General features: G+C 32.8%; 3 protein-coding genes across 3 annotated transcripts; 2 read left to right on the top strand and 1 right to left on the bottom strand.

Annotated features, from left to right (window-relative positions):
• The first annotated feature begins 5,606 nt into the window (after positions 1-5,606).
• LOC130657735 (leucine-rich repeat-containing protein 73-like) lies at positions 5,607-15,121 on the top strand. Its single transcript, XM_057460745.1, has 2 exons — positions 5,607-6,025; positions 13,949-15,121. Exons 1-2 carry the CDS (start codon positions 5,757-5,759, stop codon positions 14,472-14,474), a joined length of 795 nt encoding a protein of 264 aa, XP_057316728.1. The 5' UTR covers positions 5,607-5,756; the 3' UTR covers positions 14,475-15,121.
• Positions 15,122-17,540: 2,419 nt separating this feature from the next.
• Positions 17,541-46,655, bottom strand: LOC130657734 (myotubularin-like). The gene is made up of 27 exons (XM_057460744.1): positions 46,295-46,655; positions 45,986-46,058; positions 45,664-45,837; positions 45,272-45,396; positions 43,882-44,054; positions 35,883-36,022; positions 26,112-26,186; positions 25,456-25,561; positions 25,317-25,367; positions 25,143-25,236; positions 24,682-24,765; positions 24,497-24,601; positions 24,223-24,272; positions 23,748-23,850; positions 23,261-23,417; positions 23,008-23,067; positions 22,783-22,905; positions 22,648-22,698; positions 22,062-22,124; positions 21,887-21,984; positions 21,654-21,723; positions 21,490-21,555; positions 21,005-21,284; positions 20,120-20,218; positions 18,879-18,953; positions 18,547-18,626; positions 17,541-17,931 (listed from the first exon to the last, which is right to left on the bottom strand). The coding sequence occupies exons 2-27, from the start codon at positions 46,055-46,057 to the stop codon at positions 17,716-17,718; spliced, it is 2,790 nt and encodes a 929-aa protein (XP_057316727.1). The 5' UTR covers position 46,058; positions 46,295-46,655; the 3' UTR covers positions 17,541-17,715.
• A 5,099-nt stretch (positions 46,656-51,754) lies between these two features.
• Positions 51,755-52,193, top strand: LOC130657751 (uncharacterized). Its single transcript, XM_057460758.1, has 2 exons — positions 51,755-51,940; positions 51,990-52,193. Exons 1-2 carry the CDS (start codon positions 51,755-51,757, stop codon positions 52,191-52,193), a joined length of 390 nt encoding a protein of 129 aa, XP_057316741.1.
• Positions 52,194-60,726: the final 8,533 nt, after the last annotated feature.

Here is a 60,726-nt window from a genome sequence, read left to right on the forward strand (position 1 = left end):
ATAAATATTTATTAGAATATGCTTATGAAAAACACATATGCTTATTTAAAGAAAAAAATATTGCATTTTATATATCAGTAATTACAACTTAAATCTCAAAAATAAAATGAAAAAACTGTTCACGAAACAAAAAAAACATTCACAACATTTTCTTAGCCTTTACATAATGGTTAGCAAATCCTTAAAAAATGACCAAATTTAAGCCATATATGCCATACATATAAAATCAAATTATGTAATCTACATTTGCCAATACAGTCACTGTGCTTATGAAACAACTTAACTTTAGGAAAATGTCGAATTTATATCAGTTAGTAAATACAAAAATTATTTTTAGTATTGCAATACAAAAGTCAATCCATAAAACAGCCAATTTTTTTTTAAAAAATGAAACTTAGTTGAAAGTTGATCAAACTTCGAAAGACCTTAAAGACGGATGGTCTCCTCGTTTTTTGTAATTTTAAATGAGCCTAAGTTTTCCATTTGTGTAGTCATTTAGGATTCTTGTTGGTTTCGTCGTTTGATAAAAATTTGAAAAATATAATAAAAAAATAAAGAAATGTATTACTTTTAGAAAATGTTTGATAACCAGATCTACGACATGTTGACAAAATATATAACACACATCATATGGGCTATAGACCATAATAATCACATATATAAAACGAATAATTCTATATCACTGAGATTATAACAGTGATACCTGAATTCTAAAAAATAACAAAAGAGCTTGTCCAACTTGCCCCTGCCCCAGGGTCGGCGGCCCTGTGACATTCGTAGACCGGTGGTAGAAGGTGGACGCATATGTGTGCTTTTATGTGTAGATAAACCAAAATGCATTTGATTACGTGAGGAAGATCTTCCATTGATAAAGTTCGTCTTCTCTCGATATTAGTCACATAAAAATACAAATGACGAATCTAATAAGCGACTGAAACAATAATAATGAAGCAAAAATTTAAACGTTCGTATACACCTTTTCATTTTATGGAGTCTTTATTACATTTTTATATTTCGACCAGTGTAAAAATGGGGCACCAGATTTCCCAACATATTTTGTATGGAACTTTCGATTACTCATTGATTTTTTAATCTGATGACGCAATTTTGTGTTTTGAAGACAAAATCTTTTTACAACTTTCTTATTTTATAACCCTGCTAAAAAGTTTCAAAAGCTTATATTTGTACGCAATCGTATTTTTGAATTAAACATACCAAACGTATCAGTGGCAGAGGTCAATACTTTAGCACTTTTAGGCAGTAAAAAAGCTATAAAAAACGTCATTTCTACATTCCTCACTTTGCAAGATCAGCTGCAACGAATGTCCGTTCTATTTGCCATTTCTCCAACAACCTTCTCATGATAAATGTCTGCAAGACAAGTTAATATTTTAAGTTCAAATTCCAAAGATCAGTGACTATTTTGTATCTTTTGAAACATTTATACGAAACAGCACAATAATCGAACAGAAGGGATCGTATGTGCACCAACAAATTCCTCTTTCCAAGGGTGCAATGAAGTGAACGAAACCTGCAATAAATATTTGATTGATGTATTAATAATTTAACCCATCCTGCCCGCTGAGATAATAAATAGCTAGAAAAACCTACAGAAGTTAAAAAAAATTGTACAAATTTCGTCCGTGGATAAGTCGAAGAGGAACATGTCTCAAATATTAACTGCATACATTATGCTCATTTTACTTGGAATGTTAGCAGCGATGTCATATAATTCTTGCCGAGGAGACTGCGATGGGTCGTATATCGTTTGTGGACAGCAGACGAGAACGCAAAGAGAAGTATATATGTGCGCTACGAATAAAATAAAATGTGACATGGGCTGTAACATGGTACGCGACGCACGAGTACAAATGCTTCAAAGGTTTTATACAAGTAATAAAAGAATTAAGTGAAGTGGACGATTTTCTTAGCTGTGTATGTGTGACGACTGAGGGGTATCCAGTGAACTGAATATTTATGTAACCCACAAAGAACCATATTTTTGTTAGAATGTAGACTTCTTAGTTGTAAATATTATTATAATAAATATACAAACAATTATTTTATCTTTTTCTAAATTTGTTTCTAACCTGACGACAACGCCTTTTTCTCTTATGAAATTTATAAAATTAACAGTGATATTGCTTTGCAGAATTTTACGGAAGCTTTTTTAATTACTGTATGTCATAAAGAAAGATGTCATCCAGCACTGTGTGCTTTGTTTAATTCGCGACCTTTCCCTTGTTTGGTGTTAATAATTAAACCAGTTAATCTAGTAATCATTTGTTCTGTATTACTTTCACATACTTGTCCCCAGGGTTTTATAAACCCTGTGCCATTATTACGAAGCATGCAGTAATTTTCTCCGCTATATGATTAATTAAATAAGAGCTGTGAGAACGAGGTTGTCACATTTCAGTCATCAAAATTTTACGTGTAAGTAAGGTTGAAATATTCTCGGTGAGTTCGTAAGATGGCAAAATATGAAAGGTCAAGGGGGCATGTTTTTAAAAGGTTTTTTGACACAATGAATTAAAACTATTATTTATGAAAACATTTCACGCTAAGCAGGAATAAAACAGTGAAGTAAGAAACTGAGTGCATCTAGCTGTTTCTTAATTTATGTTTTGTTCATAAGTAAATAAAAATCAAACAGCGGAACTAATCAACAATTGCATCCCATACGACTCTCCCTGGAAGATCTCAGACAAAAGGTTCACGCGCCTATGTTATTTCCTAATCACTTGCGTATTCGGTTTTATTTATAACGTATCAGACCCAAGGCTAGCGCGTTAATTTTAAACTGGGCAAGCTATACATTTTATAAACAGAAACAAAAAGATTTTCCCACTATATGCGCTTGTGGGATGCAGAAAATTCTAAATATTAAAAGATGAACAGCATCATGTATCGCACAGTTTTTTTTATTAAACCTTATAAAAACACCCTAACATTAAGAAAAGTGTAAAAAAAAGGAGAAGGAGAGGGAATGACCTCCCTGACACCTATAATATGTCCCCCCTGGTTTTCTGCGACCCCAGAAATGTTAAGATAAATTAATGGACAAACATCGTGACGTCAGTTTATTCTTTCCACGATAAATTACATTTCATTTTCAAGCCTTAATAAAGTTTCTACAAGAAAGAGTATGCGGTCGTTATTCAAGTCTTGTTCGTCTGTATGTTCGTAGCGATGATGTTGAAATTCTCTTTTGCTAGCAAATTGTGATTCACAACGTTGAAAGCATGCTTTTCGTGGACGAACGCAAAACACGAACATATTGTAAGGATTCTCCACTAGTTGAGTACATATTTTAAACTCTCCGTCGCATTCTCGATTGCAACCAACCACTGCTCGTCTTTCAACTTCCTTCGAATATGTTGATGTCATAATTAGCAATGGCCACACCAGAAGAAATAAGGACTTCATTTTTTTCAATCTGAAAAATACGTATAAAGAAAATAAAAAACTTTACGCGCAACCTTGGTCTAAGGGCCTCTTGTGCCTTTTGATATGAGGTTAAAATGCTATAAGCCCTGGGACCCAAGCTATTTGCGTTGGTTAGTGGTAGCCAGCAGTTTCATGGGAGAACTTTAAAAAACGTTAAAATAATACAGGCGTGTCATCGAAACTTAAAAAGTTTCTTAACAACAGATTGTCCATTTATCTATTTACATCTTCACTTATCTGCACGTGCGTTGTTTTTTGTTTTATCTTAAGATTACAAGCGAAAGTTTTTTAAAGTGACTTACCAGAAGATAAAGTAAACAACACACCCAGCCACTTCTATTCATTCGCCTTGTTCTTCTTTTTCCTTTTTTTTCTTCTACTTCTCCTTCTTATCTCTGTTTGCGCAAAGTCATATTGTTGACCATTTTAAAGTTAATGGATAACATCTGACATGAGGGATAGTTTTCTCATCGGAAAGCTCTGTTTTGAAACGGATTCAATTATTTGATATGAGAGAGCGTAGTTCAATGACAACTAAACCATGTGCAGTAGATCTTTCGGCACATCCATTATAAAGAGTTCCGACCACTGTGAAAATATATGAGAAGAAAACAATTCTAGAGGACAGAGGACTAGTGATAAGATTGCTCAAATTTAGATCAATAATAACGACATGTTTAAGCAAAGTTAAAGGTCAAATATATTTAGATATATTAGACCTTGTCTCAATTACAAATGTTTTTAGTTTTTAACTATTGTTGATTCCGTTATCGTTCATTCCTTTTCGGCAAACGGATAATGGGAAGTCCTTTTTCACACAAGAACGATTATATAGTTATCATTATAAATAATCAATGAATGTTATAAGTTGTAAAAACATACAAGATATTCCAGAATTTAAAAATCTTATTGTCATAGATTTTTCCATCTTCGTCCCTAAGGTCTCTTTGGCCCCTGAGCCATAACGAAGCGGTTAATAATGTGGCTAAAGGCAAAATACCCTGGAAATGAGGTTGGACTTTTCTATTTCAGCTTTAGAAATGGGGTAGCGAATAAAAACAACAGATTAAAAATTTGGGGGATTTTAAAGCGTAAGTATGTTTTTAAGATTTTTTCGAACGACGTTTTTCATTTTCTGGTTTTAAATCTTCTAATGGTTTGTCCTTTGTTACTTTTTTTTTGTTACGCTATCTGAAATTTTTCCACTGGTTAAAGGCATGTCTTCATAATAAAAGTTTTGATTCTAAATGTTTATGCCGAGCTTATTTTAAACCCCACCCCTCTCCTGCGGAAGAAAAATATCGCCATTTTGCAACTCGAGTTCTAACCAAAATATTAACACCAACCTCGAACCCAGGGCCTGTAGCGTTTTTTGATATAAGGATGAAACGCGTAAGCGTTTCATCCTCATATCAAAAAACGCTACAGGCCCTGGGATCAAGGTTGTATTAACACCCTATTCGGTCAATTTTCTGTGACGTCATCAGAAGCTTGAAATTTGTTCGAATAAACCTCAAAAGTAAAGCCAAAGAGCTGTTGGGTCGAGAATGCAAAACACCGCTATCTGCTTAAAAAATTAAATTACCGTTTAAAATTTATGAGAGCCAAGTTTAGCTGACATATTTTCTAGTTTTTACATAATTAATTTGCATAAAATAATACCAAAAATCAACCGAGATTTCTCCTAGAATTATCCATAAGTGTTAATCATATTTTTCTGATACCATGATTTTATTGGAATTTGGGGTAGTTTTGAGTAATGGCAAATATCTTAAGTTTTCAGAGGACCCATACCTCTGAAAACTTAAGATATTTGCCATTACTCGAAATTTAAAAATTTGGCATAGGTATTAAAAAAACTCAGTTTTTATCAAAACCATACCGGGCAGCAGGCGGAGTGATGAAATTGTTTAGAGTTAAAATCCGCAGACGATCTCTAGAACAGGACCGATATTCATTTTAAAGTATTTTACATTGGAACGTAAACTGGTAATATAAAAAACTCTGCGAACCGGACTTTTCTCGAAACGAGCATTACATTTTCATATCCTCGAGCCCTGGGGCTTCTGGCCTTTGGGGGGAGGGGAAAGTGTTGCGGGGTTGTGTTGTGAGTAGTTCCTTGAATAAAACCACAACAGCAAATGTCCATTAGTCATCACATTGTGTGTTTTTAAAAATCAAAACAAAAACAAATCGCAGTTATGAAAATGGTAGTTTTTTTGTTACGTGGAGTTGACAAATTTGATTTTGACTGTTTTCTTGACTTGTAATATTGCTAATTTTTGGAAAATCGATGCTAATGCATAATGTTAGGCTCAGTTCAAATTTCTGGAGAAGATATTGGTGACATAGAAGTAAGAGATATATGCGAATCTCTACGTGGAAATTCCATTCGTTTGCTTTCTCTTCGTGGTTGTGCAGTTGATGATGCTAATTTCCGCAAGCTAATGGAATCTATAAAAGAAACAAATTCTCTTGTTCATTTAAACCTCAACTTAGGGGTAATAAATAGCAGAAATAGAGTTTTATGGCTGGCGGATGGTGTAAAAGGAAACGAAAGCTTAAACACACTATTGTAAGGTTTCTTTACTTTTATAATTTTACAAGAACTTCAATATACATTATATGCATAATTTAGCTAACTAGTGTGTAAAAAACACATACCTTAAATCTATAGCTACCTACCAACATTCATAGTTATTATAATTTTGTGTCAAGTTGCAATCTTTAGATTAGCTAGCCAATTATTAGCTTATCTACTATATGTATACCTTTAAACCTTTTTGAATGTTTACGTTTTTCGCAGTAAGCCCTTTTGGCTTTAACAATACACTTTACGATAGTTCGGGAAAAATAACACTCCATTGTAGCTTATTTTGTGATCAGAGGGGGTAAACATCACAGTTTTATAAGGAGAATAACACGTTCTTCTGATAACTTTTCTTGCCGCGTTTTGTTTCCTAAACGGTAAAAAATAATCACATTAGACCAATTAGGAAGCTATGAATGGTAATTTATGCTTTTGTGTTATGCATCAAGCACTGTTCTGGTAGCCAAGGGGGACCCAGCATAATTTTACTAACCACCAGTGAATCAGATTAGTTAAGGTGGGGATTACACTGGGTTGCCAAATATTTTTTTGCAGAATACTGTCCGCACTTTTTAATTGGTTATAAACATCTATAAGTGATCATTATTAGGAAATCTTTTCTTTTTTATTGCTTTGGATAGAAGTGGTCTCACTCACACAAACCTAGAATAATAAATTTCCCTTGTTGTTTAACAGGGTAAATTGTGGTCACACCTACTTTATTGGCTCACACTGACTTTATTGGGTTTGCTCTAAGGAATGATTTTGTGTTATTTGGGTGGATTGAATTAGGGATTTGCTCTGAACCATTCAATTGCATCTAAGCTTTTGTATAGGAGAAACTCAATTTTAATATCCTCAAAGAAAGCTTAATTAGCTAGGTTCTAGACCCAAAATCACACCATCTATTATGCGTACTTTGTCAGTTATTTACTTACAAATACTGCCCTGACCTATTATTGTTTGTAAATGTGATGGCCCCACTTTCGAGGGTGGTTCAATGGTGTGATCCGTTTGTCAACACTTTTTTCCAACTATCAATGCTTTAGCGTTAGTAGCGAAAAATACCACAGTAAAAAAAAAGTGCCAAAGCCGCTGCTAGTTTGAAGAAGAAATCCACTTAAGCTACATGAAAACAATAATCATGCAGTTTTAACTGTTAATAATCATTGATTTAACCGTTAATATTCATTTATTGTTAATAGCAGTTGAAACTGCATGCTGTTTTATGATGTACACATGGAAAACTTGAAATCTGTGTACTCACAAAGATCCGCCAGAGCATACTATAGAAGCAACCATTTCTTTAGAAGTCTTAATTATTATTTTTTTTCAAATATTTATGCAGGATATAGCCACTTCAGTGTTGGTAACACTGTTATCAATGTGGGTCCTGTGTTTGGAATGTATGCATTAAGTATACACTGGTAATACCTACCCAATTTCCCTCACAAGGCATGGGTTGACCCGAAGCTGTGGTAAAGGCACTTGCTTAACATGCCCGCGCTGTGGACCGAACCACGGACCTTGTGAAGTACAGTCAAACGACATCCTTAAAAGTCTCTAAAAATTTAGGCTTAACTTTTTGTCTGTTAAGTACACCTTAACCCCCTCCGCTACCTCTTAATGGATCTCCCAAAAAACATTGAAGCCTGTTTCAGGAATTGTCAGAAATCTTGAAAATATATTCAAAAATTAAGAGAAGGTCAGGAGTTTTAGGTTTAGATGGCCTAAAACAATCATGGAAATGATAACAGCATTCAGCAATGCAGTTGTAATTGTCTTCTAACTTAAAACTAAGGACGGCAAAAATACTGCCGTCATCCCCTTTATGGTCTTTTCCATTAACTGAGTTTCTGTGCAACCAATAATTATCTCTTTTTACCATAGTCAGTTGCTGCGTCTATTTCTTATCTTGTTAAATCTTATGAACGATTGTTTTAATTCGTTCTGGTTACACAAAATAGGAGTTTTTAGACCTCCTTTTCCTTCAATCTACCTGTCAACTTCTCTACTTGTCTAAATAGTAATAACTCATTCATCTATGTAATAAGTTTTTTTACAATTAATTTATTTTGTTTATTTATTTTAATATTTTTACAAGATAACCTATTCTGTAAAGTAAAACATATAAATAAATTTATTACTGCTTTTAATTAAGGCACTGTATAAAAAATTCAAAAGTTAAAAAATGTGTACCTATGTAAAAATAAACATTATGCATAAATAAATTAATAATTAGAGGTGAAGTTAAAAACAAACAAAAAACATCAATTAGTAAGAAAAAGAGGTTGAACTTGATTAGATGAAAGAATGGTCTAAAATGTTTACTACAAACAAAAAATAATGAATTATTTAAAATGATCACATATATAGTTTTAATATTGGAAACTGTTAAAATTAGCATCATTTAATATTTCTCTTTGTAAGTTGTTATAAATTTTACTGGCCTGGTTCATCAGCACAAAATATTATTAAAGTTGACGCATTATTAAGTTAGCACATAATTCACAGTCAATACGCGCACCAGTAAACAACAGTTATTTTTTATTGTGTTCTCGATTGAGAAAATTGTGTCTGATGGAATGATCTTTCTGGCTTGATCATAATTGAATGGAGCTTTTTTACTGAGTATCTGTAAAGTTAAGGTTAGCCATTCTACCGTATGTCATTACAGGAACGATCACATTTGATAAATCGACTTGGCAGCTTTTGCTGTAAGGTATATGGACGTATTTTACATAGGAGGCGTAAACGAGATTTAGTTTTCTTGTATGATAAGTTGAAACCTTCGCTAAGAGTAAGTGATGTGTTTACTTCAGTTCCAAGGTATTTATAATGGGTTATGATGTTTGATGATATCGTTGCGATGTTTAATTGTTAGAGGTTTCTCCATATTTTCTTAAGTTTCTGAGGTGTTCCAAACAACACTGCCTCAGTTTTTTCTTTTTTTACAATAAGAATAAGCTCGTTGTCATAGCACCACATTTCATCCATGTCGTGATAATTGCAATTACCAAGTGACTTCCCTCCACAAAATAAGATTCGCATTCCGCCCCCCCCTGACGGTTTTTTTTAATAACTCCTGATTGCTTTCTTATATGGCTATGATACTTACTGAGTTTCAACATTTATCTATTAGACACCTGCATGCTAAATTTTTAGGTCCCATACCTTTCAGAGGCTTTGATGTTGGCCATTACTCGAAACTACCCCTAAAATCTCTATGAAATCCTTATAATGGGGAAAATATAATAACTCCTGTTAGGATTATCCTTAGAACTTGAAACTTGCAACACAACTTTGTTTTATAAAAAAGAATCATTTTGAAAAATTTTGACACGTGACTAATCCGATTTCCCGATTTTGTCGGGAAATCGGATTAGTCACGTGATTAATCGGATCGGATTAGTCGCATTAGATTAGATAATAAAAAAAAACAGATTTTCGGGCAATTTTTGGCAATTTTTTATCCGATCCATGTAAAAACCGGAAGATATGTTAAATAAATTTTATTTAGCTTTCAGAAACTTCAAACAGAATGTAAAAATTCGCTTTAGAACAAAAGTAATTATATTTTAAGCAGATAGTGGCATTTTTAACAATTTTCAAGCTTCTGATGACGTCACAGAAAATGTGCTGACGCAAGCAAAAATTTATTGCCGCCATATTGTTCCTTTTATGACGTACTATAAGTGTGCCATGTTTGATTCAATTTGAACAATCCTATGAAAAGTTATGGAGGGGGGGCGGAATCCGCCTCCCCCCCCCGGTCATAGTATGTTCAAAAAACCCCGGACTGAATAGGGTTAAACTGTTGTTAAAAAATAATATTGCTAACTTGGTGGATTTTTTGACTTATAAGCCATATTGATTTTGATGAAGCAGTTTATGTTCTTCAAGATAATGAATCAATTGCTGGTGCACTATTTTTTCTATAATTTTTAAAACAGAAGGGATTTAAGTCGATTATTGTCAAAATTATGTTTAGTTCCACTCTTGTATACAGGAATAATCTTTGATGTTTTCCAGTCAGATGGAATTTGGCTGGATAATGATAAATTTATTATATGCGTCAACAGTGCAGCTAAGACTCACAGAATCAAAATAAAGTTAGGAATTCAATCGATACTAACAGCCTTCTTCTGTTCAAAGAACTTCATGATTTTTACTACAGTCTCAATAAATACTTTTTGTATGTTGAATCGTTTAGTAGTACGATTTTTGTTTGTGAAGTGACATTTCCAGGCAAAGTTACGTAACAGCATCAAAATACTTTTGGACCAGAATTTTGGTCCTGGCTCCATCTAATTTTTTAATGGACAATATCCTGTAAACCTGGCCCAAAACTTTTTTTAAGGGTCCCTTGTAAACCACACCAAAGTAAAACCCTTCTATTTCAGTTGTTAAATTTCCCTATAGCAACCACCTTTGTGGTTCTTCCTATAAACAATTGACAGGATATATCCTTTAAATTAGTGAGGTTGACCACTTAAAATATATATCATGAACACATCTTTCATGAACAACACCCACAAAATTGGTTCGCTTGTTAAACCACAAACCATGTATATAACGACCATAAAAGTAAGATTATCTGCTGAACCACATTGTTTCTGTTTCTGTGTTGTCTTTATTGCAGTAAACTTTATACATTCTGCAAAATATGCAATGTAGTCAACTTATTTGCTAATACTACATGATAATATTATTTGCTTCTGCCAAGCAGTTCTTGCCATATAAAGATCTTGTGAAAACTTGATTGTACATTTAATTGTAAAGACTATTTACACGTTAATTTGACCAAAATAAACTCAAAATAGTTTTTTTGGAAGTATTTAAATTGTATGTTGAAAGTGATTTATTTTTTATTGTTAAACACTTGCAACAATGTGAAAAGTTAAAAGTTTTTTTTACATTTTTTAATCAATTAGTTTTGTTTTAGAAAAATTTAAACAGTTTTTTTTAAAAAAATTAAAACAAATATTCTCTTATTAAGAACATGATGATGAACTCTGGTCTAACCTGCCTTAGACGGCCGAAAGTTATGAATATTCATTAAATGACCAATCTTTATGATACCCTACAGGTTTGACAGTACATCATCTTTTTCTGCATGCAAGGCTTGGATTGCTAAATTAGGCCAATATTGGTCAAATAGGTGTAAAAATACTTATAGTACCAAAATAACAAACATCTCTTAGCTACACTTTTTCTTTATTCCTACCTACAGAGGCTAGGCTTCTTTACAAAGGTGAAAATAATGAATTTGTACCTACTGTTTTGATCAACGAATGTTTAATGGGGTTCTTACAAAATTGCTATATCTTAAATAGGCTAAGTAGACATCTCATTAATGCTTATGGTCTCCTCTTAATTAAGTGAATCGCTAAATTAACAGCGCTTACTTAGTTGGCAGCTTTTCCTGACTAAATAAGGTAACATTTTGGAAACACAAAATTTTATTTTTACGTACAAGACTGCCAACGACATCTACGTAGGGTGTAGCTTTGCGCATTTCCAAGGACTCAAAGAATTTCAAAGTCCTAAGGATTTCCAAAGGGTTTACAGAGTGTAGGGCAAATACTTAAAACCATCTGAAAAAATTAGATAATTTTTTATGGTGTATGCAGCTTATCAACTTTCTCAACAACGAACAATTTGTTCTAGTGACAGGCGACAAAAACTTTATTCATGCTTTATATACAGATATAAAAGGAGTAGAGTTGAAATAAATCTTTTTGTTCCATCTATCAGAATCTATGCAAACGAATTGATATATTTTCATTGTAAAATGTAATATATATATATAATAATCACGAACTAGCACTAAACTGCATAAGTCAAAATATTAATTGATTTTTATTTTCATTTTCGTAATGCAATACTTGTGGCTTTAATTATTTTTAATATTTTATTACCTAAAACTAAATCGACTTCTTTATCAAGTCTTCTATTGTTCTTTAAATCACTGCACAACCAAATGGTATTTCAAAGTTTAAGACTTTGTTATATATATGAAAATATTGCCATTGACGTAAGAACGATGATCTATGTTTAATTTTCAGTAAGAAGATATTGAAAGAGGTACCATTCACTTGAAGATAGACATATAATTATTTCATTGCGAGGGTATTAGAGAATTTACGATATTTACACAAACAACTATAATACCTTTTCACTTCTGTATTTTATTTCCAGGCTTTTAGTTATAATTCTAATCATTCTCATCATCATTCTCAGCTTAACGTCTGTTTGCCATGCTGGCATGGGTTAGATTGGGTATACTAATGACCTTCTAATCTGATGTTGTTAGTTCTAAACTCAAATTTTTATTCATGAAGTATGACCTTTTTACCTCCTGCCAAGTCTTTCTCGGTCTATGTCTTGGCTTTGCTCTAGGAACCATCTAGACTCTACACTTTCTTACCCATTATCCTCCTCCATTCTTTCCCAGTGTCCCAGCCAACCCAATTTTCTTTTCCGGATAACATCTGTAATACCAGCTGGTTTCTTAGCTCACACGAACTCTTTCTGTCTCTCAAACTGGTGTTACACATCCACCCAACCGTTTTCATATCATTGATTTCCGAAGGCGGAATCTTTAATATCGCCAGGGAAGATAGAGATAGAGATAGAGAGATAGATAGATGGAGACAGCCCAGAGCTTGCAGCCTAAAACATATCCAGGCTAAAGCTTAAAGTTTCCTCGTTTTGACAGATTTTTTCTGAGAACGAGGCTAAATTGAGTTTTAAGCTAATAAGAATCCTAACAATGCAACAAATTGTTTTATTATCCAATGAACATTACTTTATTTTAAAGTTTATAATCGAAAGTTAAAGCTCGTACAGTGTAGCATAATGAAGATCGTCTTATAATGCACCATCTTTGATGTTATATAATTACGTCATTTCCTTCTGTACTACAATTTTGTAGCACGTAGACTAAAGCTATATTCAGCAGAACTAATTAATTATCAATGAATTTTAATTTAAAGAGGAATTGTTGATGCTGGATATTTTTGGTGAAAGATAATGTATTATAGCTATAAAATCGTGACATGTATGTCACGATTTTATAGCTTTTTTCAGATTATTGCTAATGGCGGAAATCTTTAAGCCGCAGGGCTTCTTGTTCCTTTTTAAATAATGAAGATTTCACTAACTCATGTCTCACTAACGCACCAGCATTACACTCCCTACACAGGCCTAATACAACCTACTGGTCTGCTAGTTTGCATATTTTATCTTTTATTATAACTTTAATCATCTGATTAAAGTTATAATAAAACATCAAAAATAGCTAAAATTTGTTTCAAAGCTTAAGGGGGATTTTCACGAAGCGAATTGAGCGGCGAATTCGACGGCGAATTGTATCTGAGCATGCGCAGTTCGATGCAAAATCAAAACAAACAAAACTGCGCATGCTCAGATACAATTCGCTGTCGAATTCGCTGCTCAATTCGCTTCGTGAAAATCCCCCTTTATTGTGAATAAAATACTTCCGGTATATTTTTTTTACCACACTTTTATCCATGTAAATTTATGCAGAAGAACATAAGATGAAAAACTAAAAAAGTATTTGAAGGTGTTTTGATTATAACGACTTAGGCAGGACCCTAAGTATGTTAAGGATAGAAATTTGATCTTTTAAACACTTCCTGTTAATTGTGTGGCATTTTCACACGCATTTTTAAATTCTCCGTTAAAAATTCACAATAATGCTGTCGTTTTTCTGGTTAAAATATGTAAAAATAAAATAAATTATAGATGATGTATAAATTATGCTTGATAGCCATGGGTGAAATGACCCTTCCAAAAAATGTGAATTTTTCTAAGATTGACTCTCCTCTGGCTGCCAAACATTTTTGCAATGGCTCTATTGTAATTTTAAGTTTATCATTTCAGGTTGCATGGTAATCCTATCGGTGATGATGGTATGAGTGTGTTAAGCACGGCCCTTGAACATCATCCGAACATTCAAACACTTGATGTAGGTGATTGCGAGTTAGGCGACGATGCAATCACTTCTCTCTGCAGTTTGTTCAAATATAGAAGCAACAAAAAAGATCTTCTCGAGTTGACGTTGACTGGTAATAGAAATATCACTCAAACGGGTTGGGCGCAGTTCACTATGGCGCTTGCTCACGGGACACACATTAAAGGTTTATTCCTTGATTATAACTTAATTGGTGACTTCGGTGCCGGCATGTTTGCTGTCGCACTTGCAGCAATGAAGAATTTAGAGACGTTAGATTTGGAAGGGACAGGTATCACAAATGCTGGTGCTGATTTGCTCTGTGATTCTATCGAATCTTACAATGTCACTCTTCGTGAATTGAACCTTGCTGAAAATGAGATCAGTCAAGACATTTTGAACGAGATCAAAGAATGTTTAAATGAAAACACAAGTGCTTTGACATTTCAAAAGTAACTTAGACGACTAAACAGAGAGGGTACAAGTAGCTACATGTTATTATAAGCGGTGCAGGTTCACCGCGAACAAAAGGACGTGAGCGATTTATTATATGAAGAAATTCATCATGTTAGAAACACAACGCGATTTATAATTTATTTTGTTTTTTAAGTGAATGGTTGAATAAGGAAATAATGTTAATAAATGGGCGGGTGTACATATTGCTTGTATAAAGTCACGGTGTATTTTTTATTATTTTTTTTCAAGTAGAACTACGCTGCATTAATTTTGCCACTTACCTGTATTGCGAAATTTTGTCGCGAAAAATGACAACGGAACACCATCCGCGTAAAATAATCTCTTTAAAGTATCGATCGAGGAAAGTGAGACTGAATTGAAAAACATTGCATTTCGACTGTAAAATCGCCTTAAAAAATAGAAGTGTGTTATTTATTTATGTATGAATGAATGAACGAATAATGAACACACGGTTCTTATTGAATCAGTGTTGAAGTGACAAAAGCTTTTCCCTTATAAATATTATGTACAACCTGACATTCAGGAACACGATGAGAGAGAGAGATAACGTTTTTTTGTAAATTTTTATTTTGTATTTGTATATTAGTTGAAGTTGAGTAAAAAAATGAGTGAGAGGCTAACTGTAATTAATGTTATAGATGGCTAGTACGTTGGACTAGTTGTACTCACAAAGTTGTAGTTTAATTAGCCACAATTTTGTCAGCCCCTTTGAAATAAGGACATCACACGACTGACTTTGGATATTGTTGTAATATAGTGGTAAGACTTTTAAACATGAAATTATAGAAGATATCTCGTACCTTGTTAAGAAAATGATAGATCCCAGGTTTTAAACCTTAAGGACTTATTTTTGATATTAGTATGTATTTTAACGTCTAAGCGGGAAAGGCCAGCTGGACGTTTAGGCAGTTTCTATATAGTCATGTTACAAGTTTCCCACGCTTCTTCAAAACTTGTAAAATCTTCAAATTGAAAATGCTTCTCAGTTGACCTCAAATACAAAAGTTGAGAGTTCATCTTAAAATGTTTATGATACCTTGAACCTCTACAGTTAACGGACTTTTCAAAAATTTCGACAATTTAGTTAAAGAAGAGAGAGAGTGAACCCTGCCGTAAGTGCTTTATTTGATTCTTTATAATTTTCCATAACTAAAAAAAGGTCCTTGGTACGTAGTTGATTTTTTCTCTCTTTGGGTAAGAGTTTGTAAACTTGTACATCAGTCCAGTTCTAATTTATTGCCTACTATTTGCTAAAGGGGGCAGCGCTGGTAACGAGATTAAGGCCACGCCCACCTTTCAAACTTTCTACATTCACCGTCAATCGAATGACATTGTAACATGGTAATACAACGATTCAGGGTGAATATTGCGTGCTATGTTAGGTTACATTTTCATGGGTTTGGAATTCTTTGAGGAGGGCGTTTACATGACGGTTAATGCAGCTTTTTTTCGCCAGAAAATAACACAGCTAGCTATATCAAAATGTTAGAAAAACAGTTCTAACAAGTACAAAGTTTGTGTCTAGAAGTATAACAATCCGATATATTCTGATTTATCAAGCTTTTTTTATGATTAAGAAGTACCTAACAACAGCACATTGTGATAAATCTATACTGAACACAACTGCGAAATAAATTGTAGGTACCATGGAAACTTCCTTTTTGCCAAATATGGCCTTTTCTACCTTTCAGTGTACACCAAGACAAAATCTTGTTCACATTAACAACTAGGGTGGCGACATATTTGAAAGGTCATAATTTTCAGTGTTTAGAAAATTTTGGGGTGAAATTTTCAGAGAAAACACTATTTTTTTTTTAGATTTTTTGAGAAAATAAAGAGTAACTAATAGACTTTATTTTTTAGATGCCACTTTAGATGAACTTAAGTAAACACAGTATCAGCTCTGTTGCAAGATAAACACATGCTTAATATTTTGTTGCATTAAACTGTAACAATGTTCCTGCGCTCCTCAGATTTAAAAGGACTCCTCAATTCTCCTCAATTTTTTTGGAAATTTAGGTTTTCTTCTTAAATCTCCTTAAAAAAATGTTGACATTTGGATATTTGAGCAACATTTCTTTGTTAGCTTTTGTACGAAAACATTGAGATTCCAGTCTGTGTGTTCCTTCTTTTTTACAAGTGTAGATTTTTCTCCTCAGTTAGTAAATATTAGAAAAAATGTTGCCATAAACGGTTTTTAGATTTTGTAAGGAATCAATATTTTGGGTCTACTTTTTAGGTTACTTAGGAGATATTCGGTGTGATGGCCAATCATGTCGTAGACCTCTGGGCGCGGAGAAAAAAATGTACGTACACACAAAGTCAAAATCTTTTGTAGATAAATTCTATTTTCTCCTGAAGCAAAACATACATGTACCTTTATCGCTACAACATACAAAAATAATGTTGCAGCAATTAAAAAAATAATTTTATAAGAATATCTAAGGTAAGAATGTTTGTAGAATAAATATTATTTCTGGAGAAATTCATGAGTTTTAATCAAGTTTGTGAAATTTAATTCTGAGGGAAAATCATAAAACATTCTTCTCCAAAGGAGTTACGTTATGCGTACTACTTTTCGCGCAGCAAAAAAATCTATTTCGCGTGTATTAATTTTCGCGTAATTTTTTAAATTAAATTTTTAAATTCTCTCACAAATAACAAGAGACCAATAATAAAAATTAGGGCTTCAACATAGGAGACATCCTCCAAGCTTCAACACAACTAAAGATGCATTTCTTATTTGTAAACTGTAAAATTATGCAGCTTATTATTTGTCGAAAATCAAGGTGGGGATTCGCGAAAAATAATTTCAGCGTAATTTCAGTACTAAATTTCGCGCACTAATAAACCTTGAAGCGGGAGTGCGCGAAACTTAATGCGCGCACGAAAATCAGTTTGAAAGAAATATATACGTAAAAAAAACCCCAGCAAAATGGGTCGCCTGGTGAAAAAAGCTTAAAAATTCATTATACAAATTTAAGTACATATTTACAAAAATTGACTAAATATATATGCATATATATAAAATATTAAATTATGCTAAATTTTTCATTCTATAAAATATAATTTACATCAAATTCAAGAAAAAAAAACAAAACATTAAGTTGTAAACAGAAAACTGTTTCGATAAACGGAAAACCATTGTATTGCTTGCGCATCACAAAGAAGGCTGATAAAAAACGGGTAGAATTCATGAATACACTCATTGTTGTTCCGGTTAGGATGTGACTATGGAAAGAGGGACGGATAAGCAAGCCATCCACAGATGCATAACATCGGCACTTTTCGCCCTCAAATAGTAAGTCCTGTCGTGTGTTTCAACAGAAAATTGAAAACTTTCACCGGAGAACGTGAATTTCCCTTTTTTGCGGTATGTCTTCGCGTTTACTGATTTTATGCTGAGGTAATCAAACCAACCTTTGGGTTCGTTACTCTGTAAGAAATACAAAGAAATAAAAATAAGCAAGCGAAGGAAAAATCATGCTGACTCTGATATTAGTAGCCCTTAATGGTGGCAGTTTCCACATTCCAGTCTTTAGCATGGTTACCATGCAGGTATACGAGAACAGTTGTTAACAGTGGAACAAGTTGTGCAATAAATGCACTGCGCCAGTCTAGTTTCCATATGTTGTGCCATTTGTTTACATAATACTTGGCGGGAAAATCAACAAAAATATATTTTGAAATGGAGCATATTATAGAAAACAACAAAAACAACAAAAGAAAGTACAGAACAATCGTGCAACCTGAAAAACGTGTTTTCAAGGTGCAGCTGTCGGGTCATGTCGTGCAAATACATACGACATTGACGTGTGACAAAAAAATGTCGCACATTGTTCAAATGTTGCACGAAAAATGTTTCCAATGTGTCTCTACAGAGTAGGTTATTTGAAATAAAACTTTGGGCTTGGTCTGAAATGTGTGTATCTATGGGAGCTTGACCGTAAAAAATTGGCACGAAGAACGACGATGGCTCAACAAGACAGTACTATAAAGACTAACAACTTTTGTAAACATCACATTCATAACATGGAACACCAACACTTACCAGTGGTTCTTCAAAATATGCCACAAATTTTTTCTGTAAGTCAGCGACAAACCACCGCGTAAGCCAGTTTTTGTATTTACCTAGAAAATAAACACGAAAAAAAATCCCGTAAAAATAGACTCGAATTTTGTTACTTTTAAAGTTTTAGTTAATCGAGGTATGGGAATTACTGAAATAAATATTGGGGAGTAAAAAAAAGAGTTCTGAGAAGAAGAAAAGTTTTTTCAGACCACCGATAAAGTGTTGCAATTTTTAAAGCCCTATTGACCGACATTTTTCTCAGAATAAACACCAAACAATCTGATATTGTGATTATGCACTTCGTTACCAACCTCCTTGCTTAACTAGATAGCCGCTACAAGTTGCATTACACACTCTCACACCCTTCACTTCTCTGCAATTTATTCCTAAACAAAAGAAATAAGAAAAAAACTCAGGCTTTCCATTCTTACATCCGTATTATTTCGACCACAAACCGAAAAGCAAACTGACATATATCAGTATTTAAAACAGCGTGGACGTCTTATAGAGGTTTTAAAAGAAGAAACAGAAACCAAATAGGTGCTGTTTGGTTTCTGCTTGCAATGACAGATTAAATTTCTGTTTGCAATAACAGATTAAAAAAATTTTAGGCCACAAAATGGGTCAAAAAGCATGGACTATGTAAAAAACTGTATATTATTATTTCCTATGCTGGAGGGGGTATAATTTATATCCCTGATAATCATTTTTTTTTTATATTTTTATTTTTTTTTATTGAATGGGCTACGAAACGGATTACTGAAAACGTCAAGGTGCAAGAAATTATACTCATTTTAGAACCACATAGACGTCTAGACAACCTGCTTATAAATAATTAATTTTTTTGATGAATTTGCTACTTTTTCTATTTTTTAAGAAAAGAAATATTTTCCTTAAGTATTCTTTTTAGCTGTAAAATAAGCTACGATATGTAAAATATATTAAACATCCGTAAATCGAAAGTTTATTTTGACAAGGGAACAGAGAGAACACGAGGAGATGTATTAGTTAAAAATTGGTATGTTACTAGCTTTAAGAAGGTAATTAATACCTCTAAAAATATTTTAAAGTCATTGTTGTTGCTTAGACAGGCTTTGTGTGCAATTAAAACTATGTTTCTATGCAAAATTTTGAAGAATATAACTAGCTAGCTATTTCTAAGGTTTTAAAGTTTATTTTATTACAAAATTTGAGTTAAAAGCAAGGTAAGTACTTATATTGAATAAATCATGGATATCCAATATATGCAGGGAATTTTTCTGTCATTTAAGTTATATTTGGATACCCAATATGATATTTTAGATGATTTTAGATGTTGTTTTTGTCCTGATTGTTCATCGCCATCAGCTCGACTTCCGTGTAAGTCACTAAGTCGAAAACCAACATCCGTTTCGTAGCCCCTTTAAGATATTTAAAAGTTATTTAAGGTGGTAACCCAACTCCCGTCCCTCTCGACACAAAAAGCCCAGTAAAATAGGGTCCAGTTAAATAGCTTTCTCAAGCCAAAAGCATATTTCTAAAACAGCGCAATGTTTATTTTTCTCCTGAATACCTCTCTGTAGTAAATGCTCAGCTAAACTAAATCCACCAGCAGTTCCGGTGCTGCCATTGGATAATGTATTTATTCGCAGACGTTTCAATACTCCAATAGCTAAAAAGTAATCAACATATTAACACATAACTTCCAAGTTTAATCTTGAAATGGTTAAAAGTATAACAATTCACGTGTACTAGCAAATCAGTTATTTAAGGGTAGTTTTTTTTCCAAAAGTATTTATTTTAGCGAGTTTTTTTAAAAAATTAAAAACATTGTATTATTATAAATGATTTTTTGTGAAGATGTAATCTTAAATAAAATTTAAGAGAATTGAATTTAAGAGAATTGAATCTCACCTTTATTGGATTTTGTGTACCAGGGCGTTTATTAAAGTATTGGATTTTAGGGGGCGTATATATATAAGGGGGCGTTTCATAAAATTTCCTTCATCAAGTTGTCAATTTTAAAAACTTTTTTTAAATTTAATTTTCTGACATCTCTATGAATTTGCTTTTTTCTCTCCCTTTAAAGACAAACACAGCATAGTAACGTTGGATTTGAAAGAAAAAAATTATCTAAAAGCTAAAAAACATAGTGTATTTTACAACTATCCTTTGTTTTGTTTATTACTATTTTTCTAATAAGAGACCATTTTTCAGGTACGGTGCTAGCTAGAGGGTGGCGCTAAAAAAATATTGTTTCTCCAAAGAAGGCGTTTTTTAGAGGGCGGCACTAGTTAGGGGCGGCGCTAATTGGAGGTCCGGCGTTAATTGGAGAAATCCTTTCTTTTTTTAAGACACTTATCGATGAAATTTAAAATTTGCCTTATGTTTCGGATGAACGCCCGTGTAAAGGGGGTGTTTAATCGAGGTAAATAACAGAACAAAAACAATATCTTACCACTCATTTTTTTGTCCGTAGTAAAAAAACCTGTCCGACTAACAGTTGCGCTCGCCTCGTTCATCCAGTTGTAAGTCAGTAAGTCATCCGCTGAATGCCATCTACGATCTAATGATGTCCCGTTCACTGACTCATCCAAACTAACTACACTGGTGCAGTCGCTGCTGTCCGTCAGAACTGAATTAGGTGACAGCGACAGTGAGTTAAACGCAGGCATGTCAGAGTGCGCGTCGGAATTGGAAATCATTTGCAGGAGGTTGTCGTGTTGTTGCAACAAATCCTTAAAAAGATTTAAAATACAACTACTTTATTCAGAGAACCTTTCAGTGTTTTTGATATTTTAAATTCTGAAGCATTCGCGGAAAATCAAAATCTCAGTTTTAATGGGTAATATACCGCATCTTTCGGATAGGTCCGATTACGTACGGTTCACAATACCAACTCACGATGATCCAGTTAAATATACGAAGCTATAAATATCTTACGCGGTATTCTCTTTGAAGTTTTTCCATTTCCATTGTAGCGAACATGGAGGCAACAAATAAAGGTTCCTACAAAAAAAACTACAATTATGCATTTCACCGACCCTCACGCCTAGTAATAATTAAATTTACATATCACAATTAAAAATAAACAAGCTGTCTTTTACCTCCTTTTTATGTTGTGTAAACCAGGTCCAAACCGACAAATGTACCATAGAAACGTTGGGCTGAAGCACACTAAGACAGAAATATAGTAATAACCATAAGAGTTATAATACTGCTATTTCATAACCACAATACGTAACTAAATCCGACCTGTTTTGCATCAACAAACTACAAAATCTTTGAAATGAAAGATCTGTACAAAAGTTTAGAGCGCTTTAAAGCAAAAACACCATACCTTTTATTTTTATGTTTTTCATAGTTGAAGTTGTATAAACCTGTTTCGTTTTGTCTCAATACATCGACATAAAGCCAAAAAGAAACCAAAGAACTATCCTAAACAAATACATATATATGTTATACTTAAGAAACCTTCCTCAGATAACAAAACGAAGAAAAAAACAAAGTATTACCTCATCTTCCACTTCAGACAAAAAAGTTCCAAATCGGCCCGAATACGCATGAGTTGCTAAAAGCTAAAAAAAAGTTTGTTTTCATATATTGAGTCGAAAAGTGTACGCTGAAAGAAAAATCCAATGTTTACATTTTACTGCTCAAACGTAATAGTAAAATTGTAATATTTAAGTACGGCCAATCCTTGAAATCACAAGTACTCATACACGCATATGCTTTTGTAAGCGTGTAGTTGACAAAATCATTGTTTACGGTATAAAACACACAAGTAACTGTGTGACATACAAAATTTCTGAACGTCAAATGTTTTAACTCTCTTCCTCCGCATATTTTTCGAGTCGTAAATCACGCCAACCACTTTTTTCCAAATTATAACAATAAATGAACAAATTAATAATCTTCTTTTACAAATTAATAATCTTCTTTTCCAAATTATAACAATAAGTGAACAAACTAATAATCTTCTTTCTTTAATAAAAAATTCAGTTATAATAATACGTTATTTCTAGTACCACTACCCCCTGTCATTTCCACATTCCACACGTTACCCCCTTCACGTTTTTAACAAATACTGCGAATTATTACCTCCAGCAGTTGTTCGCTGAACTCAAAAGTTGTTGGGTACTGTTGACACAACTAAAGCAAAGAACGCACACAATATAAAATCATTTTTACGTTTTACCTGACTAGGAAAAATACCACAAAAAGGAATAGCTATACCTGCCAAACGCAATCTAAAAACTGTAAAAACAAAGGGGAGAGATCTTCTTTCGAACTAAGATCCATCAAACTTCTTTTTTGAAAAGGATATTTCACGGATAACCACTCTTTCTGAATCAACACCTAAAATACAAAAGTGTCCCATCATGCACAAACACGAGATGAAATTGCATGCGCAGACACACATCTTGTTGACAATGAATGATTTCACAAATACGTGCCTACCTGAAAACCATCTAAAGTGCGATAATATGGATCCATCAATAACTGAACTAGGCAAGATAGCTAAAAAAATAATAAGAACAGGTAGAAAATTACAACACAACGGAACAAGAAAATATTGCAATCCGTTGAACTAGTGCTATCTACAATCAAAACATTTCAAGGCTATGAAGTTGAAATTCTTCGGCTTTTAAGTCACTAATATCTTTTTGGAGGACAGCGTTGGTAAGACGCTTCAAAATGACAAATTACAAACCTGTGCAACTCTTTCTGTTCCAGAGCCAATAGCCATAAGTACTGCTAGCTGTCCCTTCATTAAAGATGCAACAATACACATTGCATAATCGAGCAAGATCTCCAGCTCATTTAACCAGCCGCTTTCTTCTATGCTGCTTAAATAACTGCTATCGTCACTAAAAGAAAGTTAAGGTAGCTAGCTAGATGAATGCACCAAATGTTAAAAGATTCTGGTTTCAATAAAATTCGATAAAAAAGCTGAGTAATTATTTGCAACAATATTCAAGAGTGCACGAAATTATTTCATTAAAGTGGGTCATAAGATTTAAGAATTATTGTGATTTTAAAGATATAACTGGGAGTCTGAACTTAAAAGAAATTTCTAGAATTTTTAAATATTTTTTAAAATATAGCACATCGTATAGATTGTTGGAGTCAACCCAAAGTTTCTATTTCCTTTAACCTTCTTGGTCAACTGAAGCTATAAGTAGAACATATTACAATACCTTTTACTGAGAGCCACTTGAAGCTTAAGTCCTGACTGATGAGTAGTTACCAAGTCTGGTATGTTATCCAGATGAACAATCTCACAAAATGGATAATAGTACGCTAAAAAAAGAGACTGAAAAATAAAAAATATGATGAGACTAAAAAAGCTAAATTTCAAATTATAAGCTATACATTAACTTTATAAATAAATTTAGACGCTTTTTATTTTTAGACGAAATCATCTATCGACAGATCATGTTCAATAGCCTTACTTTCTTATCAAACTCAAGCCCCATTCGAAACTTCCTCTTTTTTCACTCTTATCTCATTGACATGAAAAAGGATCCTATTAAAGCAGGAGTTGGCGATGTCAAGGCATAGAACTGGAGCGGCCAAAGCTTCCTTTCGCTAGCTTACAGAAACAACACAGCATGACATGCAGGCAGGAGATTTTCTTCCAGCTACGATATCTAATATACAAAGTGAACTTACTTTCGCCTTCTTTCACTGATATCCCATTTGTTGCCGGACTACAAGATGGACTGCGAAAAAATTAAAAATAAATATCAACAAATGGAAATTCTTTTGTCTATAAAAGCCAGCCACTCTCCTAAATCATATTTCCGGACTTTTCTCAAATTCTTTCTCACAAAAATCTCCTTTACCTGATGACTCTGCAAAAACACTGAGCACAGAGAAAAGACATGTGATACCACAAATTTTTGCAAAAAAACCTTTTAAATTTACTTTTAGAATTAAAAATTACCTGTCTGTGAATATTACCAATTTTCTTCTGTCTTCTCTTTGCGTACTTGCACATATGCTGGCTATTATTTCTTCATCGACAACACATCTAGTATCTGCAAAACCTCTAGTTACGAATAAAAAATGAAATTATAAATATTACAATCAATTATACATAACGGAGATTGCAAGAAAGTAATAGCTTACCTTGGAGTGATGGGACGTGCTGATCTCAGCAAAATTCGACCTTCTTGTCTATCTTTCCACACCACCATTGGAAAGCAATTATTACTAAAAGAAGAAAATCTGTTAACTTTGTATTTGCAGTTTTCCATCTCCCCCCTCTTCTTCTACTTACCGATTTTTTAATCGATGACACTTTGATATAAAAGATTTTTTATTCCAGTTTGTTTTTACTGTTTCTTCCTAATCTTAAAAGGGTATGTTCATTCAAATTTGCGCCATGTGGAAGTACATATAGCAAAAGTTTGTGTTCAGAAAAAAATACAGATCTAATAACTTCATTTAAAAGTTTCGACTCTCTCATTTAAGCAATTTTGTCATGGAACACAATCAAGTGGTATTATCATAGATGTCGCATTTGCATTTCACATCGATATTTAAGCAACAACAGCGAAAATTTCATTCAGATCTTAAAATATACTGACCAATGAAATTGGGCCCAGGATTTAAGCTTTCCAGGGCCCATTGCAGCTCTTGGTATGATTAACCTCTCAGGATACTGATCGTTGATTAGTTGTGCTATAACATAAAGAAATGCAACCAAAATGGTGAAGGGATAGAGAGATGTTTGCAGTAAAAAAAACAAGAACATTTTGTACCTGTTGTTTTCCATTCACTTGAAGCTGTTATGTCTAATCTAAGAATTTCACCTAAAACAAAAATCAAGTTTTGTCCTAACAAATAAAATACATTTAAATCTTTTAGTGCAGAAGTACACAGGAACAGGTGAAAACTTACGTTCAAGTTCATATATGTTCGGACTATCCTGATTTTTTAACATGTTGCAGTGCTTCGGTACAACAACACCTCGAGCATACATGTAAGCGAATACTGCAGATGGACTCTAAAATGTTAAATATTTCTTATCGCAGGGAAAGTCAAAAAAATAAGATTATTTAATTTATTATTTTAATCAAATACTAGGAGAAATGTAACAACATGAAACACCAGGTAAACTATCAGCAACCAGGAAACAGTTATTAATTTAGAACAGGTGGTTGTTTGATAATTTAAACCACCTAAAAACATACAGTGCTTAAAGTATTTCATTACATGGATTATCCCAAGCCAAAATATTATTGATGCTAACAATAAAACGCTTTAAAAAGTAAAAAAGTACCCTAAGGATTCGTGAAAAAAGTATAATTTAAAAATGTTTCTAGTATTTGGTAAATGATTGGACAAATCCTGAAAAGTGACGGCCGCCCTGTAATACAGTTAACACCCACAACGAATCACATAGATCTAGTCAAAACATTGGGCAAAAACACAGTTGGAGTGTCATTAAGTTGTTATGAAAAGTGCTTCGGAAGGTTTAGAAAAAGGATGAATTGGGGTTACCCAAAATGGGTCAGTTTAAAAAACGGGTTCATATTTTAACAGTTAAAACCTACTTTGACAGTAGAATGTCTTAGTAATCTTTTGATTAATTCATCTGCATCATATGATCCGTCTTCTCCCAAACATAACTAGAAGCAGGAATCAAATTGTTAATATCCATTTACATATAAAAATAGTTGGTGTAAAAACTGGACATCAGATTTGCAATTTTATACTGATATATCATAGAAATACACAAAAAAGAAAGTACATAACATAAACACTCCAATGAATATGTATTGTGCAAAAGTAAGCTCCCCTCTGAAGTCAGCTGAACAAGTAAGAAAAGAAAGGCATGGCAGGGCAGTAAATCACCAGTACTTATTACATCCCTTTGTTAAATGAACTGTTTTTAACAGTTTCTTATTATATCAGACAAAAGTGTGTCCCCCAATCAAATTTTCGTATTGAATATAGCAAATATTAAAAAACCCAACAGATCAAAACATATGCAGCTGTAGAAGTAGTTTAGAATAGGCCGTCAGCAGAAAACTCATGAATCACAAATTTGTTGATATTTTATGGTTCATTAATGCGTATGGACTCCGCTGTTGTCGTTATTTAGACATTGTTGGTAATTTAAATATGCAGCAGTATCAAAAAATTGTCTAATATTACCCATTTTTCCTTTAAAAAAATTCCTCGTTGAAAAAGTTTTTGTGGACTTATTTTTTTCCTTTTTTTTACTCTTAAAGCATTGTAATTATTCAACTTTAAATTTATACACACTGTATATGTCACTATAATATTTCTAAACTTATTTTATGCACTTTTTTAAAGCACACTTTGGTTAAATTCAAACCATACAGAAGAAAGATACAATGTCTTAATAAAAAATTTAACAAGCTTTCTTTTATACCCAACAATTAAATGCTGTATTTAGAGGAAATGGAATTATTATTCAGATTAGAAAGTATTTTTTATAGTAATAAGCATTGTTTGTCTTTGCTGTCATACACATGCTACAAACTCATGGTTTAGGCTACATGCAATTTAAAGGGAGGTGAACTCTAGTTGACTAGTGTATCTAATAATCCTATACCAGAACCAGGTTTAAAGTCTTCGCAATGTTATTTTCAAATTCCTATTTGATCATATCCTTGTTTCTATCCGTAAGTCAACAAAATGGAACGCTGAGACTATTCTTACAGTTGACTCATTTCATTTGTTTGTCAGCATGTACAAATTTTTTTTGCTAACGCGACAAGTTACGCTTCCCTATAGTTTAGGAGAAATTTCAAATGTAGCAATTAACATTTTTTTCTTAAAATTTCTTGAATACAATAATTTTCTAACAAATAAAAGATTTCAATAACATTTTCCATAACTATCATTTTCGTACAGTGCTTTTTATTATAAATAACATTTTTGCAGGTTATACACTGTTATTTTTGAAAAGGTGGCTAAATAAACACATTTTTCACTCCTTCTAATTCTCAAAGGCACATTTCCACAAAAATACCCTTGATTTATCACAAATTGAAGACCTGTATACAAGATTATGGTCACGTTTCAAGTATAAGATATTTAAAAACACATAATCAAAGTGGTTTATAGAGAGATTTAAGTTCACAGTAAAAATTTTATTTATAAAGAATTAAGATTCCTTTAATTTGAATGTCATCTCAAACGAACGTGCCATATAATAATACTGGGAACACATAGTTCTTCTTTTTATAGAAGTCCTTCGTAGTTGTTCTTGTTTTTGATTCGACATGATTTTGACTGTCTTTTTGAAGCAGAATTCCTTAATCCAACAGCAAAATTTGAAAGCAATATCAAGCCAGCAGCTATAAATATTCCTGGCCCATGCTAGAATAAAATTGTGTAGCTTGGGCTGTCCTTTTGTTGAGGCGACATTGTAGGAGCACAGCAAAAATAAATCCACAACCTGAGAACACAAAGCCAACAACACTAATCTTAAACGTCCAGCTCAATTTCCAATCAGCTGTATCTGTTTCACACATGGCTTTTAGGATAGAAGGATTACTTTTATTCATGCCTCCTTCAACAAGGAGTAGGCATGAACCATAAGTTAAAGCAGTTATAAAAAGCGCTGCTGCAACAAGATACTCTTCACAACGATCATTAAAAAACAGTAAGGTACAAAATATTCCAGCCAGCACTGAGTATGCTGAAGTTACAATCAAAAGTCCTTGAGCGTGTTTTAACCATTCATCTAACTGTAATTCTATAGTAGTTTTTTCAATGTATTTATACATAATGTTTTTATGAGACAAACATTTGCCATCAAAACAAGCTTCCCAAAAACCACTTTTAATCTTCAATTCTGTACCCTTTTTGTAGCAACTAGCTACAATCAAATTATTGGTGCTTATCGACATTAAACAACAACCAATAACCAGAATGCAAATAATAAGTAACAACAAATGACAAATAAGTTTTTTCTCCATACTTCAACTAACAAGTTTTAGCAAGGTCAAGAAAACAAGTTAACCTTCCTACTCTATCTATAATGAAAATACTACTAATTATTAGACAAAAGAAATTGACATGATTTATACAATGCCACAAAAACAATAATATGATGTCACAGGTATAATTGTAATGAGCCCACTTTCTGAACAACACTTCCTCCTTTTCTTTTATTGTGTCACATGCCCATTCATGCCTCAAATCTTTACTTAAAATTAGGAAACTATTTTACAAATTAGGTAAAATTCTTTAGTTATTGGCTAATGTCACTAAGGAGTACAAAGGTTTATAACTGGGTCTTTATTTCATCTGTCTTTTGCACTTGCACACACAAACACAAAATATTTTAGTGAATAAGGTGTTGACCACACATGCTGAATACCAATTTTCATAAACAATGCAGCACGAAACATGCCTAAAACACTAAATGTTTTTTTTTTATCAAATCAATTATTTTCGGAAATAATTCAAGGATACATGTGTTATCTATGTTGAGTATACTGCCTATATTATTTCCTAAACTGCAAAATCAAACCATTTAAATCTGCTAAAACAGTGCCTTGGTTTCACTTTTTAGGGTACAATTCTGTATCAAAAATTCATAATTTAACAGCAACGAAAAAACAGGAAAAAGAAAGCAGAAAAAAAGACAGAGTTGGAAAGCTGAGCTTGTTCAGAACAATTATATTTTAGTCTTTGTCAATGTTTATATATCCTTGTAGCCTTTAACTAAAAATGTATAAGTGTATTGAGCAAAAAATATTTTCCAGATGATATTAAACTATATGAGACACGAAACTGTATGCAATGGTGGCATGATGTCAAAGAAAAAATATTATCTTAGCACACTTAAAAATTAAGGACATAGATACACAAATTATGTAGTCAAAGAACAAAAATAATTGCAAATAAAAACAAAATACTGACTGGGGTTTTACACAAAATATGAACACATCATTAAAGTGTAACTTCTTAATTAAACTTTGCAGCTACTTTTTGACATATGCTATGAAATTTTATGCAAAGAAAAAACATGCATAGAGCAGGGAGAGTGATCGCTGTTGCTCATGCAAAGACTCGCCCAATTCTGAAAAATGAGAAACTAGCCGAGTCATTAACTACCCAACTCCACAAAAAGTTTGTCTGGCTGGTCATCATCAGATCTCACATGAAAATCAATTTTATCTTTCTTATTATTTGCAGTAAAAATTGATCAAAATATATAAGAAAAGATAAGACAAAATAGATAAGACTTTTTTTAATGAAATATGCGTTTATGAACTTATTTTATTTATTCAGGTTGCTCGCCCAGTCTAAATTATTGCAATCTTGGGCAATCGACTTATTGCTCTGGTGTTTTTTCATCGCAACAAAGATATTTTATTAAAAATTTGCATCTACAATTTCTCAAGGTGTAAAGTATCTAGTAACAAAGCTTAATTTGCCATGGTTTTGATTATAGTGTTTTAGTGTTAAAATTTTTTATATGTCCCCTTTTCTACTAAATTTTAAGATTAACTTATTTTTTTAAAATATTTCCTTTCAGGGAAACTAATGCCCGACTTTTTTTTTATTATAAAATGTGATATTCTATATGCTTTTATGACCCTAGTTTTGAACAAAATCTAGAAAGTAAAGAATATCTTTTTTTTTAAATTTGTTTGATAATAACAAATAAAAAGACTATTTTATAAAAAACATTTTGTTTCAAATATACAGCAAGCAAACCAGATTCTTATAAAAGCGTGATGCAGTGTTAAAGGTTGCTAAGAAAAATCAAACTGAGGAAACTGGTTGGGTAGGAAAACTTTAAATAAAGTGTGCATAGTGCACATCTACTTGCTTTTTCTTTTATAAGAACATACTTTATAAGAATACCAGGGTGAACTTTTTGTTGGTCTATTGTTTAAACAACAGAGAAATAAGAATATTGGCCATCCTGGCTGGAATTTTAATATTCTTATACATAAAGCATGTAACAGTTTTCAAATTAAATACGGCTAGTTGATTTTCTAGTCGTTGGCTGGTATAAAGCTGGGAAATTTTAGACATTTAAACTATGAAGATCGGAATTAGTTTTTATTAACAGTGGTAAAAAATAATGTTTTGTATTGATTAACACACCAGCCCAAAAAAAAAAGACCAAAAAAGATAAAGATAACTTTAATTCACGATAGTCCAGTTTTTAGCGCGTTGCACTTAAATGCAATGTTCTGCTGCGGTGCTGGTTCGAATCTCCCTAGCTCTAAATAAAACTTTGTGCATGAATGCTTGTTGACGGCGTTGCAATTGATCATTTGGGACATAGTTAGTCAGTCAGGAGTTGGAAACCAATACTATCCTTCAGGGAATTCCATGAGACGCGTGCGATCGCACGCGCACGCGCCCACACACGTGCAACAGCTATTCAGGCGTGCGATTCATCGCACGCGCTAATTACGCTCTTTACTCTCGTAAAATAAAAAAATTAACGAAGGAATTATAAAAGTTGATTTTCTACAGCGTAGTTAATGTCGTCGTTTAAGGCTATGCTTTAAGCATTTAACTATTAAAAACTGTATTCCAAAAATCAATCGTTTTACATCGACAGCTTCAACTGTATCATTAAAAACAGTTAATAACCACTTGTGGTTAAATTAAATTTTTTTTAAAAACGTTAATTAAACGCCGTGTTTTTTTCCTGTGTTTAAATTAAATATGTTGAACATTTTATTTTAAAATTCCTAACTGTGTAAAAGAACATAACATACTTGTTTTACTTTTAAAAATCTAAAGAACAACTTTAAATTTAAAAACAACTTTAAACTATTCCAAACAAGCCGTCTCCCAAAATCTAACAAACAAAACTTGAAACCTCAATAAATAAAAAATGACTCCCCTTTTTTACCATTTTTATAGATAATAGATAACCCACGGAGAAAATATAACCCTGGGAACAAGGTTGGGGATAAATAGCACTACAAACAAAATGGCAGACCATTGCAGTAAGTGCAACGTCTGGCACGTGTCAGCGTCTCTTCTTCCACTGTTTAAATTTAATTATATGTTATATACCTATTATAAATTACTTCCTACAACGAACTAAGGTGTTTTGTTAATATATTTAGCACTTTTACACCACTTAACACTCACGGGACTGATAAGAGTGAGATAAACCAGGAAAAAAATCAAAAAAACGCACGCGCAAATTTTCTAAAATAGATTTACGCGTGCGATGTGTAGCACGCGTGTTGTTTTCTTCGTGGAATTCCCTGATCCTTGCAGGCGAGAAAGTAAGAAGAAAAGAAGAAAAAAATTTAACCACAGGTAAAAAAAACATATTAATTAAATTTTTTCACAATAATTTAAGTTAGTCACAACTGCTTTATTATATGATCTAGATGAAGCTTGAAGCAACTATTGTTTGCGTTTTATTTTTGGTAGTTAAACGCTGTTTGCTTTATATAAACAATATTTTTTATTGTTGCTAAAAATTTAGAAGCGTTTTTAGTCTATGAAAGGCACAATTACTTGCTGCTCGATTTGACCACAGACTAACATCAGTCAGTGACTGTTCGTTATTATAAGTGCTGTATTGACATATAAAACAAACAAACAAACAAACAAAATATAGAATAAAAAATAGAAAAGATGTATGTTGTCTTTTGGCTGCCAAAAATATATATTTTATATAAATTATTCTCGAAATCCATTCAATATAACTAGTTTGCCTCTACCACTTTTCAAAAGCTTGTATCATTTTGAAACCGTTTGATTATAGTGTTTTAGTGTTAAAATTTATTAATGTCCCCTTTTCTACTAAATTTTAAGATTAACTTATTTTTTTCAAAATATTTCCTTTCAGGGAAACTAATGCCCTACTTTTTTTTATTATAAAATGTGATATTCTATATGCTTTTATTTTATTTTCGAACAAAATCAAGAAAGTAAAGAATATCTTTTTTTTTAAATTTGTTTGATAATAACAAATAAAAAGACTTTATTTTATAAAAAACATTTTGTTTCAAATATACAGCAAGCAAACCAGATTCTTATAAAAGCGTGACGCAGTGTTAAAGGTTGCTAAGAAAAATCAAACTGAGGAAACTGGTTGGGTAGGAAAACTTTAAATAAAGTGAGCATAGTGCACATCTACTTGCTTTTTCTTTTATAAGAACATACTTTATAAGAATACCAGGGTGAACTTTTTGTTGGTCTATTGTTTAAACAACAGAGATAAGAATATTGGCCATCCTGGCTGGAATATTGATATTCTTATACATTAAGCATGTAACAGTTTTCAAATGAAATACGGCTAGTTGATTTTCTAGTCGTTGGCTGGTATAAAGCTGGGAAATTTTAGACATTTAAACTATGAAGATCGGAATTATTTTTTATTAACAGTGGTAAAAAATAATGTTTTGTATTGATTAACACACCAGCCCAAAAGAGAAAAGACCAAAAAAGATAAAGATTACTTCAATTAAATATTAAATATTCACAAATTAATTCTGTCACAATAGTCCAGTTTTTAGCGCGTTGCACTTAAATGCAATGTTCTGCTGCGGTGCTGGTTCGAATCTCCCTAGCTCTAAATAAAACTTTGTGCATGAATGCTTGTTGACGACATTGCAATTGATCATTTGGGACATATTTAGTCAGTTAGGAGTTGGAAACCAATACTATCCTTGCAGGCGAGAAAGTAAGAAGAAAAGAAGAAAAAAATTTAACCACAGGTAAAAAAAACATATTAATTAAATTTTTTCACAATAATTTAAGTTAGTCACAACTGCTTTATTATATGATCTAGATGAAGCTTGAAGCAACTATTGTTTGCGTTTTATTTTTGGTAGTTAAACGCTGTTTGCTTTATATAAACAATATTTTTTATTGTTGCTAAAAATTTGGAAGCGTTTTTCGTCTGTGAAAGGCACAATTACTTGCTGCTCGATTTGACCACAGACTAACATCAGTCAGTGACTGTTCGTTATTATAAGTGCTGTATTGACATATAAAACAAACAAACAAACAAACAAAATATAGAATAAAAAATAGAAAAGATGTATGTTGTCTTTTGGCTGCCAAAAATATATATTTTATATAAATTATTCTCGAAATCCATTCAATATAACTAGTTTGCCTCCACCACTTTTCAAAAGCTTGTATCATTTTGAAACCGTTTGATTATAGTGTTTTAGTGTTAAAATTTATTAATGTCCCCTTTTCTACTAAATTTTAAGATTAACTTATTTTTTTCAAAATATTTCCTTTCAGGGAAACTAATGCCCTACTTTTTTTTATTATAAAATGTGATATTCTATATGCTTTTATTTTATTTTCGAACAAAATCAAGAAAGTAAAGAATATCTTTTTTTTTAAATTTGTTTGATAATAACAAATAAAAAGACTTTATTTTATAAAAAACATTTTGTTTCAAATATACAGCAAGCAAACCAGATTCTTATAAAAGCGTGACGCAGTGTTAAAGGTTGCTAAGAAAAATCAAACTGAGGAAACTGGTTGGGTAGGAAAACTTTAAATAAAGTGAGCATAGTGCACATCTACTTGCTTTTTCTTTTATAAGAACATACTTTATAAGAATACCAGGGTGAACTTTTTGTTGGTCTATTGTTTAAACAACAGAGATAAGAATATTGGCCATCCTGGCTGGAATATTGATATTCTTATACATTAAGCATGTAACAGTTTTCAAATGAAATACGGCTAGTTGATTTTCTAGTCGTTGGCTGGTATAAAGCTGGGAAATTTTAGACATTTAAACTATGAAGATCGGAATTATTTTTTATTAACAGTGGTAAAAAATAATGTTTTGTATTGATTAACACACCAGCCCAAAAGAGAAAAGACCAAAAAAGATAAAGATTACTTCAATTAAATATTAAATATTCACAAATTAATTCTGTCACGATAGTCCAGTTTTTAGCGCGTTGCACTTAAATGCAATGTTCTGCTGCAGTGCTGGTTCGAATCTCCCTAGCTCTAAATAAAACTTTGTGCATGAATGCTTGTTGACGACATTGCAATTGATCATTTGGGACATATTTAGTCAGTTAGGAGTTGGAAACCAATACTATCCTTGCAGGCGAGAAAGTAAGAAGAAAAGAAGAAAAAAATTTAACCACAGGTAAAAAAAACATATTAATTAAATTTTTTCACAATAATTTAAGTTAGTCACAACTGCTTTATTATATGATCTAGATGAAGCTTGAAGCAACTATTGTTTGCGTTTTATTTTTGGTAGTTAAACGCTGTTTGCTTTATATAAACAATATTTTTTATTGTTGCTAAAAATTTGGAAGCGTTTTTCGTCTGTGAAAGGCACAATTACTTGCTGCTCGATTTGACCACAGACTAACATCAGTCAGTGACTGTTCGTTATTATAAGTGCTGTATTGACATATAAAACAAACAAACAAACAAACAAAATATAGAATAAAAAATAGAAAAGATGTATGTTGTCTTTTGGCTGCCAAAAATATATATTTTATATAAATTATTCTCGAAATCCATTCAATATAACTAGTTTGCCTCCACCACTTTTCAAAAGCTTGTATAATTTTGAAACCGTTTTAGCATGTATTGGGTTAGTTTGGATAACTTTAATTCCACTTTTATTGTAGTTTGATATCTACCGGCAATGTTTCAGTAATGCAATTAGTAAAGTAATCACTAAATTCACATTGCATGAAAATATGTGTTATGATACTTACTCCTATTTAATTAATCATGCTGCATGAAATTAATGCGAGTTATTGGAAAAGGATTTAGGTCATTTGTTAATTTCCTGGCATAGCGTATTCTATGAATTATAAGCTTCCCAATGGAATAAAAATAGAGATTTAGGTCTCTCATATATTCTTCTTTACCTGCTCATCACTTTGGTTATTTCTCATTAATAGCCATAAAATATATTATTAATTTGTAAGGTTCCCATATTTTCCGAAAGAAAAAGGTTCTTGATTAGCCAGCTTTTTTCAGTATTGTGATAAAAGAATAACATAGCTGCAAGTGGTTCTGAAGTAGTAATGTAACAAAATACTCAAAATATATTTCCAAAATACCCACCAGGTAAGGAAAAAAATTCCCTTATTTTTACTTAAATGGAAATTTGTAAGCCCAGCTCCAAAGCTTATTGCTGTTCAAAAATATAAAGGACTTCAGACAAGGGAGCATTTGCTAACTCTTACGAAAGAAAGTGTTTGCAAAAGAAACATTTGCAGTGTCCATGATTTTTGAAAAAAACTTGTATATAAAAGCTTTTTCCTGCAAAAAGTAATAATTTCAGTAGGAATTTCATCTTCCCCATCTCCCCATCCGGGCTGGAGATATTACCATCGGAAGGTACATACCTTGATAGCCTGATAATTTGTTGTGATGATTTCAATTCCAGGATTTAGCATTAGCAATTTTTCGTCCTCTAAGTATTGTTTTGGAAACTTTTTTATTTCATACAAACTTAATATTGGAATGGAGATCACCACTTCAGCATCTAAAGATAAATTTGTGAATGTGTAGTGAAACTGGGGGTTAATAATTATTTACTATACTAGTCGATAAAACCCATAGAAAAAACCCACTACTAAGGGATCGTCCACAAATTTCGTCCCATTAACGAGACGCTATAAGACGAAAAAGTTAAAAAAAATTCGTCTCGTTTTGTTCTTAATTGAAATTGAGACGATTTAAAAATCGTCTCATAAATATCAGGAGACGATATTTTGTCAATTCGTCTCAGAATAAAAAAAGTGGAACAAAATATTTTAAGACGAATTGAGACGAATTGAGACGCTGCGGTAAAATCACGGAGACGAATTGAGACGAATTAAGACGCTGCGGTAAAATCACGGAGACGAATTGAGACGAATTAAGACGCTGCGGTAAAATCACGGAGACGAATTGAGACGAACTAAGACGACAGGGTTTCTTAAACACGAAAATTTATTTAAAAAGCTAGTGTTTTTTAAAGTGGTTTTAATGTATTCAGATATTTCAGATAGCGACAGCGACCTAGATTGGTTGTTTACGGACGATTCTTTGTCCGATGATGAAAATGAAGATTACATCAACGAAATTTTACAATGCGGTAAATATTTATTTTTATCTCGTCGTAAAATTTTCAGCAACGGTCTTGAAAACAAAAAAATATATAATTGCCCAATTTATCTTGTGATTTTTCCGTAGTCATGAGAAAAAAACTACTATAATTATAAAACTATATATTTTCTTTATTCGTAAATTTAAAGCTCGATGATGCAAAATCTTTAAAAGATTTGTTGTTTTTTTACCAACAACACACAAATATTCGAAAAACCTCACTATTTTAACTTTTCTCTTCGCACATGCCGGTGTGAGCATAAGAAGTAAATAATAGCAATTGAAGTTTGTTGCGATATTGCTTCTGAAAATTACGAAAAAAAACTATTTTTGCTTTATTATTTTTGTCAACTTGCACTGTTATATTAACTTAATGTATAATTATACTTATACAATTGATTATGGTGGGCTGCACATTGCAAAAAAAAAATTATTAACAATTTTATGTGACAGAAACGGCTTGTCAGAAGCAAATAATGTTCCGCAAAAAAACTGTGTGACGTGCGGTTGCATTACGTAAAATGATTTCAGACAAATTAGATAGCCGCTTGTTTAGACACTCAGTTGAGCAGCCTAGTGCCCATGGATTAAGATTTGAATCATTTTTTGTAAACTATCACAAAAAAAAATCAAATGGATAAACTTTTTTCCTTTAGCCTTCAATTTTGTCAATTCAATACGCGATTTGTTTTATAAAAACTGCGTTTTTAAGAGCGTTGAGGCTGAGATTTTGCCAATAATTAAGAACATATTAAAAACGTACTCAACCTGAATTCCTTCACAGATTATAAGAACAAAATAATGTATTCCAGTAATCTTTTTTTGTTTGCTTGAATTTTTTATATTTTGTGCTGGACTTAAACATATTATCTCATGTATATAAATACATAAATTTCAGAAACTTTGGGAAAAATATATCAATAAGAACAAATAGAGGCTAAATTCTGAAGTCGTGTTCTTACTATTAAGAACAAAATAAGAATAAAACAGACTGAAAGTCTCAAAAGTAAGAATAGCCAGCCTCAAGTCAGATTTTACTAAATAAACATTAATAAACTTGTTTAGTAATCACTCGCGTCATTATTTGCATTTATAGAATAGTCTTTTTCTTATTTTAGCTTCAAAAAAACGAGGCAGACCAGCGCTACACGAGCAACATCCGGGCTTGGTTCCGTTGCTGAAGGATATCAAGTGCGCGCACGATACTATCAAAAGATTTTGTGTTGCATCCAGAAAATCGATAAAATCATCTGTTGAATTTACAGAGCTACAACAGAAATACCGCTTTTTCGTGAAGCATTGTACGAGGAAAGCGTATCAAATTGAGTTTGTACGTTGTACTAGCACAGATTGTGACCATTGCTCATCCTTGCCACTTCGGAAGAACCAATTTTTAGACGTGATAAGAGAATTTGGAGGCACGTGTCCAACACCACAACATAGTGATTTTTTTGCAGGTCACTATAAAACGCTCATCGAGATGGTACAGTCACAACTATGCCGAAATATTTCTAGTGCATCGCGCATCATGCCCTGCCTTACAACAAAATATGATGTCTGCAATCATGGCTGCAGATACGCTTTTTTTTCAGAAGCAGACAAAACCCGACACATGAGGTTAATGGACCATTAATGGACATATTTGCTACTCGGGCTACTTAAGGCCAGTCCTTTTTTATTTCGGGGTCATTTTCAATATCTCAAGTTATGAAGAATCTGGCATAATTTATTGGGCACCATATTATATGTAAAGTAAAACGCAGAATTCAACTTTTCTGAAAAATTTCGATGGCGTCATAGACCAAAAACGCCCTTTATCCGCGTTTTTTTCCAAGCGGTTTTCCAAAAGACAAAGCGCAAAAAGATCTGGGGACGAGATTGCAGGATTATTTCGATAAAAAGGCGCGAACAGTGTAAACCAAGGGTTTTAGCTTAGAGTGGAGACTAGCTATAGCTATATGATATACATTATTTAATATTTTTTTGGAAAAGTTCTTAATATTAATAAAGTTTTCTTTTGGATACGTTGCTGAAAGATTTGTTCTTAATTGTCGTCGATATATAGTAAAAACTAGCTAGCAAGCTAGCTATAGTTATAATTTTACGTGGTAGCGATATAAAGAAAAAGTAAGCAATATTCTTATATTTTTTGGACGCGAGACAGTCCGTCTTTCAGAAATACTTATTTATGTAGAGTGTATACAAATAGCTATCTACGCGTCCTTTTAGATGGAGTACAAAGTTAAGTCCTCAGTCCAAGCCTTAGATCCCGAAACTAGGCATTGGCTTAATGCTGTAGTCGTAGAGAATAGTGGGGAGAGGCTGAAAGTTACTTGGACAGGCTATGCAAAATCGTACGACTGTTGGCTTGACACAAACAATGTGAGGATTCCAATTCTAAAACGGTCGTTGGTATCAAGGAATGCCATCAATTCAAAAAACTTCCCGTTATACAAGCACCCTAAATATTTACAAATGGGTCATATTATTTTTGACAGGGTTCGAAAAACAAAGTTCATTGTTGATGTTAACGATGAATTTAACGCAAAGGTAAATAGATTCTATTTTTGTCATATCATAGTCACATTAAGAAAAGTGTATGCAAAAATGGTTTTTGTTTTCTATGTTTTCTTTTTTTTATCACGTTCGAATTCGATTTCATACAGAAGACGTTGCATTGTATCGCGTGAATGATGCATAATTTTGACAACACATGTTTTTTTTAAAGATATATTGCAACTCTAGAATTACTAAGAAACAATTATTTAATTTTTATTAGAACAATAAGGCTGATATTTGTTGAAAATAAGAATAAAATAAGAACAATTTCAGACTAAAAACACATATTTAATAAGCAAAAGGTTTATCCGGTAAAGAATATCTCCCAAAGCCCGTTTATTTAGACTTATCCAGTTTTTAAACTTTCCAAAACTTACTTTTTGCGAAGGTTACCACACGATGCGGCAACTCGGTCATGTACGAATACATGGAGGAAGCCAGTGAAGAGGAAGCCAGTGAAGAAGAGCCCACAGGTAATGTGGAAGATAGCGTAGCAGATTCTAGCAAAGAGATTACGGATGAGAGCCACCTACCAAGTGATCAACTAAAATCCTTGGACTTGGTATTTGCAACCAAAGCAGTCAAAAGCCTTTCACCGTATAAAACCTTGCCAGGCCTTTCACTATCTAAAACCTTGCCTGACCATTTACCATCCAAAACATCGCCTGATCATTCACCTTCTAAAACTTCGCCAGCCATTAATCTTTTGACTCCGGAAAATTTTCTTTTTAATATCACACCAGAATTACCGTCAATCGTGTCCACTTTAAAAAATGATCCTGCTACCGTCTCCACAAGCTCTTTCATTGCTGATTGTGTTCAAAACATTCCAAATTTTAACATTGCCGACCATGAAATCGATTTTGAGTCCAACAATCTGGCACAGGTAATCCACGAAACAAAAAGAAACACTGATTTGATACTGGGCCTGTGTCAGAAGTTGGACACAAAAGTAGACGCTATAAGCGCAAGAACTGCTGTGCTTGAGAGTTACATCATGAAAAAAAGAAACTTATACGAGGCTAAAAATAAAATTTACCAGGAACCATTGCCCTTGCCAGCAACAATTACCCAGCCACCGAATAGTTATGTTGAGATGCTGGAAAATAATTTTGATCCGCTACTTTTCTTGCCCACAGAACATGATGACATGGGCATGGAGACCACGCATGTTGAAGCACGGCCGCAAGTCGCAACTCCGCAAGCCACACCACCCGTTGGTAAAAAAAACCCGCTACGCAAAATTAACCCATGCTCCGCGTTAATTAAAAAAGAGCTGGGTAAGCGTTTCACCCTTGCCGAATTAGCAGGTGGCAGGTTGAATGGTGGCAAAAATAAAAACGTGTTGTCACCACGAAGAATGGGAATAATTTTGCAGAAGGCCAGGAAGGAGCATAAGGAGGAATTTGAAAATAATATAAAAAACAATTTAAATGAAATCATTAACTCAAAATGTCGAAAGGCAAGTCAGAAAATAAGGGACACCACGGATTGATAAAATAAATAGACGAAATTATTTAGGTCAATTCTCACGTTCCGAACTTTTTTTTTCTCGCATTCTATAAAAAACCTTAGGCACAGAAAGGTCAAAGTAAAAGTGTTTTTGCATACGTATTTAGCTACGTATTTATGGACTGGTTTCTTATAAAAAAAACGTGCATAACGTAAAATGTTGAGATGATTGATTTCCTAAAACCGTGGAAATTTCAGATAAAATTTTTTAGCTCCTTATTCTGACTTGTCTTCGTATTTTAAGTTTTTATTTTAATATTGTTTGAAAAAGAATTTGTTCTAATTTATTCCGCGCTTTTTTATTCTCGCACTTTTTTTATTCCCTTACAAAATAAAATGTCTTACAAAATAAATTTTAGATATTTCTAACTATGATTTATCATAGTTAATAGAAATATCTAAAATTTATTAACTCCCTATTTTAACTTTTCTTCGGGTATAGGTTCAGCATGTTTATGTTTCTCATAACATACTTAAAAAAAGAATCAAACTGATAAAAAAAACGACAACTCACTCGCACGTGTGCTCTGACCCTCTGAAACCAATGAATGAATCACGATTCGAACACAGAGCAGAAGATAAAAATTGTTACATTTTTCTTCTTGAAAAATTCGAAAAGGACGGTTTCTCTTAGCTCTCCAACATAACATTTAAATGTATTAAGTTAAAAAGAGCTAATATACTGAAATGTACGAACCATTACAGGCAGAATACACCTAAATACACCTAAATACACCTGAGAACAAACATCTTGACATAAATTTTGCTTTTATCCCTGATCTGTGTACTGGTTTCGTTTAGTTAATGAATACCATGTTAAGGCTATTTTCTACCTCAAGAAAATTTTCGGCGATTTTTGATTGGCTAATTTTAATGTTTTTCGATGATGTGACGTTTGCGGAGGAACGCCAGCCATTTCGAATATATCTCCCAGTAAAGACGAGCTATGTTTCGCATCTAACTATCTATATTTAATATCTATATATTCCTTCCTAACAACATATTTAAAGAATCCTAATCTTAAAGAATATTTATGGCTAAATTCAGTTTCAGATATACTTACCAGTAAATATCGAAAATAACTCAAGATTCCATCTGTCACGACCAATAATAATATTTTTTGTGAGATTTGTTTCGCTTTTCCACAACATAGTTCCAGCTTCGAACGACGAAGTTTGCTGTGATAAAATGTTGCCAAGTTTGATAAATATACAGACCGTAACATTCAACAATCGAACGAGTACAAACAATGTAGCTTAAGTTAATCAGTAGCTGTGCCACTGCTAGCCAGGAGACCCAGCGTAATTTTTCTTACCACCGGGAAATCGGAGTAGTTAAGGTGGGAAAATTACGCTGGGTCTCAAACGATTTTTCTGCGGCCAAAATCTGGCCGCGCTTTTTGATTGGCTAATTCTATTGTTCTCTGCTCACGTGATTATTATCGGGGAAAGCCCTTTTCATCCCGAATATTCCAGCGAGTGGTTTCACTCACCCTAACAAACATTAGTATTCTACAAAGTTTTTACCAAAGTAAGATTTGACCAAGCTTGGTAAACAACTCACAGATAAATTAAAATGTCCTCCGAAGCGATTAGTCACATTGTTCGATTTAAACTCGGGGTTTCCGCTGAGTCATTCGTTCGCGTCTAAGCTTTAGTTTGAGAGAAACTCATTTTATCAACTGAAGAAGAAAGCTTAGTTAACTAGGCTATGCCACTGCCGTTCCGCTAGAACAATGGAATAATTTCTTTTTCACGGAACAAAATCACGCTGGGTCTCCTGGCCAAGATTTTTAAAGTTTCGTGTTAAACTCACGGAAGTGTTCGAAAATATTTTTCAACTTTTGAGACGAATTTATTATAGCAGAGACGAATTGAGACGATTTGAGACGAATTAAGAAAATTCATAGACGAAATGAGACGATTCGGAGACGAATTTGTTTTTAAAATATGATATTCGGAGACGAATTTGTGACTATCAGGAGACGATATGAGACGAATTAAGACGGTTAAGACACTACAATGTTATCACAAAAAATCGTCTCGTATGAAAGAGTTAAGACGAACAAAACAAATTTACAAGACGATTTAAAATGAGCCGAATTTAGACGAAATTTGTGGACGATCCCTAAGGCAAAAGAACAATGGAAAAGATCCGTTTATTTGAATTTGAATAACATCAGTGACCTGTCAATACAAAAAAAGCTGAAACGTTGATCAAGAAAATGTATAGGATGTGAGCTTCTGACGAACGGTTGCAGAAATATTAAAATTTAAAGGTTTTTTATTGAAATGATTACGTGATACACAGAAACATAGATACTGCATCAATTAAAAGAGTTGTCCAGTGAAATAAGAAGCCTACGAGGAATAGATTTTCTTGCTTGAAATTTGTTCCTACACAATCACAAACCTAAAGTAAAGTTTTTTTTCAATTCAAGTTTGTGTGAAAATCTATGCTACAAATTGAGCAATCAACTATGTGCATAACGAGCTAAACTGCTAACTATGATGAAGTTTTCTACAAAATGCATAGTAGCCTGTGTTTTTACTCTAGCTTAATACAGGAAACTACTTTTGCATATTAATTTTGGGAGATTAACCAAGACATTGGGTATAACATCCAATATTCTTTTAGAATTACAGCATTCTAATTAAAGGTTAGTGTTTTCAAAATATTTTTTGAAAAGTTGCAAATCAAATTAATAAACTAGCAGAAAATATAATATTTTTTGTTAGTGTTTTTGTTTTGTGATTCCACACTTGCTAGTCTAGCTTGTATTTAGGCAATTATTTCAAACATAAATTATGTCAACTAAAACTTTAAAAAATGAGAAAAAGAATTAAAAATTAAACTTATATATAACTAAGAAAATAGAGCATTATTTTTTCCAAGTTAAACCTGAGAAAGACATACATACATCCTTGTCATCTATCTATTTGTTTTGAAGGAATAAACAATTTTCAGACTCGAGACTTCTAGAGAGTTTTAAGGAGATTTCTTAAAATATGAGGGAGCTGAACACTTTTAAGGTGTGGCAAATCCTGTTCTATGGAAAATGATCTAGATTAGATAAGTAGCATAAGCATCTCCAAAGAATATTATATTTTTAAAGCAATAAAAAGTTTTTATCACTGAAATTTTAAAAAATAAAAACTAAAATCATGCTTCCGTGTAACTTACCATTTTCATCTACTTTCTTACTATCCACTTTCTTATCATCAAGTTCTGCATTGAAGATTGGATTGATAAGTCCAAAATGACCTTCAAGTAAGTTATCGGACGATGCACATTTTCGCATGTAAGGCACACTTTTATCAATTAATCTTTTGACTTTCCGATAATGCTTTAATGACCTGTTGAAGAAATAAATTTTACTAGCAATTTTATTCAGACAAACATTTCCAGGACAATGTTGTAAGACTTAGTAAGGCTAAAATAAAAAAAAAATCAGTTTCTAGGCAGAAGTAACAACAACAACAGCCACAAACTAATTTGTGTTTCTTCCAGATAAATTTTTGTTTGTACCCTTCAACAGCCCACTAATTTTTATTAACTTTAACACAAGGCTAAATTCAACAAATTTTTAATTTAATTTAATTTTATTACTTACTAGTTGATATAGCCCGTGGAAAAATCCACTTAGGCAGGGGAACAATGAAAAAGATAACCATCACTTGAATTTTGATGACATCTGCAAGGACATGTTAATACACAAAATATTTTTTCTTGGAAATTTATTTATCTGTTGTATCTATTGCGCAGTGCTCGAAACTCTGATAAAATAATGTATAAAATCATGTGCTTTTGATGAACGGTTGAGGAGATATAAAGGTTTAAAAATTTTGCTGACGTCAGCAAGGCCCTGCAAAAAAACAAAAATTACTTTTTTACCCGTTGCCCTCATCGTATAGATCTTTAAACGCTGATCAAGAAAAGGTTAGGATCATGTATCTTCCACAAATGGTTGCAGAGATATTAGGGTTTGAAGGTTTTTTGATGACGTCATCAACCCGTCTATTCCGAAACGGATTTGGGGATCCAGGTTTGAGAAAATTACCCAAATTGGTCATAGGTGGTCCCTATGCGGTGAAAAATCATTGACGTCACCACCTCGTTTCCAAGTTATTTGGCCTTAAAGTTTCAGGTGCACTGTAATGGCTTCATTAATTTAATCTAGGCTATTGACGTTAAAGTAGTGTTACTGGCGTTGCGCTGTAACGTCAGAAAATTTAACATATTAGACATGCATTTTTCAGCAACATCAAAAGAAAATGAACAGATCCACTTTGCATGTTACGGACAGACACAGTCTCTGTATTATTATATAGATAATTTTTAATGTACATACCATATTAAAAACAACAACATAATAATTTTGTTTTCAAAGAAACTAGAACAAAAAAGGAAACAAACAAAAAAAAAATGTTTGGAGAATACGTTTTCCTTTCTGTTAGTAATAGCTTGGGGAATAATAGAACATAATAAAGCAGTGCGAATTTTTTTTAAACCTATACAAGGACAAATGGCAGTTTGAGTGAAAATAGGTTTATTCCAATTGTTATTGTCTTACTTTGACTTTTCAACAAGTTTTCGAAAGTTAGGAGATACTTTGTAAAATAAATGTTTTCTCGGTTGGTAACGATAACCAAGAGTTGCAAGATATTCTTCGTTCATTTGATGTACAAATTTTTTATTCTAAAAAATAAAAACAAGGACAAACTTAAGTTTATTGAAATTATACATAAGAGTAGTCCAATTATCAGTATTTCTTTAGAGAGCAAATCCAGAGGACTTTAGCACTTTTGTATAAGTCATATACATATAGCTGACAACAATAATATAATAAAGAACTAAAAAAGTTGAAGGAACTTAACACAGAACTTAACACATCTATAACCCGCACTTGTTAATAAAACTAAAGAAATCCCTAGAATAAAAACTGAAGAAGTAGTGATTTCAAACCTGCATGTAATTTCCAGTAAATATTATTCGATAGTTTGTCAGATGAATAGAGCCAGTTGCTGCTTGACTTAATGTATTCACACATGTTACTCTGTCTTGTTGCAATATTAAAGTTTCACCAGGAAGCAGAGCTGGAGGGGATATGACTGCATTGTGATTCTTTGCCAACAATGGCTGCAAAAAATGAAAGAGAATTATAAACAAGGATCATTAAAAATCACTTCATTATAACAATGACATGAATGGGAAAGTCTTACTGGGATAACAATAAATATTATTAAAGTAAATTAAATTATTAAATATTATTAAAGTCAAGGATTACCTTTGAATACTTTCCACAACCTTCTTCAAAAGCTGCCAGCAGTTTTCTTGGTGTGACAGTTTTTTTTGACATTCTGTTTACATATAAAGAGAAACCAATGACAAAACAGAACAAAGCACTTTTGTGTCTATTTCATTGGAAAATATTATAAATTAAGATAATAAAAATCCAAAGAAAATCATAAATTCAAACAAATTCTCACACACGCACAAATGCTGTCTAGGAGTGCAAACTATCGCACACGCGAAAATTACACATTGCCCTTAAATATTGCAATATTCACCTGCAAAGCTCTTTTAGAACATTTACCTTTTCTTTAATGAATGATTTTAACATTGAGCATTATTCACTAAAGCTTGGTTTTTGTCTTCTTGTGGTTAATTATACTTTCAATATTATCTTTGTTTACATGTATTTATAGAAAGTATATTATATATTTTTTAATTTTGCCGTTAGAAATATGTCAAATCTTATTATTTCGTAACTTAAAAGAGAGATGTTATCCAATAACTGTATGCAAAGAATGTTTCAACAGTGCTCATTTACAATACAATTTATGCCACAAGCTCTTGAGAGACCTGCTTTTTTAATACCATGCATGTGCAAATTCTCTAATATAAATTCAAGCAAGCGATTTGTAGCACACCTGTTGTTTTCCTCATGGAATTTCCCTGAAAATAGCTGAAATTCTAGCAACTTGTTCTTGAAAAGAAGAGGGAATAAAATATCTAAAAATCAATCCCAGTGCCTTGTGTATATTATATTTTTTTATCCTTAGATAATTTCTATCTGTAAATTTGTCAGGAAAATCACAAAAGCAAAACATAAACCAAATACTGCTCGCAACTGCTGCGCCATCATGTAAAAATAAGGGGGGTTTAGGCTGTACATTGCTCTAATTCCCTTGCGCCGTGCTGCTTACCTTGCGCGCCCCTTTCATCTGTGGGACAATATTCGTCTAGCGGTGTATTCATGTATGTTTTGAAAAATGAAAATAGTTTAACCACATGTATGATATGAAAAGTATACTTAACACGATGTACAAAGCTTATTGTTTAGGAGAAATATAAACCTATAGCAAATTTAACAAAAGCTTAAAAAAAGGTAGAGATACCTAAAGCTACTATATATAATAAAATTGTCTCATTTAGTCGTTTGGTCAAAATTTATGATCTTGTTTTGTTGTTCTATAACTTCAGCAAGAATTAAATTAATAGTGGTGTACTTGATGATAACTTTTTAGATCGATTTGATGAAATATAGCTCTAGCTAGAAATATAGCTCTGTTAGCTTCAGAGTTCTTGAATTTAGCCGTTTTGCAACCTCATCCCTAAGTATTTTCGCCTCTCATCGTCTCTTATTGTTTACTTTTTCTGGCTGAGTTTTTATATATTTGAAATAAAAGTACTATAACAATTTTGAAGAAATTTTAAAACAGGTGCTATGTCACGCCTATTTTCAAAGACTCTACCTTAACCTCGTCCCCAGGGAATCTTGTATCTTTTCAACATCGAACGGCAATACGATGTTCGTCTCGTCGTCCTGGTTATTAAAAAAAGACAACAGGCGCTGGAAACGAAGCAACTCAACCTCATAATTTTTTAGTTTCTTGATATATATTAAGCGACATTCTTCATTTTAAGGATTTTTATTTAAGGTTCGAACACTTTATGGCTCTTGTGTAAAACACCAACGCCCAGGGCGTTCTTTTTCCTCAAGTTACTGAAGTCCCTAAAGATACAAAGAGATCAAAAGCAATTTATAGGCGTAAGTTATTCTAACCCCGCTCCGCTTGGCATTACAATCACCCCTCTACACCCCGATATGACTGGAGTTAAATAAAATAAGAACTTTATTTCGCAGCTCCTGCTGTCTCTCTTGTGTAGGGATGGCACCATGTCAGAAATAAAAAAAAAGAGAAAAGAAATATCACTAAGCAAGGAGAAAGAAGTAAGGAGGAGTTCGCAAAGAAATAACAGTGAAAATGACTGATTCCAATTTTTTTTTAAGAACCTTGTTCACGAAATTAAAGAGACATAAAATTAACAATCACGAAATTAACATGAAAGAAATTAACGCAAATGCCTATAACAACTTATAAAAATAAATTTAATTAACGCAATTTAGCTCAACTGACTTTCAAAATTAAAATAACGCAAATCAGAAAAACTTTTGCTTATCTTTATTTTGAGAATGGGTTTGCTGACAATTATTTTGTCTTATTTTCTTCAAGACGTTTACAATATCAGCTGCTCTGCAGCTTTATTTAATCACATTAGGTGAGTGAAATGTATCAGAACAATACCAATTTGCCTTAGGCACAAGTCATAGAAGAGTTCAGCTGTACTCAGCGCATTGTGAAAAGTCGGCTCCATTTTGACTTTCAAGCGGGGTTTTAAAGCAACCCTAGAAAGGTAGGCAATATTTTGAAAATTACCTGGACTTATCTTATGTACGAATATTTTCTTTCTGTAATCTACTACAGTAGACTTTTGCCAAATCGTGAACTGAATAAGCCAGGCATTTGCTAAGTCAGATCAATCTTCGATGTTCCCTGTAGTTTCTTTCGACCTATGCATACATCGTACCCAGGGTACAGACCTTTCGCTAACTTATGCTGATTTTTAGCGTCTTTTTGGGTAAAAACTCTGGCTTAGCTAGGACTTTGAGTTTAAATTACAATGCGACAATTAGATAAAAAATTCTTGTTTTAAATAATTCCAAACAAGATTAAAATGCAAAAGGTTTCAATTGTAAAATAATACTCAAAACTATACCCGAACGTTACAAAATTCTAATTTTGATCGTTTAATTTTTTCATCACGAAAATTCAGACGTTATCAAAAATTCAGACTTACTTAAAGTTCGCTTAAATAGGAAATTGGCTGGTATTTTTCATTCCCCGCGAGGGTCCGGGTTAACGGTAGCACATTGTATTGACATGTCGGGTGTTGTCAGCTCATCTAAGTTGAGAAAGGCTTGCTTACATGGACCAATTATTTTGCACCCAATGTCAACAAAAATTTTCAGTACAGGATGTCAATATCAGTGAGTACAAGTAACAGTTGGAAAGTTCGTAAAAAATCCGCTAGAATAAAAGTAATCATTATTCCTTCAATAGAAAGTTGCTGGTAAAAATTTGCTTTCACCTACACAGTTGTTGAAAGCCTTTGTGTAAACCTATTGTAAACACTCTTTTAAATGCAGATTTGGGTAGTTTGAACAGAGCATTCTAGCGTAAAAATGATTTTTTGTAATATTTGAGATTATCAGAGCATATTGCTAAGATTTACTTGGCTAACCTGCCATTCGATTTGCTTAGGATACTTACCTAATAGGAATAGGAATCGGACCCATCACAGAATTTTTGAGCAAGCAGTTTCTTTAATGCAACAAAAATGAAGTATGTTTATAGCAGAGTGAGTTAGCTAAGCAGTCCATAAAATATTAGTTAATTCATATTCGTATCGAGGTATAAATAATCTAAGCACTGACTATTAAAGAAGTACTGTTACACCCCTCGTACGCAGGAATGTTTTTTCAATTTTCGATACCAGGGACTTCGTGTTGTCTTCGATATCAAGTACAGGGAAACAGATCCTGGATACAAGGTTTTATTCGATCAGACTTGCTTTTGATTAGCAAATAGTGAAAAGGTTCTTCCCAACCTCGAACACAGGGCCTGTAGCGTTTTTATATGAAGATGAAACGCCTTTATATCAAAAAACGCTACAGGCCTTGGGTTCGAGGTTGGGTTCTTCCTAATATACGTATATGTAGGTATATTTCGCATAAAAAGATATACGAAAGTTTCCATAGACTTATATAATATACGTAACATTATAATAATATACACATATATAGTATACGTAAAATATACATACAATACTACGGATTAATTGCAACTATCCTTAATAAGCCAGGTGACTCGCAGAAGAAAAAAGTAGTCTTATCATCGAGAACCTGTTATTTTTACGCAAAGCGTAGTTCCACGGTACCTGTTTGTGAGAAGATAGCTATTTACTGTTTAACGTTACAAACAAGTTTATTAACAACAAATATATTCTAATCATACATATATAACACATACTATTTGTTAGACCAGGGAAAACTCCACGGGGGATTCGTCCTCTGCATCGATAATTCGAGCATCCTTGCCCGACTCTTAACATGAAATAAAGAAATTTACTTGGCCGGGGGTTATTGATATGATTATAAGTGCGGTTATAATGCGGTTTTCAATTTAATAACCTCCTGTTTTTTTAAAAAGTGCGGAAAGATCAGAGAAATCTAAGTTACTATTTTGAAGAGACAGACCGTCGCAGCAAAGGTTGATAAAAATATATCGCATTTGTTATTCGCAGCTTGAAGATTTCGTGCGTAGTTGCACGACTCTCTTTATGTTTTGAATTTTGACGTTTGTCAACTGAGTGACATAAAAGTCGTATATTTCCTACATTGCAATGTAAAAGGCAAGTATTGCGTTTGAGAAAGACTTTTTGTTTCCCTGAGACAAGGAAGACACGTTCGTGCGTGGTGTAAATGCTCTCTTTATATGCAAAATGATTAAGTATTATGCCTGAATGAGAATTTTGTTCAAATTTATATAATGTCAGATCTTCTACAGTTGAACTCATGTAATTCGAACTCCTATAATTCAAATAATCATTTAAATCAAACGAATTTTCCGGTCCCGCCGAATTTTACTCTAAAATCCTTATAAGAAAACTCCTATAATTCGAACTCTTGTAATTCGAAAAATCATGTAAATCGAACAGTTTTCTTGGTCCCGTGAGCAAATTTTGATCATGTAATTCGAATTTTTCATCACATGTAGGCTACATAAGCCGCCTATTCTCGTCTCTTATTTTCTTTGTGTTTTCTTGTTTATTTTTTTTTTACTTTAGTGGGTGTAAATTAGTATTTACCACTTACTATGTAAAACCAACTTTTAATAAATGAAATAATAATAATAATAATTTAAAGGATCTGGAAAAGGGGCGCTTGAACGTAGATGTAGATGTAGCCAAGAAATACAATATTCCCACTAGCACACTAGCAACCTGGAAGAAAAATAAGGAAAAAATAGAAACACCAACGGAGGTTTAAAACAGATAAATACAACAAATTAAATGACGCTCCGTTTAAGTGGTTTAAATCGATGTGCGGAAACAACATCCCAATCAATGGTCCAATCTTGTCAGGAAAAACACAAAGATTTGCGAAAGATTTTCAATATGAAGACTTCACGGCATTAAAATAAGTGGTTAAGAGGCCGGAAAGAGAGGTAAATTATATCCTATGTACCTTTACTGTATTCGATCACTCTCGCGAATGTATCCCGTCATGAAAAATAGCCAGAACAATGAGGAATTTCAATCTTTTTATAGATATGGAATCATTTTGAAAGAGGTATCTAGCGAATCAGAGAAAGTCACCAAAGAGATGACAGCGCCATGGGAAGAAACAACCCTCCCAACTATTCTTGCCAGGTACGATTTGAAGGACATCTTCAACGCGTATAAATTTGGTCTGTTTTACCAAGCACTGCCCTCCAAGTCTTTACATTTTCGTGGTAAATGTTGCGCAGGTGGAAAACATAGCAAAGTTTTTTACCAATAGCGTTGGACGCAGCCATACCATTAGGCTGCGTCCAACGCTATTGGCAAAAAACTCCCGTTGTTTGTAATAGGAAAATCTGCAAAGCCGAGATGCGTCAAGAACGTGCACAACCTTCCCTGTCGATACCGATCTCAAAATAAATCATGAATGGATGGAGTACTTTTTGAAGAGTGGGTACAAGAGCTCGACCGTCAATTCGATTCGCAAGGCAGAAAGATTACTCTAGTTGTCGACAATTGTCCTGCTCAGCCGGAAGTCACAGGATTAAAGGCGATCAATTTGCAATTTTTACCACCCACCACAACTTCTTGTACACAGCCTAAGGAACAAAGGGTTATCAGGTCGAGATTGTTGATGTTGATGCTAGCTCTGATGATAAAAGGATGACTGTCCTGACGACGATCCAGTTTCACCACAGTCGCAATACGAGATTAAAGACGCAATAGAGACTCTGAAGAAACTGACGTTGTTTGAGACCGATCCAAAGTGTGATACTCTGCTGTCGCAAATGTCCGATAAGATCAACCATGGAAGATTGATTAATAGGAGACAGACCAAAATCATGGACTTTTATGAGAAAGATTGATAATTAAAAATTGGTAACACTTGTTTTACATGAAAATAGCCACTTATTTCTCAAATACTACGCGTCGTTTTACTCCATAGGATGTTACAACATTGATAAATAATAGCGCCAAAATTCGGCCGAAAAAAGTCAAACTCCTATAATTCGAAACTCGTGTAATTCGAACAAATTTTGAATCCCCTTGGAGATTCGAATTACATGAGTTCAACTGTAGTAGTTTTCAGAAATGTAGTATTAAAGAAAAGCTAGAAACCGGTTACTCGAACAACGAAAAACTTCAACAATTCCGCCAACTATTTTCCTTGGTTTCTCAAACATCCGCTAATACTTCCTGATAATAATCAGTCTTAGATTCAGAAAAAATGACGTTTATGCCTTCTTTAGGGGAAAATTGAAAAAATTTGAGAGGTCCGTGATGAAAGTTTTCTCCGGCTAAAAGTTCTTCCTGACTAATAATTTTCTCCAACTAGCTTTGACACGACGAAAAATATTTTGAAATCAACTACTAGCGCTTAAGTAAATCGAAATTTGTGATTTCAAGAAAGGGAAAGATATCAAGAGAGAAAATGCACAACGATTTTTACTTCCTAAAGAAAGAGATATTTTTTCGTTCTCAATATGCGTGGCTGTCGCGAAACAGCTCTCCTTGAATTTCTCCTGGCAAGCAACGAGTTAAAAGAATAAATCAAGTGTAGTTGTTAAAAGCGAGTTAGCAGAAAAGTTTAGAAAGGCAACTTCTTAGGAATGCGAGTAGACGTATTGTTAATTTTTTAGCCTAAGTAAAGACCTAATTCAACCTAACAACAACTTAAGCTTAATAATTCGAGATTTTTCTTTGCTTTCCTGATGCCTCAAATTACCAGAATTAAAAAGCACTATAGTTTTATTATTATTGGTATTTCGTCGTTAAAAATTTTACCTTTTTCGTGAAAATAAATACAAAATAATAGCTGTTATAATATAGAATCTGGAAATATGCTATCGCATATCCTTAGGTGCAGCTACAGTAGTTGAAAATGACAGAGGCAAGAAGAAGTCTGTAGGAGGAGTCACCTTTTATAAAAGGAGTAGGGGCGCCTTTTAAAACGGTTAGCAAAGAGAATACGGACGTCGTGCGATTTATCTGTTTTGTGATCTAAAAAAGATATGGTTCATTGTCAGCAGTCATTAGTTTCCATTTTAGTTTCCATTAGAATTAGCCAAGTGTTGAAAGGGTTCTCATGTCATTGCCAAGGAATTTGTTCCATAATTTAGGTCCTTTACTAGTAATAGAGAACTTAGCGATTGATTAGTGATTGCTGGGTTGAAAGTACTGGCTGTTAAGTAAGAATCTATGCAAATCTTCATATAAGAAAAAAAACTTCTGTTACTCTGTTTTGAAGGAGGTTTATTGTTTCTCACGAATATCGGTCGGATACACGAGTTTATTCATGATAACTTTTTTATTGCTTCCAGTAGTGTTTCTTAACACGCGCGTTTCGTCCTTCTATACAAATATGAGATTTAAAAGAAAAAAATAAAAACGCATTTTTGCGTTTTTCCCGTGCTCTTTAGACCCTTAGGCCCTCTTTAGATTTTTATTTTACTGAGACAATCGGAAAATTAAACTTCACATAAGTAAGAAAACTAACTTTCACAATCTTCGTCCTGTTCAACCACTAAATCTAATTCAGCAAATTCTTTCAACAACCGAATTTACATTGCGTAAAGTTTTTGGGAATAAAGTACTGAAAGCTGGTGCATTTTAATCCTGCTAATTAAAAATGACAACTTGTTTTTTTGTGTTAATTGGCGTTTTAAGTAAATCACAAAGCAATTGAACAACATGGAAAAATGCCAAGGTCATATTTGATGAAGATTGACAAATTGACAATGACACATCAATGCAACATCATAGTTTGTCATCATAAATTTTTACAGTACTTTTCGTGTGGACATAAATATGTTTTTAAAGGAATTTATTTTTTAATGTAACACTAATGAACATGAAATATATAATCTCGATAGCAGAGTTTCTCTTTTATTCTTCTATACCATGAATTCTTGTAACCTGGGTTTGTTGTATAATAATAAAGTTGCTAGTGCTGATTTGAGGGCTAGCTACCGGCCTCAATGTAAAAAACGCCTTGGAAAAGATGTTGCAAACCATTAAGGTTAACACCAGTATCCAACACCAACTGCAACCTTACATATTTGCAGCATTATATAACCTTGTCATTGAAATGTCAGTTCATATCTTTCTTTGCTCAATTAAAAACCGGACAAAAGTTGATAGTGAATTACAGTCATCGGATTCGTTACGACAAAGCACATGCGATATCTCTTCAATAAGGAAGGAGGGGTGAAGAGTCTATTAAACATTGCGAAACAAGAAACATATGAAACAAAGAAACACAAGAAAGAAGACTAAATTTCCGAAACGATTAAATGCATCTTGATTAGCTAATTTTTTCTACCAGGATGTTTAATCGTCGCCATCTGGATGAGTAAGTCAGCCAGAAATGCGACCAGATCTAATGACATAACGCCCGAACTTTTCCTCTAATAACAGTTTCATTTAATTTGGTCATCTTTATATTGACGTGGGTAAAAACGATTGTTCCATGTTAACTTTAGAAGGCAACAAGAGAACAAGTAATTGACCATCCGACATTTTTTCCCTTATGATGTTACACGATAAGGCTAATTAATGAAGTAATGTGTCATGTTTAATTGAATTTTCGTGAAAGCACTTCTTGTTTTTCCCTTTTGTGGTTTGACACCTATGGCAATCAGTTGAATGAGAAGTTCGACAAAAACACAAAAAACAAAAAAAAATCGCCTTCTCGCATAAAACTTATACAGTAGCTTTTATAATCTTCACACTCTTTTTATAAGACAAAATGACAGTTAAAAATCGGCATATATGCGGCAACCGAAAAGCTGTTATGAACTGAGAACACCATGATCACACAATATTTTCACCAACATTATCAAATAAAAAAAATTCTCAAAAACATAGTGGTTCAACGTGTCTCTAAAAAAACGAAGACGAACAGGTCAGCAAAACACAACAGGAGTAAAGGGAAAACAGATTTTCACAAAACTAGCTTTCATTTCATACAAACAAGATGAAATATATGGAGAACTTACAGCTAGCTGATCTCACAGTATGCTCCTACTTTTTAATATCAATAAAAGAAATACCTCTACTGGTGATGTAAGAATGTAATCGGGAAATTAAAAACGTGATAAAAAACAATTCTCCTAATTTTGGGGGACGAGTCTCTCTGTTAGCAATTTAGATCATATAGGATAAACATGAATAAACAAATAATTAAGAAAAAGAAATCATCTTGATCAACGTCACAAGTAGTGTGGGTGCTACGAGCATCCGTGTCACATAGGAAGCTAAAGGATATTATGACAGCATTGACAACAAGCCTGTGTCAATGACCTATCCTAATATATATATTACCATTACATTTGCTCTAATTGTTGAGTAGGCTACAAGTGTTTTTTTTTGCACGATATCTTCTCGCAATAATTACAGCTTTTAAGCTCGTTCTGTAATTATTGTGTATTTTTTACTGTGTGTTACATTGAGCATGGTCAGTTTTGCAGTACACATATATATGTATTTAGTCAGAAGGAAGATCCAAAACACTGAAAATACTGAAGCCATTCTGTCACCTAATGTCTTTTGTGGTTACTTAAACTCGGTCTGATACTTCTCTTTCTTTACAATGGTCTTTTTTAGTATCTCTTATAATAATACGGAGAGTGTGTCCGTCTGTCTGTGACAGGCAAAGTGGATGTGTTCATTTTCCTTTGATGTAGCCGAAATTTCCTTTGAAGTCTCCGAAAAAGTTATATCCATTTTGCCAGCGGGTTTACTTTGTTTACATCACGTGATCTAAATGAAGCAACTTGATTTGCTGAAAAAATTTTAACGGCTAACTCCCGAAAAATGGTAACCCTCGACACAAAAGCAACAACAAGAAAACAGCCCCTTCGTCTTGAAAAATTGCAAAAAGTAATTCAGAGAAAGAAAAGTCCAAGAAATGAAGTGAGAAGTGGTAGCTAGAGTTAGAAGTAAAGTAGTAAAGTTAGAAGAAGAAAATAGAAGCTAGAGGTTGAAGTGGATTTGAAATCACAAATAGTAAGAACTTTGATGTTTTTAGACGTTTAGTTTTTATGTCACTGGAGCAAGCAGACTCGCATTTTCCAAGAAAATCCTCAAATTCTTGAAGTTTCATATTTTAGCGCTTTTTTAAAAACAAACCTAGCCACCATATTTGTTTATGTTTTTGTTGCATAATTAATGTATCCCCTGGTGCGTAACTAATGTGTTTGTCCTAAAATTCAAAATGCTACATAAAGCTGTTAGCTGACTAACAAACGGAAAACTTTGGTTTGTTGAACTTACTGATCACTGTAATGTTATTATTTTTACATTACTATTGTTTCTCTTTATATGTGTTTTACTAAGCATTAATAGCTAGCTTTAGTTTTAGCTAAGTGTTCCCAGTTTAAGTATATTTAACTGGGGGTCTTAGCTACTGTTAGCTAGCTAATGTTGTCCTCCATGGGCTAGCTCTTAACCTATGACTTATATTGTTATTCCTCTTTTTTAATTATCTATAGCTAGCTACCTTAGTTTCCAAACTTCTTTTCTTTTATGAGCACGAATTATGATGTAACAAGCTAGCTAGCTACCTACCTACAAAATCTTTAAAGACTTGAACTTTTGCAGATGTATTTTATATTTCTTTTCGCATTTCCTGTAAACTTTACAAAGGGACCACGTGCAATATGACAAGTGGAATATTTTTTTTTCCAGAATTTAAAGCGTGTGTGTTAAGTTATTTTTTATTGTTTTGTTTCTGACATCCTGTTTAACTTTCGTCAGCCTACATGTAAAATGCCAGGTTATTTTAACAGGGGGGTGTAGCTAGACATTTGATTGGAAATTTACATGGGTTTTTGACTTTATTTTAATTTATGAGAGGATGGTCGTTCGGTTGGGGAAGGTTGTTCGTGTTTTTGTTTGTGTTGCAAATTGCTGTTTTTTAAAATTTTCTGTAAACTTTTGTGGGAAAAAGACCACATGCAATATACTGAAAGCACAAATTTTGTAGAATTGGCCTCCACTAAAGGCTGTTGTGTAAGCTAATGGCTTTTTCATAGTTCGTATTATAAACTTTTGTTGGGGAGAACTAAACTGTATGTGATGTCATTTTTGCTGGAAGAAAATTCCATGGTTTCACGTTTTTGTTAAGAATTTTATAATTGTGGTAATATATAACTGTGTTTGGTGATGATGAAAAAATTTTTTTGTTTTTTATATTTTATGAAATGCCTGATTTTTCTATAATTTGATGTGTTTCATAACCTTTTTGTGGAAGATTTATGGGCAATAGCAATATAGAACATGCTAAATGAACTGATTTTTGTTGATTTGGATGTGCTCCTCAAAAACCGATCTGTTTTACATTTTGTGTTAACTTGTGTGAGGACGGACCGTATACACACCAAAAGTAATATCTTTGTTGATTCAAATTTACTCCTTATTTATTTTTGACATTCACGTTTAAAATGGTTGGTAAAGGTAACTACAGATCATCATACAAAGGAAAATTTTTTTGTGTTCTTAACCTGTTAATTTTTACAATTTGTGTATATTTTTGGGAAACAGGATAGTATGTAATTGAATAAATGTTTTCCAGATATAAATTTGATGTTTTTTGACACTTCTGATTGAAATATTAAAGGTTTTCAACGAAGTAAATATTTGAGATGTGTTATTTCTGACTTTATTATTATTGTTAGTGTTGTACTTGATTCTAACATTATTTTGATTAGTGTTTCAAGCTCTACACATAATCTTTGTGGATTCAAGTTTATTCTTTGCTCATTGATTTTTTGACATTTATGTTTAAAATTGTTGGTAAAGGGCAGTGCGGAACTAAAAGAGAAAATTTTTGTGTTCTTAACTGGTTGATTTTTACATTTTGTGTAAATTTTTGTGGGAGAGGATGGTAATGCAACTAAAATGACTGACTTTTCTAGATTTAAATTTTATGTTTTCCAAACTACGGCTTTTTCATATTTTTGTATAAGCGTAAGGGAAAAACAATATTTAAAATGTGTAAAAAACTTATTTTTGCTAACTCTTGGAGGCCTCCTTTTTGACACTTCAGAATAAAATACTGAGGGTTTTCAACATAATCACTTATAAGATGTAAATATTTGAGATGCGTTATTTTTGAAATTGTTATTATCTGTGTTGTGACTGTTGGTGTTGTAACTGTCGGTCTTCTTACTGTCGGTTTTGTGAGTTTAGTGTTGTGAGTGTCGTTGTTGTAATTTTTTATCAACTAGATTTTACACCTTGCAAGCTGTTCTTTTTTATTTTGTGTAAGATTTGTGTGGAGGATTTAATGTGATTTGATATTTGACATTTTGTGTAAGATTTTAAGAACATTTTTTTGTATATACACTGCTGACGTCAGAAAAACATCTAAAAGAACCTATTTTCCCATTGTACTTCTGCCTAAGTGGATTTCTCCACGGGCCTTATCGACTAGTCTCTATAATAATAAGCCAGTTCCGTGTGTCTGTAACAGGCAAAGTTGATATCGTCATTTTCCTTTGATGTTGCCGAAAAATATCTTTGATGTTGCCGAAAAAAATATGTCTTCTTTGTCGTGAAAAGCCGCGAGTTTTGTGTGGTTTGTTAAATGAAGTTCTAGCACAAAGTAACGGAAATTGTGTTTGCAAAAAAGATGGCTGTCCTTTTTGAGCATTTGTCTTCTCTTGCCTTCAAAATAAATCTTTACAAAAGCATTTAAAAAGGGGCATGGTATATAAATGAAGTATAGAAAGGTTTCTGTAAGGTTTGTTTATGTTTTTTAAAGTTTTGATGATATTATCGATGCGAGACATGTTTGTTAGCTAGCATCAACCACAACAACAACAACTAGCTAGCTAGGTAGCTAGGAATTTATAAATATGTAGCCATGTTCTTTATACCTAGCTAAGTCTCCAGTTTATATTTAAGTGACCAGCTATTAGCTGCTGTAGCTACCTTATGCTAGCTTCAGTTTTATGTTGCTTTTTACATGTAAGCTAATCTTAGTGGTCTTTGCTAAGAATGTGACTGTAACTTATTTTAATTGACATTTTAAGCTTAAATTAACAAGCCACAACAACTTTTAAAAAAGTATTACATAATATTTAAGAAGAGTTTAAGGACTGTTTTTAAGCAAATAATGTATTTTTCACAATTTGTGTATGCAAATAATGTATTTTTCACATTTTGTGTAACTAAACTTATATACATCGGTTACATGCAATATGTCGAAACGATTTTTATTTAACATGTAGTAATTCTGGTACCTTAAGTGTAGTGATTTTTGTTGTTCTAGATGTTCTGACTAAAATGTTTTTGTTTATGGCATTTTGTCTCAATTAAGAAAAGTGTCAACTTTTTTGAGGGAGTACAACACCGAAAAAACTTGTGTTTTTTTTATATTTTGTATAAATTCTTACTGGGCAGGACTCTGTACAACATACCAAAATGACTGATCCCTCTCTATTTATAAATTTGATGCGTTCCAAATGACAGTTTTTTGAAATTTTGGGTAATATTTAATGAGTACAAGATGCAAATACTGATTTTTGTTGAATCAGAAGTATTTCCTACAACCATTCTTTTTTTACACTTTTGTGAAGAAAAAGTGTATGCAATGTCATCAGAATAACTGATTTTGTTGCTAACTGTTTTTCTTTTTCACATTTTGGATTGAAATATTGTTATAAAGGGCATATATCAATAGACATATATATACCAAAATAATTAAATTCTGCAAACTTTGATTTTGTCGTTCACCTCTCATCGTTTATATTTTGATTAAACTTTTGAGGAAAACCATAGGAATTATTTAGAATTTGTATTTTGTGTTGCAAATTTAGTGCAAAAATTTAACTGTTGTGAGGGAAAACCATATGCAATTATATATACTAAAAATAATAATTTGATATTCTACAAGTTGTATTTTTGTATGGACTTAAATGACTGCTTTTTCTGAGTTGAATTTGATGGGTTTCATATCAATTTTGTGGAAGATTTTATGGCTAAAGACAATATAGAACATGCCAATTGAACTGATTTTTGTTCATATTTTGATTTGCTCCTCATAAACCTTTGTGTTCTACATTTATTGTAAACTTTTGTGAGGAAGGACCATATATATATACAATGTTTTCAAAATAATGATTTTTGTTGATTTGAAATTTACTCCTTGCTCATTGCTTTTTCGACATTTCAGGTTAAAATGTTTGGTAAAGTCAGTACGGATCATTAGACAAAAAATTGTTTTGTTAACCGGTTAATTTTTACATTTTGTGCATATTTTTGCGGGAGAGGATGGTATGCAACCGAATAAATGATTTTTCAAAGTTTAACTTTTTGTTTTTAGGTGTTTTGTGTTTGTTTAAGTTTGGCTTTTTGATATTGTTCAGGTTGTATTGTTGTATAAGCATTTAGGGA

This window comes from Hydractinia symbiolongicarpus, chromosome 9 (genome assembly GCF_029227915.1).
Source record: "Hydractinia symbiolongicarpus strain clone_291-10 chromosome 9, HSymV2.1, whole genome shotgun sequence".
NCBI lineage: Eukaryota > Metazoa > Cnidaria > Hydrozoa > Anthoathecata > Hydractiniidae > Hydractinia > Hydractinia symbiolongicarpus.

What these genes read in the sequence shown, in the direction of transcription:
- LOC130657735 (XM_057460745.1), top strand. Translation starts at nt 5,757, where the DNA reads ATGTTAGGCTCAGTTCAAATTTCTGGAGAAGATATTGGTGACATAGAA. An exon ending in GAAAGCTTAAACACACTATT is followed by an intron (nt 6,026 to 13,948) that starts GTAAGGTTTCTT and finishes TTATCATTTCAG; the next exon opens with GTTGCATGGTAATCCTATCG.
- LOC130657734 (XM_057460744.1), bottom strand. Translation starts at nt 46,057, where the DNA reads ATGTCAAAAAAAACTGTCACACCAAGAAAACTGCTGGCAGCTTTTGAA. An exon ending in TTGGTAATATTCACAGACAG is followed by an intron (nt 24,273 to 24,496) that starts GTAATTTTTAAT and finishes ATTTTTTCGCAG; the next exon opens with TCCATCTTGTAGTCCGGCAA. An exon ending in GCACTTTAGATGGTTTTCAG is followed by an intron (nt 22,906 to 23,007) that starts GTAGGCACGTAT and finishes TTTGTATTTTAG; the next exon opens with GTGTTGATTCAGAAAGAGTG.
- LOC130657751 (XM_057460758.1), top strand. Translation starts at nt 51,755, where the DNA reads ATGGATGGAGTACTTTTTGAAGAGTGGGTACAAGAGCTCGACCGTCAA. An exon ending in CACAGCCTAAGGAACAAAGG is followed by an intron (nt 51,941 to 51,989) that starts GTTATCAGGTCG and finishes TGATGATAAAAG; the next exon opens with GATGACTGTCCTGACGACGA.